The sequence below is a fragment of the Notolepis coatsorum genome (genome assembly GCF_963971535.1).
Source record: "Notolepis coatsorum genome assembly, chromosome: 6".
NCBI classification, from domain to species: Eukaryota; Metazoa; Chordata; class Actinopteri; order Aulopiformes; family Paralepididae; genus Notolepis; species Notolepis coatsorum.
The window spans coordinates 72337915-72407132 of NC_140170.1; the positions used below are offsets into that span (position 1 = coordinate 72337915).

Below are 69218 nucleotides of genomic sequence, written 5' to 3' on the forward strand. Positions count from 1 at the left end.
AAGTTTTCAATCAATCAATCAATCAATCATATCAACTCCATCTATGGTCAGTACTATATTTTCATCTAGTTTTCGATTGCCAAAAATCATAAATCTCGTTTTTTCCAGATTCAGTGATAGCTTATTTACATCAAACCATTTCTTTAGCTTTGTCATTTCATACACAATATATTCAGCTAGTTCCTTTAAATTATTTCCAGAGCAAAAGAAATGTGTATCATCAGCAAACAAGACAAACTGTAATAGTTTTGAAACCGAACCTTGCGGTACGCCACATAAAATTTTCATGAGCTCAGATTTGACATATGCCAACTGCACATATTGTTGCCTATTGTGGAGATAACTACTCAACCATCCAAGAACCATTCCTCTCACACCAAAATTGGTATCATCAGCAAACAAGACAAACTGTAATAGTTTTGAAACATCACAAATATCATTAATATATAAAAGAAAGAGTTTGGGCCCCAAAACCGAACCTTGCGGTATGCCACATTACATTTTCATGAGCTCAGATTTGACATATGCCAACTGCACATATTGTTGCCTATTGTGGAGATAACTACTCAACCATCCAAGAACCATTCCTCTCACACCAAAATTGGTATCATCAGCAAACAAGACAAACCGTAATAGTTTTGAAACATCACAAATATCATTAATATATAAAAGAAAGAGTTTGGGCCCCAAAACCGAACCTTGCGGTACCCCACATTCAATTTTCATGAGCTCAGATTTGACATCTGCCAACTGCACATATTGTTGCCTATTGTGGAGATAACTACTCAACCATCCAAGAACCATTCCTCTCACACCATATGAACATAATTTAGAAATTAAAATATTATGATCTAAGCCTTAAAGGATAACTCCACTATTTTGGGAAATTAGCTTATTTAACATCTTCCCTGGAGTTAGACAAGAAGATGCATACCTTTTTTGTCTCTGTGCGTGCATTTTAGCTTTGGGAATAGATGCTCCGTTAGCATAGCTTAGCTTCATCACTGGAAGTGAGGCAGGACAGTAGCCTTACAGTGCCTTACAGTGTATTGCAAGGTCTGACATTGACCAAACTTGATATGCATGACCTTGGTGGGCTCTAGGTCAACTCCTGAAAAGGGGGTCAATGTCAGACCTTGCAATCAAAAGTTAGGGGCGCACTGAAATTATGGCAAGGGTTATTAGCCCCCTAACTTTTGATTGCAAAGTCTGACATTGACCCCCTTTTCAGGAGTTGACCTAGAGCCCACCAAGGTCATGCATATCAAGTTTGGTCAATGTCAGACCTTGCAATACACTGTAAGGCACTGTAAGGCTACTGTCCTGCCTCACTTCCAGTGATTTCCCAAAATAGTGGAGTTATCCTTTAAGGTATCAAATGCCTTTTTTAAATCAATAAACACCCCTATTGTTAATTTCCTTTTATCTGTTGCTGTTGTTATTTCTTCAATAATATTCATTACGGCAGTCGCTGTTGATCTGTTTTGCCTAAAGCCATGGCTTTCGCTCAGCAGTTTGTTCTTTTCCACAAAACCATCTAACTTATGCAAAAACTGTTTTTCAAGCACTTTCGAGAACTGTGAGAGCAATGACACTGGTCTATAGTTAGTGAAGCTGTGCGTATCTCCTACTTTGTAAAGTGGGATCACTTTTGCTACCTTCATCCTGTCTGGAAAAATACCTGTCTGAAAAGAAAGATTACAAATAACAGAGAGGTTTGATTATACAATCAATTGTCTTCTTCACTATAATCATATCCATCCCATCACTGTCAATGGATGTCTTATTCTTTGACTTTGATACAATGGATATGATTTCTGCTTCACTGACATTTCCCAAAAACATAGACTGCAGTACTTTACTATCTCCTCTCCATCCTTCCTGTAATGGGTTCATCGTGTTTTTGAATGGCATCTGCCAGATTTGGCCCCACATTTACAAAAAAGCATTGAATTCATTAACCACCTCATTCATGTTTTTTATAGTCTTACTATTACTAATGAAATGGCTAGGCATTTTTATGGATGGATTTATTTCCCATTACCTTATTTAGAATGTCCCATGTGCCCTTTATATTATTTTTATTTTCGCCTAACAATCTATTGTAATAATCTTTCTTAGCCCGTCTCATAATTAATACTAACTTATTCTTATACACTTTGTATTTAGTTTCAGCAGCCTATACATTTGATAAAATCTCTATGAAGTTTGTTTTTCTTTTTACATGAATTATCTAACCCCTTTGTTATCCATGGTTTTCTATTGTCATAACTTTTTTGTTTATGTTGAACCATTGGGCAGTGCCTATCGTAAAGTGTCCGATAGGTATTCAAAAAAGTATTGTAAGCAGCATTGACATCTTCTACATAGACCCCCTTCCATTCTTCATTCAAAAGATTATTCCTGAACATGTTTACAGCATCATCCCTTCTTAACCTTTTATATCTGTACCCATATTTGTTCTCTTCAATTGACAATCAAAAGTAACAAAAACAGGTAAGTGGTCACTTATATCATTTATGACTAATCCACTTATGATGTTATCCTTTTTTTTGTATTTTATTTTTTTATTATTTTTTAAACAAACACATAAACAAACATGACAACACATGATAAGATATACAAACACACATATGCTCCAGCTCGTACCCCCCCTCCCGGACCCCCAATTGGATAATCCAACCATGATGTTATCCTTAAAGCTATTAATAAAAATATTATCTATTAATGTAGCAGAGGTTTCTTAGCTTTCCTTAACCTCTAAAGACTTTCAATTGGTGCTGTCAGGCGATTAAAATGTTTTATCAAATTAATTACAGGATTTGTAATTAATTAATCTAATTAATCGCAATTTTATTGCATAACCATTTTAGGCCTGATATTTTATATTCTATAATCATATTTCAAATTGCATGTGTCCGGATGGCAGAATTCAGTACTGTATCTACAAAACCTTCTGTTTAATCATCTTCCCTTTATTCATTTGCTTAGATTTTTCAGGTCTGGTCAATTTTAGCATGGTGATATTCACAGTCAAAAAAATTAATAAAAAAAACTTGAATTGATATTCTCATTTGGTTCATTACAATTTACTCAAGCCTAGTAACAGACACAGTATTTCTGACACTGGGAATACATTCCCTGAGATCCATAGATGTCCCTAGAGGCTAATCTTTCCTGTGACAAAATGGCATCCAATGTAATAAAAAAAGTCAACCAACGAACGCGATTCTTGTACCGGATCTCCTCTCTGGTAAACAAGAATACCCTGAAGACTCTAGCAGGAGCACTCATTCAAGGGTACTACGACTATGCTTGCACCTCATGGTACCAAAGCACCTCAAAGGCACTAAAAAACTAATTACAAACATCTCAAAACAAGCTAGTCAGACTACTACTTGACCTGACTCCTAGAACCCACCTCACCCCTGCCCACTTTGACAACCTAGGATGGCTTAGAGTAGACGACAGAGTACAGCAACTTGCAATGGGCCTGGTCTACAAGATACACTACGCGACCAAGGTACCCATGTACATGTCAAAATACTTCCCAAAGGTCAGTGAATACCACGATCACAACACCAGAGGGAGCTCCACAAATCATGTAAAACCCAGATTCGGCTCAAACAAGGGACTAAACACGTTTCGCAATTATGCCACATCAATGTGGAACGCCCTGCCTAAAGCTGTAAAGGAATGTGAATCACTACCCACCTTCAAAAACACTCTCAAAAAACACCTACGTGAGACTGCAATTCGAAACTGGCCCCTACAAATGTCCTAACCTAGTTGTACAGTAAATGACCAAGTAAGGCTTTGTCAATATTCCAATGTACAGTGTAAAATGTGTGTGTGTCCCCTACCCAACCCCCCCCCCCCCCCCCCCCACCTCCAATGTACAGCCCTCACCCAACCCACCCAACCCCACCCCACCCACCCAACCAACCTCCTCCAATGTACAGTTTCTATGCCAAATGTATATACACTCCTTTTCTGGACACTTTTGTATCACAAACAGTACTGTATTTGCAAATCTGATATGTCATAAATGTATAGATGTAGCAGTACTGTCTATCTGTATGTCATGTATGTCATATATGTTATGATGAATTGAAAATGGGGGACCCTGATGTAAACAAGACGAAAGTCTTTCTCTGGTCTGCATCCCCTTAACAATTGTATGTATTGAGCTGTACTGTACTGTACCCATTCTGCAATCTGTTAATAAACTTTTCAATCAATCAATCAATCCTAGAATCAGATACCAAGAACAAAAAGGTTTGTAAATGTTTATTCTACGTTATTATGGAATGAATGAGATAAAAAAAAGAATAATAATAATTGTAAGTTAATTTAAAAGTAAATTTTCATAACGCGATAATTTGGTGTGTAATTAATTAATCTAATTAACGCGATAAACTGACAGCCCTACTTTGAATTAATTTCTTTCTGTACGAGAACCTTTGTTTATGTAAATACAACTATTCTTTCTGATACAAGCTGTACTTTCAACGTTTTGTCTATGAATGCCACGGGGGAGAAGAGATAGTGTTTTAGCCAGTCAGCCATGGCCCATGGGAGTGAGAATTCCACAGAACGATTGCCGCCATGAAACAAACAACACACAACGCAGAGATGGCCAGGCTGATAACGATCAACGATGAAGGCTAAAACACAGTTTTCAAACAGTACATTTTAGTTTTGTATATTGTATATTTTGTATAGTGTTTGGTCTTTTACTCCTTTACAATTTACTGTATGACGCACAATCTCAAAAGGGTCATACAGAACCAAGTGTAGCAGGGTGGATTATCCCTGCCTCGTGGGAACTGTGGTACACGGCCACTAGGTAGCGAGACACAGTAGAACTCCGGCTAGCTGCACCTCCGGCTTTGGGGTCAGGAGCGTCAACTGGAGGCTGGCAGTGGGGTGTATGGGGCCCAGGATTTACAAACCTAGTCCGGTACTCTGGTCTTCCTCCCTCTCTCTTGGGCAGTCAGCAGTACTCCCCAACACGCCCTCACTTTCCCCGATTGTCCCCTAGCACCCCCCCACACCTAATGACCGAATGGTAAATAAATAACTTGGTTCCCCCCGCAAGCAGTACCCTCCCTCAGTAACACCAGAAACCTTACAATGGGAAAAGGGAAGGTTGAATAGGAAGGGGTTAATAATGGATATATTACCCGCATCAAAGGATTAGAATTAGATTCAATAAAAGACACACACACCGTGCTCCCGTTCAGTCTGAGTGTTATTATACCATGGGCCTAGTTACAACATAGCTACATCTGGTGATTATTGCACCATGGGTATCATCACACAATGCTTACAATCTGGTAATTATATAATTACAACTAGGCACCAAGTGCTCTCACGGTACCCGGACTAAGTGCTGTCCACTGTACACAGACTAAGTGCTGCCCACGTCTGGGCTAGCCACAGTATCCACCTTCCCTAAGGGATTACATATACTGCTCCAGGTCGGTAATATGGGGAAGGAAGGGGGAACATAAGGGAGGAAATAGAAGGGTTCACCGAATGGGAAATATTAGGAAACACACATTTTATCACGCTCAAAGGAAAGGAACGAAAACAAAAGAGTGGGCCCACAAAATACCAGTAAAGTCCTATCTTAATGCCGGCATATATTGTTTGGGGTACCCCTATGGAATGGTAGTAGCAACGTTACTTTCGCCCGCAGGCTGCACCACACTGTGTACTAATAACTCGGGAGCATCAATGCTCATTTGTACTCATCCAAAATGGCCACCTCGCCACTCCACTGTTGTCCGGGAGGCAAGATGGCGTCGAACACTCTCGGCGAGGATGTTAGCAGGCGGAGCTGGGCAGAGAGGCAGCGCCAGCTGAGAGCGTGTGCTGAGCGATGACGACCCCTGCTGGACGGGAAGAACTCCCGTAAGCTGCAGGCAGCCGGGTGCAGGTCTGATTGAAGTCAGCCGGAGCAGACTGATTGCAGGCAGCCGGGTGCAGATCTGGTTGAAGTCAGCCGGAGCAGACCGGTCGTTGGCCCACGCTCGTCCTGGGGCTCACACTCTATACCGCACACAGTAGCTACTATAACTCGATTGTTAAGGACTTGGATACTCGGTTAGCCGCACGTTACTTATACCGCACACAGTAACTATTATAACCCGATTGTTAGTGCCTGGCTCTGCACTAATTGTTCACAAACTATCGCTGGTACTGCTAGGACATCGTGTCCACTAGCCAGTACTTCCTATCACCCGTTGCTATCTCACGGGGCCCTCTGGCATAACTTCAGCAACAGGGCTCTCCAGAGCCCCCGTCCGTTGCGACTGTTCGTGGTCAAGTTCACTGCCGAAGAGGTTCTCTTTCCGTCTTCCGCTCCCATATATCACGTTCCATCTCTCTCCAACACTCTCTGTCAGACACCGCCCCCTGCTGGTCCCGCCTACTAGTCACACAGGGAAGGATGTTGATCATGGTCCAGCTATACTGTGTATAGTCCATACTTCAGTCGATAGAAGGAAGAGAAACTCATATCATTGCTCGTGGGAATACCAATGATGTCTTTGTGTACAAAGGGAATATAAAACACCAGTCAGCAGTCCTGAATAATATACAATATTTTCAGACTGCTACACAAGCATTTCACTATAATGTACATACTGTATGTGACAAACAAAATTTGAAACTTGAACTTGTCCCAGGACAGTTCAGTTTGTAATACTAAACATTCACTACTGTCCCAGTAATGTGAGAGAATAGTTCTTTCTCCACCAAGACAACCTCCTCTTTTTTTTTTTTTTTTTTTACAAATGTTTTTGATTTTCCCCCTTTTTTTTACATAAAACCAGACACACAATAAATAAACAATTGAAATCCACAATAAATCACAGGACTATGATTGACACAATAATAACAATAATGACAGTCCAGTACTTAAATCAAAATAAATGTAGATTAAAAGATTTACCCATAATAAATGCAATACAATACCTATGCTCTTGCTCGCTCTCCCCCCCCCCCCCCCCCCCCCCCCCCCTCAGGACCCCTTTTGGACAATCCATCCATTATTCCGTTTAACACCAGGAACTACAAATTCATATGCTAACCTTTATCCTCTCCACCACCTCTAACCAGATTGCTATGCTGGCTTCACTAACAGCTAAAATTCTTGCGGTAGATATCTCTAGATAAATCACATCGAGATAGGTAAGAAGTTAAGAACCCATACCTTCCGGCACATTTTATCCGGTTGAATCCAGCGTGATGCTATCAGCTTTTTAGTAGCCGTAAGACCGGACAAAATTTGTCTCTTTACCTGTATAGAGGTTGCTAACTGAGAAACATCATTCAACATCAATACAGAAGGCAGTACAGGTATGGTCAGAAATAAAAATTCTGATAATTGCGTGGTTACTTCTTCCCAGAATGTCTTAACCGGAGGGCATTCCCAATACATATGCATAAATGTACCAATATCACCGTTTAAACATAAGGAGCATCGAGAGTCTTGTTTAAGCCCCATTAGGTACAAACGTCTAGGAGTTAAGTAAGTCCTATGAATAAAATTAAGATGAATCTGTTGATGATCCGGGTTGCGTGATGAAAGCCGTACGTTTGCCCAAACTTCATCCCAATTAAAATCTACTTCCAAGTTTGGTATATCCTTCCTCCAGACTAAGTCTAGAGGAAGGACCTCATATGAGGACGTAAGTAAGTGACGATAAACAGGGCCGCCTGGGAGAAATGCGAGGCCCTGTGCGAGATTTAAACGCAAGGCCCCCCCCCCCCCCCTAAAAGGTAAATAATAGCGCTGCCCGAGGCTGGGCATGATACAGTCAACATATAGCAAGAGAGAGAGCGAGAGAGAGCTCCCGTTCTACAGTCAATATACAGTGTTATCGCTGCACAGACCCGGCAATGCCCCTGACCCTCCACCAGAGCAAGGCCAGAGAGAGAGAGAAAGAGAGAGACACATTGGAAAGAAACAACCCAAAACCAGAGCAAATTGAAATGCTATTTGGCCCTAAACAGAGAGTACACAGTGGCAGAATAGCTGAGCACTGTGACTGAAGATCCTTGACTAGGTACAGACTCAGCGAGCACAGCCTAGCCATCGAGAAAGGCCGCCATAGGCAGACCTGGCTCCCAAGCGAAGACAGACCCACTGCACACAAGATGAGGTGGAAACCGAGCTCCACTTCTTAACAACCTGCCCACTATACCAAGACATACTTCCCACAAATTGCAAACACCCAAAGAGACTTTGAAAACATCGACAATAACTCAAAACTCCCATACCTACTGAGAGAAATACAAGAATGTGAAATAAAGCCCATTTGAATTGAAGAGAGAGAGATAGATAGAGCATGTCTGTGTGTGTTAGAAAGAGAGAGATAGAGAGAGAGCATGTCTGTTTGTGTGTGTGTGTTAGAGAGAGAGCATGTATATGTGTGTTAGAAAGAGAGAGAAATATATAGAGAGAGAGCATGTCATTTTGTGTGTTAGAGAGAGATATAGAGCATGTCTGTGTGTGTTAGAAAGAGAGAGAGAGAGAGAGAGAGAGCATGTGTGTTTGTGTGTTAGAGAGAGAGCATGGCTGTGTGTGTGTGTGTGTGTGTTAGAGAGAGAGCATGTATGAGAGAGATAAGCAAAGATGAGCCCCTAAAGGATATTCAACTTTTAATGGAAGAACAAAACAGAAGGAAAAGATAACTTCACAAAGGCAACATGAATATACATAGATCCAAAAGGACAAAGATCAACACTTAAATCCAAAGAGAAGAGGGTCTATACCAGAGAAAACAAAGTAGCAAGGAGCCAATGGCCGACATCAGCTAAATAGGCTAACTGCAAATAGAGTAGCCAGGTACTGACACCAGGCCACACACCGTTAGCTACTACAACAGCTAGCCGGCCCGTTTGGCTCCCGAGAGAGAGAGAGATATATCCACGGCGGGAATAGAATAGAGTGCATTAAAAACTCACCAAACGTCCAAGAGGATGGAGACAACCGCGTGGAGTTGACGAAGTTCATCTGCCGAATGACCGTCCTCTTCATCTTGGCATAACAATGCTGCACACGCTCTCTCTAGGTTAGCTAACGCTAGTTAGCCTTTAGCTAAGCTAGCTACTAGCCGACATCATCATGGCTATCCCGACTGAACCACACGTTAGCACTCGATATTATAACGTAGCTAAAGCTAACTAGCTGTCCCTGCCTTTAGCCGGGATGGCTAGCCTGACTGAACTGTCTAACATGCAACAACTTTCATCTTCAGTCCATCTGCCGAATGACCGTCCTCTTCGTTTTTGGCTGGCATAACTAAGCATAACCACCGGCGTACACATGATGTAACCCCTCCCTTCGTTGAAACCAATAGTATGTCTGCTGCAGAGCCCCAGAGCTCCAATAGTGAGTGTCTGCTGCAGAGCCGCAGAGCCAGGAACATTCTACAAATGTGTCTAATGTGAAATATATAAGCATATAAGCAAAACTAGATTTTAGGTCTGTGATGAAAAAGGGCCTCGCGGGAATTGGGGCCTCGCAAAAAAAAAAAAAAAATAATAATAATAAAAAAAATAATAAATAAAAAATATTTTATTTTTATTTTTTTTTATTTTTTTTTGTGCTAGGTCCCCCTTCCCGCGAGGCCCTGTGCGACCGCACTGCTCGCACACCCCCTGAGGCGGCCCTGACGATAAAACTCAGATACGAAGCCACTCGATGGCTCCTTTCCATAAAAGAATTTGTGATATCTTTGGTGTTCAAGTGGCACCTTTAATGGAACTCCATGAGCATTTAAAGCTGCTCTTAATTGTAGATAGAAATAAAAAGTGGATTTGGTGAGGTTAAATTTGTTAGATATATCTTTAAATCTTTAACCCAGTTCTATGAGTTAAATGGTGCGCTCAGCACCTGTTCTGCACTGTACTTCACTTCGTGCACATGCACTGAATAAAAAATTCCACCATGTACCTTTACATCCCAACATCCGTCTGACCACACCCCCTTCCGCTTACCTTCATAAGCAGGTGTGTGGTCACCTACTCGCCTCCTTCCCAAACTTTCACCACAAGGCGAGATCAAGGGCCGCAGCGGCGTCCAGGTGCTGAGCGCACCATTTAACTCATAGAACTGGGTTATATACATAACCCTTCGTTCTATGTCGTTAATGGCTTGCTCAGCACCTGTTCTGCAACAGGGGCTGAGCGGGAGCCATAGCCCGACCAATGTACCCCGCTGAGGCCCCCCACAACCATCAGACCGGGGAGGACCGAGCCCCCCCGACCCTCCCTAATGGAGGATACCCCCCCTATTGGAGGTTCACGGGAGGGCGACGGATCCGACCGTGCGAAGAGGCACTCAAGCAACTCAACGCACAGGGTGAGCAGACCGTGGCTTGACCCCACGACTACACACACGCACAACCCGCATGCCACCCGGGAACGAACGGAAGGAACAACCTCGTTACTGCCCCCAGAAATCACGGGCTTAAGAGCAAACCCAACCCCGTGGCAAGGCCGTAGCAGCGGAGCGCGAAGGAAGACCCAGACCCACTGAAGGGACTGGATCCCCTGGAAAACGGGGGCCCGGAGAGGTCAATGACACCAGGCATCAAGACCCCACCAGGTGGTCACTTAGTGACACCGCCCCCCACATCGCCAGCGTATTCGGATAAGGCCCTCCAAGAGCGGGCCCTTTCCCCCCAATAGCACACCACCTGGCACACTGACCCTGCAGAACAGGCAGTCAGCATGGCCGTAAGCACACAAAAAGGTTAACCAACGGAAGCAGGTAGCGCACCGGGGAAACCAGGCAAGAGGCTGTAACCTGAGCCTGGAGCACTGTGGACGAGACAGGCGCCAAAGGAGTCAGCTGAAAACAGCCCCCCCGGCGGAAGGGGCGTATGCTGGCGTTGTTGCATGACAAAGCCTCCATTAAAAAAAAAACACCCAGAGGGGTCAAGGCAGAGAAGGCTGACATGATTGGCAGACGTCATGAACGTGCAGGGGCACACTCAACCGGGTAACCCGGGAGTTGACACTGCTCCAACACACCAGGGAATCAACCACCCTCTTGGTACCGACGGTGGTTGTTCCTATAACCCCTCAAGAAAAAACTCCAAAACACACCTGCGGGCATACACTGGCTATACCGCAGTACAAGTGTTTCAGTTTTCAAAAAAGGTTATCCCAGGCTTACGGTATCAACGAAACTTTACTTCGGACCGGGCCCGGCGTCACGGGAAGCACAGGGTTACCAGAGGAGGTCCAAGACCACCCCAACAGCCCCCTCTTCACCACGCGTGAGAGAGGAGCGAAAAGAATGGAGAACCAGCCCTAAGCACACCGCACTTGGTATTCCCAGGCGGTCTCCCAACCAAGTACTAACCAGGACCGAACCTGCATAGCGTCCGAGATCGGACGAGATCGGGTGTGTACAGGTTGGCATGGCCGTAAGCCATTACGATAGTGCAGAGTACAATATGTACCCAACAAAGGGTCTCCATAGCGGCTAACCCTGTGACACCCGGACCGACCCGGCATTTTTCCCCCCGAAAAAAGCACAAGTCCCTCAGGGTACCAGCACAGCAGATCTGCATCCCCGGCGGACAATGGGTTAACTGACCTGGACCAGCGCGACCAGACCAGTGCCGTGTCCTAACCACGGCGACATGCCCACTCCAGAAGAGGGGGTAGGTATGCGTGTCGATCTAAAACATGAAAAGAGGGCGCCACCCAGACGGTCCCCATTTAGACCGTGCTCAGTGGCCCACCCCAAGGGCGTGAGACCCCTCTACCTATGTTCTGATCTATTCCGTTAACATCCCCCAGATATGAATGAGAATTCATCGAGACAACCTAGTAAACTGGCGCTCGGAAGAGACAAAACTCCATCCCAGTTGCCCTATAAAAACGCTGTTTTAACAAGCAACCAAGGCGCACTTAGCCCCTGTGTGATTCTTTAACAGAAACACACCGAGCCAGCACTATGTATGCGTCGAGACCCAAACACATCAATGGATAGTCCAGCAAGACACCAAACATTGTTCCTCCAAGTCGCCTGGGAGAACGACACGGAGCCGTCGTGATTCATGTACCTTCCTCTTTTTATTCAAAAAAGAAAGAACACAGACTGACATGAATCCCTCGTGACGCAGCTGAGGGTAATTTTTTTTACATTTTTACATCCCACCACCCTCCCATAGGGAGGAGACGAAAATCCCCAGAGAGACTTCCCACGCGAGCTGTATAGATTGAAAAGAATATATTGCAACATTGAGCTATGTAAAATTAGGGTTAGGGCTCTCCGAGGAGGAGGCACTGAACCAATACACACTCCATAATCGAATTGAATCGAATACACACACAATAGAGCAGGACTCCTTTTTGAAGTTCTACTCACCTTGACAATCTGAGGAGGAGGCTCTGAACTCTGAGGAGGCTCCCTCACAGGGAAGGAGAGTCCTAACTCACAGAAGGCCCAAGTAGGAGCTTCGTGAGGAGGAGCCCTGACCACTCCCTGAAACAGATCCATCATATGGACCTGAACAACTCACGGAAGTCTTACCAACAGAGACGCGCACAGTGACGTACTCTATGGCGGGGGAATTTCTGCGGTGCACACGCCCAATCTTCCAGGGCGTGGGACCAGGAAACTCCCTCCCTGTAACGTGCCGAACAGCAACGTGACAGGAACCTTGAAGGACAGGAGGTTTTAACCCCTGCCCATCAAAAGGGGAGGAAAGGATTACCAGTTCACCCCTTTACGACCCCACACCCATGATACGATGTAATGACAAAAAAGAGCATGACACAGTCATAGTCAGCTACATGAAGTGTCTAACAGCTTCACACAGCTCATGTGCTAACCTGCTATCTGATTTTTACTACGGAAAAAACACAGAATAGAGAGGGCCCCCTTAAGAGCCCCGGTACCAGACTTACACATGTGCCTCTGTGGCCAACCTAACCCAGTTGTAGATCACAAGACACACACAACCCTTTATCACAACAAAAAATGGCAAGTACACTCTTGCTACAGAGGAACGCCGTTTTTCATAACGAGAGAATACAGAATCCTCGATTAGTATCGGCCACAGGCCTTGCTAAGCACACACGAAAAGCGACCAAACAATCTTTTCTTTAGGAAAATATAGTTTCTCAAGCGGTTAGCACAACCCCAGCAACTAAGCTAAGGGTTACATCGTGTCCCCACAAACACAGTGACACAATATATTGTAAACAACATGTCTAAGAGGAGGGTGGGGAAGCCCCAGGGAACCGGGGGGATCACCCCTCCTACCTTACCCTTGATACGGCCCAGTTGAACAGGTAACCCTGTTAATATGTGAACACACTGTTCATTGTCATTACAGGCTGAGAAAAGAATTCATTCTTCACTCATATGTAACTAAGCATAGCTATATAGGTTAATTAACCCCCTTAGTTGTGAGTTCACGGTACATGAACACACATGATGTTCTCAACACAACTAACCAGATCATTTTTACACATGTAAACAACAACCCGATTTGTATGGAGAAGAAGCTATACCAGTGACAAGACAATTCACACACAACACGCGTCGTATCCTCAATGTATTGCAGCAACACCCGTTTTGGAAAACATCGTTATTACAAAACATTTAGAAGGGAAGGAAGAAGACGTGTTTAAGGTCTGGTCGGGACCTTCCTACCGTGAGCGCAGGCCAAGCGAACTGCAGTCTGGCTAACGGGGCACCGACGTTAACCACAGCATTCCTGTGTTGACGACAAGGGCAGCATTGCTGCGCCACCCAGCCGCTACGGTTCTCCATGTTGACGCAGTCCTCGCCGGCCGGGCTCCCGGTAGGTTTGACTAACATCCTCTGTCAAAGATGACGTTGTAGTCAGAGTGTTTAAGGCATGTTATAGTCACAGAAAACGTTCAACAGTGTAGCATTAAGCTAACAGCCATTCGGCTGATAGCAACAAGCTAACGTATACCAGCCTGGTAAACACAGCGAGCTAACGCCGCAGCTAACAGCTGCGCAGCTAACAGCTGACTGGCTAAAACAGTAGTCCACAACTAGCATGCAAGCTTAAGCAGCTATCACCTGAACTGTATACAATGACATAACAAGCCACACTTCAGACAGGCCGCCGTCTGAAACCCTCCTCATCCTTTAAGAGAGAAGAGAAAAAGAGATGTCAACACAGTTTACAACGGTGATTTTACCAGACATCCGGCGGAGCCAGCACAAGTCCCAACTGGGCTGCAGCCGACTTGAACATGGATCTTCCGATAACGAACATCCATGCCCACATTTCCTCGTTAGGGTATACTCTCATTTGTATATGAAAGATGGGGCCTACACGGTGACAGAGAAGCATCCGCTCGTCCAGAGAATCCTGGGATCACCAGTTCCTGGGCGCGGCCCACTAGTTGACTATAATGGGCTTCAGACCAAGATCCTCCGCCGTCGCCTAAGAGGCTGAACAGAGGACCCTAATCTGGGGCCGGATTTCGTAAAAATGGTCAGCTAGCCCCCATAGCACTAACAGACAAGTGGTGCTCGCAAGCAAACATTACTCACCCAGGCTTGAAAACCAACCAGTCCCTCACAACAGACTTCCACAGTCCAGCTGCATAGCAGGAGGGTCAAACCCATCCAGCTGCAGCAAAGGAGGACTGCAGTTTGGGGAGTATATTAGCGACGCGAGCCCCTTATACAAAAAAAACGGTGGAGGTTTAGAATGATCATCATCTTCCAGACACTCCAGTAACGAAGACAATATCGCCGTATTTTCTCGAAAATAGTGAGAGAGAAAATAAAGATATGATGTCAACGTATCTCTTGTTTTCCAACTTTCTTCTACTAACAACCTCGTCAAGTGGGGATCTACCGAAGGCACTTCCTTGTGGTGAAAGTGAAGAAGGAGGCGAGTAAGTGACCACACACCTGCTTATGAAGGTAAGCGGAAGGGGGTGTGGTCAGACGGATGTTGGGATGTAAAGGTACATGGTGGAATGTTTTATTCAGTGCACGTGCACGAAGTGAAGTACAGTGCAGAACAGGTGCTGAGCAAGCCATTAACGACATAGAACCCCAGTCGTTGAAAACATCCCCCAATGTATGTATGCGCTTCTTTTCCCATTTGGTGAATCTGATAGGTTGTTGTGCAATAAGGAGTGAATTGTTATTAAATAGGGGAGAATGACTGCCATTTATGTTGGTTAGTAATTTTTTTCTGTGTGTCACGCCATATCCAAATCACATGTGTAATAAGAGGGCCACATTTCAAGTTGCATTGCTTAATTGATAAGTTGGTGTATACTATATCCTGCAGTCTATGTGGTGCCACTATGTTCTCCTCTAATGGTCTCCAGGATACAGATGCTTGAGAATCAAACCAGGTGATCAGTGGTCTTAAAGAGAACGCTTTAAAATAGTAGCTGAAGTCTGGGAATGCTAAACCCCCGTCTGCTTTATTTCTCTGTGCAGTGAATCTTTTCATTCTTGGAGGTTTATTGTTCCAAATAAATTTATATGCGGCGGATTGTAATTTTTGCCAGTAACCAACAGGGGGGGGGGGGGGGGGGTAACGGCAACATTGAACTGAAAAAGTTGATTCTAGGCAAAACATCCATCTTAACTATTGATGCTCGGGCCTGTACTGAGTTTTTTAGTTTTGACCACCTGCCGAAGTCGTTTGTGATCCTATCTAGGAATCCGGTATAATTATACTTCACCGTTTGGCAAATTGTGGGAAATATCTCAACTCCAAGACATCTAAAGTGTTCTACCATTGGTATATTTACTGGGAGTGAGGTAGCCTTCGCAGTCACATTAAGTGGAAGGAAGGCCGATTTTGGCCAGTTTATCTTAAATCCCGATAGATTGCCAAAATCATCTATTACCTTGAAAAGATGAGGTAGAGAGGTGGTAGGGTTTTGCATGAACATTATTACATCGTCCGCATATAAACTGATATGATGCTGTGTGCCTTTAATTGAGATCGGCTCTATGGATTGGGATTGTCTTATATACTGTGCCAGAGGTTCTAGAGATAGAGCAAACAGTCCAGGACTAAGAGGACAACCCTGTCTGGACGAGCGCGACACAGGGAAGTTTGGGGAGGTGAATTTCCCTGTTATAATCATGGCCAACGGATCTGTGTATAGTACTTTGATCATATTAATAAATCCATCTCCTAACCCCATCCTTCCAAGTACTGCCCATAAATAAGACCATTCCAACCTATCAAAGGCCTTCATCGCATCCAAGGATAATACCGCTACAGGAGGTACAGCTTCTTTGCTGGCTTCTATCACATGCAGTAACCGTCTAATATTATCCGTGATCAGGCGGCCTCTTATGAAGCCTGTCTGATCGGGATGAACTAAAGATGTCATATGCTTTTGAAGTCTGATGGCTAGTACCTTAGCGTACAGCTTAATATCGGTTCCGAGGAGGCTTAAGGGTCTATAAGCTTAAGCACAGTCGGTGGGGTCTTTGTCTTTTTTTAGGAGGACCGTTATAAGTGCCATATTAACGTCCCTGGAGAAGTTCCCCTCTTTGATTGAGTATAAAATCATGTCAAGTAACAGGGGTCCGATTACATCCCAACATGAGAGGTACAGTTCTGGTGGGATACCATCCCATCCAGGGGCCTTACCACTTTGCAATTCAGATATCGCCTCCCTAAGTTCCTCTAGTGTAATAGGTGCATCTAACTGTTTAGCGTCTTCCTCTGAAATTTTAGGTAGGTTAATTTGATCAAGAAATGAATCCAGTTTATTATGATCGAATACCACTTCTGACTTGTATAGGTTATAGTAAAACGCACTAAACGTCTCGTTGATTTTCTTGGGGTCTGTAACAAGTCCCTGTTCATTGGTCCCTAATAGCGGGTATATCAGCAAATTGTGCATTGGATCATATCTTCATTGCTAGTAGGTGACTCGGTTTAGAGCCATGAAAGTAATAAGTTTCAAGTTCAAGTTTCTTTCAAGTTTCTTTAATAGTTGTCATACAGAAGTACAGAATACTTTTATACAAAATGCTTCTTACTGTTACGCTCCAGAGACTGTGCTAGACAAGATAAGTATGAAATAAAATAGTATAGCATGTAAAATAGAAGTAAAAATAGAGGTCACAGTGTTCAGTATAGACATATGTACAATGTTCGATGCAGAATAGAAGTAACTGAGTTACCATACAATATACAATATACTATGCAATGTACTAATATACAATACTATATAGTGCAGAGCAGAAATGGGATGAGGTACAATTTAGGTACAATTTACAGTAAGGTGTACGAGTTGTAGTGCAAATCCTTTACCAATAAATATAAAGTGTAAAGTGTGTTTAGGTGATCTAAAGTGTGGAGAGTGGGTGCTGCAGTGTGTTGTTTGTTTAAGTGAGTGTGTGCGTGTGGGTGTGTGTGCTGTGTGCATTTGATGGTTGTTGCATAGTGTTTATTGTTCGTTGAGCAGCCTGATGGCCTGGGGATAGAAGCTTCTTCTGAGTCTTTCTGTGCTCGCCTTAAGACTCCGGTATCGCTCTGCGTCTTCTGGCGAGGAGAGCTGGACCTTCATTCCATTTCTATCGATGATGGAAAGCTTTGCAGGGTACCGCAGTGTGGGCGTGAACCTTTTGTCATAGAGTTGAGACATCGCTGATTTGTAACGGGCTCGTAGAGTTACAACTTCACGACAATAATCCTCGTAGAAATAAACTGGTTTCCCGTTGTATTTCAGAATACCCTTCTTCATCCTTGCCTCCCGGATAATCATATCTTTTATTCCAACTTGACGTAGGCTATAGCAATAACCACCCTAGGCTTGTTATTGGTGTTGTTGTTCCGGGTGCCAATTCTGTAGCACTGATCTATTTCAGGTGACATAGGGAGGATATCTGGACCCAGAATCTGAACTAACGCTGCCGCAAACGAGACATTGGGTTGTATACGCTCACTGACTCATCCAGGCCCACTATACGAATGTTCATTTTACGGTTTTGGTACTCGAGCTTGAATATCTTAGCTGTTAGCTTCTCGTTGTTTCCATCAATCTTATCTGTTAGCTTCTCGTTGTTTTCATCAATCTTAGCCGTTAGCTTCTTGTCGTTTCCATCTATGGCAGCGTCAATCACATCGAATCTCTGCGTGTGTTCGACCAAGCAGGCTTCCACTGCTGCAGTACGCTCGATATGTTTACCAGCCGCTGCCCTTAACTCTTCGATGTTGGATTCGATAGCTTCTGTGTCAGCTTCAACTTTATCTGTTAAGGTCTTTATTAGCTTAGCAAGAGATTCTATATCTGCGGTGGTTGCGGTGGCAGTGGAGAAGGTGGCAGTCTCAGCTGTTTTTGTCTCGATTTCTCTTGCTCTGTCACGCACGGAACCCATATCCACTATCGGATCGTCTGCAGTTGATTTAGTTCCCGGTTTCTCTTTCTCTTTCCTTGGTCCCATCTTAATTCTTTCAGTCAATATAGTTAGTTGAAGATCTCAGTTGATATATACGTCGAGGTTTAAACGCATTGGTGGTGTAAAAAGAGGCTTTTAAAAGCAAAATAAAAATAACAGGAGAGGAGCTCTGTCCAATGCGACTTACTCCATTCTCAAGCTAAACCGGAAGTCGACAACCTCCTCTTCAGTGTCAACACACCAGGTGCATGTGTCATAACAGGTGTTATATCATATAGTGTCTTTATGCCTGTATCACTGTACATATTAATACTACAGCCAGTGGCGTCATTTCAGTAAAAGGCAAGGTATGGCGAGGAGGGTGGGGTGGGGGGGGTGAAGGGTGGATTTTTTTGTCAAATCAGTTGTGCAATAGTCACTTTTGGTGAGTTGTTTCTATACAATTCAGTTATATGACATTTAGGTATGACACAGGACTACACAAGCATTTTTAGTATAGAAATGTGTCAACAGACTAAAGCAGGGAACCACAATATTTTGCATACGAATTATGCAGAATGTAATATCATAACTGTCTATTACTTTTCTTGCAATTGAGCCAATTTTCCTTAGGTACAGTTTTGAGGTGTGTGTTCAACAGAATGTAGTATCAAAAACACATTCACAAAAAGTATGGGTTACTGAATGCTGAACTGCACTATTATAATCACTAAGCCAGACCTTACCTGTGTCCCTGTATCACTTGTCTCTGCTGCCCTTTGATTAAAAAACGTCCCTATGTCCATTTTCCTTTTTTTTGGGGCATATTTCAGTTAGTCACAGTAAAAGTCACCTAGTAAAAGTGAGATAATTGACAATATCAAAACATGCTAGGGCTGTACCGAATAGTTCGAAGCTTCGTTCATAATGTTGACATTCGAATTCTAAATCAACATAAAGAAATGTAATAAAAACAATTTTTTATTTTTTTATTTTTTTATTTTTTTTGCCAAGGTATGGCGAGTGTCATACCTTGCCATACCAAAATGACGCCCCTGACTACAGCTATATATAAATGCAGTCCACTTACAACTATGTACATACATCTGATTTGCACTATTATTCACTCATTTGTATATTTTATATCCAGTTTAATCACCTGTATATTACTATTGCATTTTACTGTTACATTTGCACTGTGGTTGGATGCCAAACGCATTTTTGTTGTACTGTACTTGTATGATGACAAAACATTTGAATAATCGAATCGAATCGAATCCAACCTAATTTAATATACCAATGGTGTAACTTCGAACCAGGCCAGATGAATACAGCATAATTATGGATTATTATAACTGAAAAGTATTCACATTTATTTAAGGAAAGGAAGTGAATATTACAGTCAATTTGATTGTTAATCGATTTGTTAAAAGAGTACCTATACGGGAGGCTGCAATTCGAAACTGGCCACCGTAAATGTCCAACCCCCCCCCCCACCGACCCCCTCCTAATGGACAGTCTCCTCCCAACCGTACGTATATATATTTTCTCCCGCCCATCACCACCCCCTCCTAATGTACAGTCTCCTCCCCATCATATGTATATATTTTCTGTTAGGATCTCTGGGTAACAGTACTGTATATTTGCATATCGTATATGTCACAAATGTAACAGTACTATACCTGTATGTCATGTATGTCCCTATGTCGTAAATGTCATGATGTCATGTATGTTGTGTGTATGTCATAAATGTCACTATGAATTGAAAATGGGGGACCCTGATGTAAACAAGACGAAAGTCTTTATCTGGTCTGTATCCCCTTAACAATTGTGTGTATTGAGCCGTACTGTATTGTACCCATTCTGCAATCTGTTAAATAAAGTTTTCATTCATTCATTCATTCATTCATTCATTCATTCATTCATTCATTCATTCATTCATTCGTTCATTCATTCGTTAATTCAAATAATGTGACGCGTGAATGCCACCTACAACGTAACTGTACAGAACTGCGTTTCCGCAGTTGCTCTGATTGGCCACTGACCCCACGTGACCCTACCCTATTACACGCCCCCTTATCGACGCGTGTTACGCGACGCTGCGCAGTGCACAGCTCTTTCGCTCGCACAGCTCCTTCGCTCGCAGAACAACGCCGCGCTGTGAAGCACCTCTGTATTAAATGCCGACAGCACCTCTGTATTAAATGCCGACTCATCAATCAATCAATAACAACATTAACGATAACGCCGCGCTGCAATAGTCTCGCATCTATCTGCTAAGTTCTAACGTATTTATAATATTGGAAACGCCGCGCTGTGAAGAACCTCTACTGTCTTTAACTATGAACAAACACAACACTCTAACTTACCATCTTTAGATAATAAAGTACTCAACCTCTACTGTCTAAAAATTGTAAAGTCAATTAACGACTGATGGCTGTTTGTTGTAGAGGGCGCGGTGGCAGACTTTGTCCGATACAGAATGTAGGAAATTAAGTCTATGTAACAAAAGAAATCCGCGTACTGGGCAGCTCCTAGTAGTCAACAGGGTCAGACAGGTTGTACTGGGCAGCTCCTAGTGGTCAACAGTGTCAGACTGGTTGTACTGGGCAGCTCCTAGTGGTCAACAGTGTCAGACTGTGGTTGTACTGGGCAGCTCCTAGTGGTCAACAGTGTTAGACTGATTGTACTGGGCAGCTCCTAGTGGTCAACAGTGTCAGACTGTGGTTGTACTGGGCAGCTCCTAGTGGTCAACAGTGTTAGACTGGTTGTACTGGGCAGCTCCTAGTGGTCAATAGTGTCAGACTGGTTGTACTGGGCAGCTCCTACTGGTCAATAGTGTCAGACTGTGGTTGTACTGGGCAGTTCCTAGTGGTCAACAGTGTTAGACTGGTTGTACTGGGCAGCTCCTAGTGGTCAACAGTGTCAGACTGGTTGTACAGGGCAGCTCCTAGTGGTCAACAGTGTCAGACTGGTTGTACTGGGCAGCTTCTAGTGGTCAACAGTGTCAGACTGACTGTACTGGGCAGCTCCTAGTGGTCAACAGTGTCAGACTGTGGTTGTACTGGGCAGCTCCTAGTGGTCAACAGTGTCAGACTGTGGTTGTACTGGGCAGCTCCTAGTGGTCAACAGTGTCCGACTGTGGTTGTACTGGGCAGCTCCTAGTGGTCAACAGTGTCAGACTGACTGTACTGGGCAGCTCCTAGTGGTCAACAGTGTCAGACTGTGGTTGTACTGGGCAGCTCCTAGTGGTCAACAGTGTCAGACTGGTTGTACTGGGCAGCTTCTAGTTATCAACAGTGTCAGACTGGTTGTACTGGGCAGCTCCTAGTGGTCAACAATGTCAGACTGGTTGCACTGGGCAGCTCCTAGTGGTCAACAGTGTTAGACTGGTTGTACTGGGCAGCTTCTAGTGGTCAATAGTATCAGACTGGTTGCACTGGGCAGCTCCTAGTGGTCAACAGTGTCAGACTGTGGTTGTACTGGGCAGCTCCTAGTGGTCAATAGTATCAGACTGGTTGTACTGGGCAGCTCCTAGTGGTCAATAGTGTCAGACTGTAGTTGTACTGGGCAGCTCCTAGTGGTCAACATTGAGTGGCTGAATGTTATCTATAGCACATGTAAGTCCAAACCTAAGAAAACTCTCCCTTTCAGTGTCTCTTTTGACATGATTCTTGTACCGGATCTCCTCTCTGGTAAACAAGAATACCCTGAAGACTCTGGCAGGAGCACTCATTCAAGGGTACTATGACTATGCTTGCACCTCATGGTACCAAAGCACCTCAAAGGCGCTAAAAACTAAATACTCCTATACTTCCTGAGTAACTTGCCCAACACTGCTTAATGGTTGTTTAAATATTTTACATGGGGCACGTATAATCAGGATTTCTTTTGTTACATAGACTTAATTTCCTGCATTCTGTATTGGACAAAGTCTGCCACCGCGCCCTCTACAACAAACCATCAGTCGTTAATTGACTTTACAATTTTTAGACAGTAGAGGTTGAGTACTTTATTATCTAAAGATGGTAAGTTAGAGTGTTGTGTTTGTTCATAGTTAAAGACAGTAGAGGTTCTTCACAGCGCGGCGTTTCCAATATTATAAATACGTTAGCAGATAGATGCGAGACTATTGCAGCGCGGCGTTATCGTTAATGTTGTTATTGATTGATTGATGAGTCGGCATTTAATACAGAGGTGCTGTCGGCATTTAATATTATAAATACGGAAACAGCTGTTCTGCGAGCGAAAGAGCTGTGCAGCGTCGCATAACACGTGTCGATAAGGGGGCGTGTAATAGGGTAGGGTCACGTGGGGTCAGTGGCCAATCAGAGCAACTGCGGAAACGCAGTTCTGTACAGTTACGTTGTAGGTGGCATTCACGCGACCCGGTCAGATGAAGCAATAGTATCTAGCTGCAGAACGACAGCCACCCACCCGCTGCGTGAACACTTTAGGCAACCAACTTGCGCGTCCGCGTTGCTCTGAATTGCTCTGATTGGCCGAGCACGCGCATGCGCATGAGCCGCGACGCGCTCCTCAGAATCGCGATTTACCCGGTGGCTACAACAACACGCATGTAGTCACTGTGTGTTGTTGTAGCCACGCGATTTTTTATTAGTTTGTCATGACAAACCAATTACATAATCCAACATATGTGTAAAGGCACAACATATTCCAGTTAACGGTATATTTTTTTAATGATTTGTTACGGCGCAATCAATACTTCTATGCGTTCGGGACCTCCATGTTTTGGGGGTATTCATCAGAAAAATCGGATCCGGGATTCGGCTCCCATCAGTCAGGCAAGAACTGCGGGTTTTCAGCCTCTCTCCTCTCTCCTGGAGCTTAAGGGGGAGCCGCGCTCAACCAATCAGAGAAACGCGGAAGGCGCTAGGCCAATCAGAGAAACGCGGAAGCGCAAGTTGGTTGCCTAAAGTGTTCACGCCACCCGCTGAGGACCCACCCGCTGAGGACCCACCCGTCCAGGACCCTCGCTTCCATTGGCTGATTTGGGTCACGTGACCGTCCCACCCAATGGCTGAATTGGAGTATTGCACTGCGGGCATTGGCTGATTTGGGTCACGTGACCGTCCCACCCAATGGCTGAATTGGAGTATTGCACTGCGGGCATTGGCTGATTTGGGTCACGTGACTGTCCCACCCAATGGCTGAATTGGAGTATTGCACTGCGGGATTGATTGATTGATTGAAAACTTTATTAACAGATTGCAGAATGGGTACAGTGACCGTCACAGGCCCGGATTGATTGATTGATTGATTGATTGATTGATTGAAAACTTTATTAACAGATTGCAGAATGGGTACAGTGACCGTCACAGGCCCGGATTGATTGATTGATTGATTGATTGATTGATTGATTGATTGAAAACTTTATTAACAGATTGTAGAATGGGTACAGTGACCGTCACAGGCCCGGATTGATTGATGTGATAGGTGTGAGAGGTGTGATAGGTGTGATAGGTGTGATAGGTGTGATAGGTGTGTTACCTATCACACCTATCACACCTCTCACACCTATCACACCTATCACACCTATCACACCTATCACACCTATCACACCTCTATACCCATTCTGCAATCTGTTAATAAAGTTTTCAATCAATCAATCAATCAATCAATCAATCAATCAATCAATCCGGGCCTGTGACGGTCACTGTACCCATTCTGCAATCTGTTAAATCTGTTAATAAAGTTTTCAATCAATCAGTCAATCAATCCGGGCCTGTGACGGTCACTGTACCCATTCTGCAATCTGTTAATAAAGTTTTCAATCAATCAATCAATCAATCCGGGCCTGTGACGGTCACTGTACCCATTCTGCAATCTGTTAATAAAGTTTTCAATCAATCAATCGTGACGGTCACTGTACCCATTCTGCAATCTGTTAATAAAGTTATCAATCAATCAATCAATCAATCCCGCAGTGCAATGCTCCAATTCAGCCATTGGGTGGGACGGTCACGTGACCCAAATCAGACAATGCCCGCAGTGCAATACTCCAATTCAGCCATTGGGTGGGACGGTCACGTGACCCAAATCAGACAATGGAAGCGAGGGTCCTGGACGGGTGGGTCCTCAGCGGGTGGGTCCTCAGCGGGTGGGTGGCTGTCGTTCTGCAGCTAGATGCATCCCACCCCACCTACCCAACCTCCCCCAATGCACAGTTTCTATGTCAAATGTATATACACTCTTTTTCTGGATTTTTTTAGTATCACAAACAGTACTGTATTTGAAAATCTGGTATGTCATAAATGTATAGATGTAGCAGTACTGTCTATCTGTATGTCGTGTGTGTCATATGATGAATTGAAAATGGGGGACCCTGATGGAAACAAGACGAAAGTCTTTCTCAGGTCTGCATCCTCTTAACAATTGTATGTATTGAGCTGTACTGTACCCATTCTGCAATCTGTTAATAAACTTTTCAATCAATCAATTCAATCAATCAATCAGATGAAGGGACCAAAGTGCAAAACGCTCTCCTGTCCTCCAGAGGGCGCTGCCGCTGATCTAAAAGCAAGCGTTTCGCGATGTTTGGCTACACTCGGCTTCCATACAAGCGTGGATCTCAATGACATTCCGACTCAAAAGGGGAATATTAATATTAGAAATATTGTAAAAGAGACTCTTGAGATGTCATTAACCTTCGCGTTCAGAGCAATTAGAACAGAGCTGTCTAAGGTGAGCAAGTGAATTACTATGTAGCACCAGAGACTCAGTTACTGTCGTTATGCTAGGTTTGAGTTAGCCTGCTGGCTGATATGTCATCAGAAGCTTGATTTAACTGTCAGCTGATTCTGTCCACTTCACTGAATAATAATAACATCCATGACTTGCTTTGCTGCTCAACCAGACTGGTTCTCAGTACAAGATGTACAACTTGATTTAACTGAACAAACGTACAGCGTCCTGACATGTCGTTGTTGTTTAGAAAACTCAGAAGGTCTAATCTAAGTGTGTTGCTGATTAATAACCTACTTGTTCAAAACACAAAAGGTTATCGATTTAGATACGTTACTGGTTAAATCCATGAATAGAGTTGTTTCATGTAACTCCCATCATGTAGAATCCTAATGTCATTGGGTTCATAAAGACCAGGGTCACACTCTTGACTGCCCCCCACCCATGCACCCACCCACCCAACCCCCTCCAATGCACAATGTTTCTTCCCCTTCAGATGTATATATATTTTTTATGGGCTCTTTTTCTTACACAGTACTGTATATATATATATGTCTTGTATGTCATAAATGTCTTGATGAATTGAAAATGGAGGACCCGGCCTGATGTAAACAAGACTAAAGTATTTTTCTGGTCTGCATCCTCTTAGCAGTTGTGTGTATTGAGCCGTACTGTATTGTACCCATTCTGCAATGAAGTTTTCAATCAATCAATCAATCAATCAATGTCGGCTGTCATTTAGCGGACACTTTTATCCAAAGTGACTTACAAGTTGTGTACAACAAGTCAGCAGGAAGGGTACAACTCTGGCAGCTAAGGGTCAGTAACATTGTTCATCAAACAGTGTTGAACTTGAGTGCTACAGTCTTGAGTAGTACAGGGTTCCCACGGACCTGGAAAACATGGAAAACATGGGATTCATGGGATTCATTTTCCAGGTATGGAAAGGCATGGAAACTGAGCAAAAGTGACCAATTACATGGAAATAGAAACAGTTGTCCTGGAAAATTTTATTGGATGATGTGTAATAAAATTTAACTATTGAGCACAGAATTAACATGAGTTTATAAAAACCCTTTACACATGAACAGCTTTTACTGTAGATAGAAATGGATGATCCCATGTTGTAGAGCCTGCTCTTGGCATCCTATATGGTATATTGGATGTTGGAATTTGATGCAGGCAGCTTGGTGAGCCAATGGAGCCTTGGCATCTACAGTGAAACTTGAGTGAAACTTCTTATGCAAGTTTATCCTCAAATGTAAGTAGCTGTGTTTTAACTGTGTGGTAAACCTGGGTTTATCAACGTTAGTTAGTAAGCAGTGCAATCTTGCTAACTAGCTAGCCAACGTTAGCTCTCATAACGAGCCAGTTAGCCAGCGCCAGGTACAGTAGCTAGCCAACGTTAGCTCTCATAACGAGCCAGTTAGCCAGCGCCAGGTACAGTAGCTAGCCAACGTTAGCTCTCATAACGAGCCAGTTAGCCAGCGCCAGGTACAGTAGCTACCAACGTTAGCTCTCATAACGAGGCAGTTAGCCAGCTCCAGGTACAGTAGCTAGCCAACGTTAGCTCTCATAACGAGCCAGTTAGCCAGCGCCAGGTACAGTAGCTAGCCAACGTTAGCTCTCATAACGAGCCAGTTAGCCAGCACCAGGTACAGTAGCTAGCCAACGTTAGCTCCAGGGGCGGGGCTAGGGGGTGGCTACTTGGGCTCAAGCCCCGAATGTTTTCTGAAAAGCCCCGAATCTATTTAAAAAAAAATAAAAATTTAATTTTTTTTTCTTTTTTTTTCTGACAATTCATCATTGTTACATGAAAATATGTTTGCACCAGATTTAGCAGAAGCTCATTTCCATCTGTGGTCTATCCAGCTGCTAACTGTATTTGAGTGAGTTAAGTCTTGGTGTCATGGTAGACTCAGACCTAAGCTTTAAATCACAATCAACAAGTTGACAAAAACTTAATTCTTCCACCTTAGAAACATAGCATTTATAAATCAAAAGGACGCTGAAAACCAGATCCATGCCTTTATTTCAAGCCAACTCGACTACTGTAATGCACTCCTTACCGGCCTCCCGAAAAAATACGATGATAACTATTTTATTGCAATGCACTATTGCATTATTTTATTCTATTTTACTAACTATTTTATTGCACTGCACTATTTTACTTTGTATCAGTGAATCATAGACGCCTGGCCATAAGAGCATTCGGAGCATCTCTGCTCTCCCACTATTGAACTTGGGGGAGCAAAGGTATGCTCTTGCTCCACCACTTTTTGATCATATGAAAAATATGATATACCCCCCCCCCAATATATAAATCTAACCATAACTACGTTATGGTTAACTGAGTTTTATAGTGAAAAGAGCAGCTTTATTGGTCAAGATTGAAGGCTCTATATTGCAGGAAATTGCACGTACAGGTTAATTAAATTCAAAAAAAATCTGCCGCTTGCCTGCAAAAAAAAAGAAAAAATTAGAAAATAAAAATAAAAAAAAATAAAAAGGCGGGCACCTATCTGGGCTAAGCTCCGGATCTCCTATAATCCTAAATCCGCCCCTGGTTAGCTCTCATAACGATAACCAGTTTGATTTACAAAAGCTTTTACAAACACTTTTACAGAGTAAGAGTAGTAGGGGTGAAACGATGCAACCTCACAACGATTAATTTCGATTATGATTACGAGGAGTTGAGAAGAGTAGGAAAAGAAGACAGGAGCGGACACGAGGGGAGGTGTGGAGAGGAGGACAGGATGAGATAGGAGAGGAGTGGAAGAGAGAACATATATCAATCCCAGTGCTCATGTGTTCCAGTTCAATAAATTGTTGTTCATCTACAGCTTGTTGCATTATTTCATGCATTGATATTATCAATAAGACATAATCTCTAAGCATTTACAATGTAGACTTGACTGGTACATCTTTTAAATCAAGTAAGTAGTCAGGTGTCCTAGGGGGTTGTGTGTGTGAGGGGAGGGGGGGCGCGGATGGGGGCGGAAAACTTCAGGGGCCTATAGATCATCACTTAATATGGTACCTGGAAAATCAGGAGGTAGTATGGAAAAAAAATTCAAGGCAAGCGTGGGAACCCTGTAGTAGTATAAGGACAGTAACATAGTACATAGTGGTAAGGTACATACAGTAATGGTAAAAGACAGTAAGACGCCCCCCGCCTTAGATTATTTTATTTGTATTTGGCACATTATAAAAATAATATCATGACCGATTTGTATTCCTGAGGATATCACCTAAAAGCATTCATTAAAACACTTATTTCCAAGGTGGTCCTCTCCTCGATGGAAGACATAAAAACACATAAAAACACAGCACATAATATAGCCTACTAGGAAGAACTAGAGTTCCAGTACCCCCTGTCTACTCTAGCCCTGGCATCTGATTGCCTGCCCTATGGCTGCTGGGCCAGTTGCTCTTCCCATAGTTGAGCCTTTACCTTTGGTAGATTATTAGATTAGTTGTGGAGCGAGGGCTGAGAATAGACTTTGATAATACCACACTATTGATCTCTCCATGTCACCTCCTGATAATACCACACTGTCATAAATGTATAGATGTAGCACTGCTGTCTATCTGTATGTCATGTATGTCATATATGTTATGATGAATTGAAAATGGGGGACCCTGATGTAAACAAGACGAAAGTCTTTCTCTGGTCTGCATCCCCTTAACAATTGTATGTATTGAGCTGTACTGTACTGTACCCATTCTGCAATCTGTTAATAAACTTTTCAATCAATCAATTGATCTCTCCATGTCACCTCCTGATAATACCACACTATTGATCTCTCCATGTCACCTCCTGATAATACCACACTATTTATCTCTCCATGTCAACTCCTGATAATACCACACTATTGATCTCTCCATGTCACCTCCTGATAATACCACACTATTGATGTCTCCATGTCTCCTCCTCCAGGCGTGTTTCAGTCAGCATGTGCAGTCCTTACACACAGGATGTCAGCTGCTGGCGACAGAGAAAGCCCTCTTGATGAAACTACGGAAGAGCACGGGCTACACCTTCATTAACTGTAAGAAAGCACTGGAGAAGTTTGACAATGACATCACAAAGGTAACTCCCTACATTTTCTTTGCACACAATTACTACGTCTCAAATATCCAATCTCATTACTAGAGAGTTGACATGATGCCAGCCAGAGCGGAGGCCTCCTGCCTCCCCCACCCACCCACCCACCCCTCCCCCACCCACCACCCATATTGGCCAATACAGAGTAAGAGTTTTAGTACAAATTCAGGTACACACTAGGTTAAAGCACCATACCAGTCCAGACATGTGGGTTCCAAGTCATTCTTGCCTTGATACAAAAATCAAGGCACCCTTCTTTTACATTTTCTTTTTTTCGTAATCTTTTACAAAGTTTAAGTTGAACCTTTAAGCATCAGTATGTAGGACTACTTTAAAGCAGATCTGTATTTCAGTATGTGGTGTAAAACTGTGGAATTCTCTATAGAATGATTTAAAAAGTTGTACAAATATCTTTCAGTTCAAGAAAATGTATAAAGAAAGAACAATGGACTTTATGAAGTTGATGGGTAATAGCTTTCCGTATGATTAAATTTTTTCTCATATCATTGTAAGTATATGTGTAACTGACAGACCAAGTTTCAAGTTTCAAGTTTCTTTAATAGTTGTCATACAGAAGTACAGAATACTTTTATACAAAATGCTTCTTACTGTTGCGCTCCAGAGACTGTGCAAGACAAGATAAGTATGAAATAAAATAACATAGTAAAATTAGAAGTAAAAAAAAATGAGGTCACAGTGTTCAGTTTAGACATATGTACAATGTTCGATGCAGAATAGACGTAGTTACCATACAATATACAATACTGTGCAGTGTACTAATATACAATACTATATAGTGCAAGGCAGAAATGGAGAAATGGGACGAGGTGCAATTTAGGTACAATTCACAGTAGGTGTACGAGTTGTAGTGCAAATCCTTTATCAATAAATATAAAGTGTAAGTGTGTTTGTGTGATCTAAAGTGTGGAGAGTGGGTGCTGCAGTGTGTTGTTTGTTTGAGTGAGTGTGTGCGTGTGGGTGTGTGTGCTGTGTGCATTTGATGGTTGTTGCATAGTGATTATTGTTCGTTTAGCAGCCTGATGGCCTGGGGATAGAAGCTTCTTCTGAGTCTTTCTGTGCTCGCCTTAAGACTCCGGTATCGCTTGCCTGACCGCAGCAGTTCAAAGAGGCAGTTGTTCGGGTGGCTCGAGTCCTTAATAATTCTCTTAGCCTTCCCCTTGCACCGCTTGTTGTAAATGTTCTGGAGGGTGGGAAGCCCCCCTCCAATTGTGCGTTCGGCTGAACGTGTCACTCTTTGTAGTCTGCTACGGTCTTGTGCAGTGCTATTCCCAAACCAGGAGGTGATGTTGCCGGTCAGGATGCTCTCTATTGTACATGAGTAGAAGTTCCTAAGGATCTTCTGACTGACTTGGAACTTCCTTAGGCGCCTGAGGAAGTAGAGGCGTTGTCGTGCCTTCTTCACAACACTGTCAATGTGTGTGGTCCATGTCAAGTCCTCGGATATGTGGGCTCCGAGGTACTTGAAACTGTTCACTCTCTCAACCGGTGCCCCGTCGATGCTGAGGGGGCTGTAGTCCTTGACCCCCGACCTCCTGAAGTCCACAATCATCTTTTGTTTTGCTGACGTTCAGGGAGAGGCAGTTCTCCTGACACCACTGTGACAGGTTCTCTACCTCTTCCAGGTAGGCCCTTTCGTCGTTGGCAGAGATCACGCCCACCACTACTGTGTCATCAGCAAATTTGATGATGGTGTTGTTGTTCCGCTGTGCTACGCAGTCATGTGTGTACAGGGAGTAGAGGAGGGGGCTCAGAACACAGCCCTGGGGGGCCCCTATGTTGAGCGTGATGGATGAGGAGGTGCAGTTGCCGGCTCTTACCACCTGGGGTCTGCCCGTCAGGAAGTCCAAGACCCACTGGCAGAGGTCATAGTTCAAGCCCAGGTCCCTGACCATCTATTTCTATTGTTTATTTATTGTTTTGAGTAAGGGGCAGGCTAAGATTTCCTCATGGAATGTGCAAATTGAGAGGTGCTTTGATTATGAAATAATTTTTTTCTTGTATGGAACTGTGCATTACCGTGAACAGAACAAATTAAATGTATTAATGATGTGTCTGTATTTCATTGGATCCTTACTACTGTATCAACCTAATTTGATGTCGCTACTAAAGAGCAAAAGGATTGCACAGACAATTGTCAACAAAGTGATTTGACTCATTTGATGTATAGATTGTGTGCAGCTTACAGTCTTTTTCTGTCTCGTCTAAACCTCAGGCAGAGAGCTGGTTAAACGAAGAGGCGCAGAAGGAGGGCTGGGCCAAAGCAAGCAAGGTGGAGGGTCGGAAGGCCAAAGAAGGCCTGATCGGTGTGTTTGTGGGCGACAAGGCAGCCGTGATGGTGGAGGTGAGGTCATGGCGCAGGAGCCTGTAGATGTAGGATGAAGGAGAGGGGTTTGTAGGACTGAACCCCAACATCCAAGTCAAAATCACTATTCGAATTGATCAGCATTATAAATGCTATAATAATAATCCAAATCCATTTTGAAAATCAGTTCTTCTCAGTCAAGGACGTCATAAGAACTTTCAGAAAACACATGGCTCTCATTAACCCACCACACTGAAGCTTCGGCTCGGGAGGAATGAAGCTTTGATTATTCAGTGATAATTACTACTGAAGCTTCGAAGCCCAATAAATCATGACACGGTCCTAGTTATTTAAATGATGATACAGTCACAGGTTTACTATGTCAGTTAGTCTGTCTCCATGTTTACTATGTCAGTTATTCTGTCTCCATGTTTACTATGTCAGTTAGTCTGTCTCCATGTTTACTATGTCAGTTAGTCTGTCTCCATGTTTACTATGTCAGTTAGTCTGTCTCCATGTTTACTATGCCAGTTAGTTTGTCTCCATGTTTACTATGCCAGTAGTCGGTCTTGCTATGCCAGTAGCAAGACCGACGGATTCTCAGTTACAGTGGGTGACAATATTGTCACAAGGAAAGACGAAATTACCTACCTGGGTTCCATCCTAGAGGCAAATCTTTCCTGTGACAAAATGGCATCCAATGTAATAAAAAAAGTCAACCAACGAACTAGATTCTTGTACCGGATCTCCTCTCTGGTAAACAAGAATACCCTGAAGACTCTGGCAGGAGCACTCATTCAAGGGTACTATGACTATGCGTGCACCTCATGGTACCAAAGCACCTCAAAGGCGCTTAAAACAAAATTACAAACATCACAAAACAAACTGGTCAGACTACTACTTGACCTGAACCCCAGAACCCACCTCACCCCTGCCCACTTTGCCAACCTAGGATGGCTTAGAGTAGACGACAGAGTACAGCAACTTGCAATGGGCCTGGTCTACAAGATACACTATACGACCGGGGTGCCCATGTACATGTCAAAATACTTCCCAAAGGTCAGTGAATACCACAACCACTACACCAGAGGAAGCTCAACAAATCATGTTAAACCCAGATTCGGCTCAAACAAGGGACTAAACACGTTTCGCAATTATGCCACAACAATGTGGAACGCCCTACCCAAAGCTGTAAAGGAATGTGAATCCCTGCCCACATTCAAAACCGCTCTTAAAGAGCACCTACGGGAGGCTGCAATTCGAAACTGGCCACCGTAAATGCCCAAAACCCCCACCACCTCCTAATAGACAGTCTCCTCCCCACCGCATGTATATATTCCCTCCCCGCCGTATGTATATTTCCCTCCCACCCACCCACCCCCTCCTAATGTACAGTCCCCTCCCCATCATATGTATATACTCTGTCAGGATCTAGGGGTAACAGTACTGTATATTTGAATACCGCTTATGTCACAAATGTATCAGTACTAAATACCTATCCCTATGCCATAAATGTCATGTATGTTGTGTATGTCATAAATGTCTATATGAATTGAAAATGGGGGACCCTGATGGAAACAAGACAAACGTCTTTCTCAGGTCTGCATCCCCTTAACAATTGTATGTATTGAGCCGTACTGTATTGTACCCATTCTGCAATCTGTTAAAGTTTTCATTCATTCATTCATTCATTCAGTTAGTCTGTCTCCATTTAATTACGATATCTTTGCATGGTTTGCTTGTACATGATACCTTATGTATACTGCACCTGTGTATACTGTATACCTTACTTACTCATAGTATATATTCAGATTCTAAGTGTTATTTAAGACCATATTTATTGTTACATATAATATAACTATGGCTGACCCCTATTAGTCGATTAGTCGACTAATCGGTTGAAAGGAGCCGTAGTCGACTGCCAACCTCTTAGTCGAATACAAAAAAAAGTATATATATATTTTTATAAAAATTATTATTATTATTATTTATTTTTTTATCATTCTTTCCAAAAGAAAAGAGGCCTAGAAGCGTGGCTAACGCTAATGGCACGCATGCCAGAGGCTAACTGCCTACGAAAACAGGCACAGAGGCACTGAAAGAGGATTTCACCCATCTAATGAACACACAGACTAGATAAATATCAAGATGTATCCATCAGTGGACCAATTACATGCTTTTGCAGAGGACAAGAAGCCTTCAGACATTAAGCACCCCCCACAGCCGACCAAATTTTGGCCTATCATTGTCGACCATCCAAATCCTTAGTCGGGGACAGCCCTAAATATAACTGATGGGGTACACAGGCCCTCATCTGCACCTTTGATTAAACTGTTTATTTGCTCATATGCTTGTATTCAGAGTTAATTAAAAATCCATTAAAAGTATTTCTATTCTATTCTAATTATATTGTTTACACTGCTTAGTTTTATCTTTACTATCATTGTATTGCCTATATGTATGTCTTTCTACTATTACCCTGCCCATACCTGTACCTCCTCCCCCCTCCCCCATTCTGCTATGACGCCTGAATTTCTCCAAGGAAATCAATAAAGGAATATCTTATCTTATCTTATAAAGTCATGGCATTCACAAGTGTTTTGATGTGTTCATCTCCTTCCCTCTGCAGGTAAACTGTGAGACGGACTTCGTTGCCCGCAATGAGAAGTTCCAACAGCTAGTTAAGGACGTAGCGTTTGCCACCATGGCTCACCACCGGAGTAAAGCCCAGGGAGAGGCGCGATACGTCAAGGTACGGACCACACAAACGGATGCACTCTTTTCCTCATCGATCAGCGTCTTTGCAGGCAAAACTCTGCTGCTGAGACCAAACCGTGCGCTTGTCTTTTGGAAAGAGATACCGGGGACATTCTGGATGAAGGCACTCGCTCTGACGACATGGGGTTTTGTGCAGACTGTCCCCCGAGACTTCTGAAACGTACACACGCTTCCCAAAATGCCATAATTGTCCTTTTTACAGACAGTAAAAAAAGGATCTACTGTATATTCTTGCCACATTTCACCTGGACACTGAGAATACATATCATGTTGAGCTTTATGATATCTGATATATGATATGAATTTTTATTAATAACAATACATCCACAGTTTTTTAGAAATGTGCAAAATAAAAGTATTACTTTTTATTTAAAAAATGATTGATCATGAATTTATCATTTAAAAAATGTTGTCGGGTCCACAATGAATGTTGTTGTTTACATGTTGCGTGCAATCCCTTGCATGTATCCCCTCCCAACTGCACAGGATTGGATAAATGACATGCTGGTGCTCTAGTGCGACATCTAGTGGCTGAATTTGATCTATAGCACCTTTTGAATAAATACATAGGCAGCTCCACTGAGAGAAGCCATCGTTCTACATGAGCTGTAATGCCTTTGTACCGTGACCTTGTTTCTCTAATTCTGCTCAACCTTCTCTGTTCCAGAGTATGCTGGCAGGTGATGTACTGACTAAACTGAGTGTGTGTGAAGGAACATCACTAGCTGACCAGCTGGCCCTCACCATAGGTCAGTAGCTATGAGTCACTCTCATGAAGATGTGCTCATGATAGGGCTGGTCCATTATAGCAATATTCTGTTTTGATTTGATTTGATCTTCATTTATCTCGAACACAACAAACATACAAATCACAGTAAAGACTAAATGTAAACATAAACAAATGAGTCTATCTTCATCCATAGAAACACAAACAAGGATGAGTTTGAGAGGAAGAGGCAGAAGGAAGCACAGCTTATCTAGTCCTGCCCCTTTCTTACAATATCATAACACTTCAAATAAAACTTGTACAACTAAGAGATAAAAAAAAAAATGTAATCATGATTATTTTGTTAGTTTGCATGTTCTCCCTGTGTTTGCGTGGGTTTCTCTGGTGCTCCGGTTTCCTCCCACAGCAAAAGACATGCTAGGTTTCCTGCCGTTGTCCTTGACCAAGATACTGGCATTACAGCTGGAGTTGGTCCCCGGGCGCCACACTGTGTGTGGCTGCACACTGCTCCTAAATAGTTAGGATGGATCAAATGCAGAGGATGAATTTCCCCCAAGGGGATTACTAAAGGTTCAACTTAATTTAAGCCTCGTGCATTTGTTGATGTGTAACAAATTGGATGCTTTAGGTGACTTTCACAGTACACTCACGTGTTTGACTGCATAAAACCAACACTGATCTTTTGCGGTGGCTGCCGCTGAGTTGTGGAATAGTCTGCCACTACAAATTCGCTCTGCCCAGACCCTAGAGATTTTACGTTGCGGCTGAAAAATCACTTGTTTTCATTGGCTTTTTGAGGTTGTTAAGCCATACATCCCTGGTCCTATTGTGACTATTTAGTGTATTTATTGTATTGCATTGACTTGTGCATTTTATATTGTATTTTGAATGTGTCTGTCTCTTTGTACTGTGAAGCACTTTGGTGCAACTTCGGTTGGTTTTAAATGTACTATATCAATAAAGGTGACCTTGACTGTTTGGAAATGTTTCAAAAGAGGGTTATCATTGAATATCAGGCTCTTAAGAGCATTCTGCTGAATAATGAAACCTGTGTTGTATTGATTAATTCAATACAACGGCACTGTTTGAATGATCTACCATTGTCCTCTCCTCTCCCCTCCTCTCCTCTTCTCTCCTCGCAGGTCGTCTAGGGGAGAACATGTCACTGAGGAGGGCGGTAGCGGTGGGCGTCCCCGCCGACTGGCACATCGGCTCCTACGTGCACGGCGCCGTGCACGGCGCCGTGCACGGCCAGGCCGACATGGCCATGGGGAGGTACGGCGCCCTGGTCGTGTTCCAGGGCGGGAAGGACGGCGCTCAGGGGGCTCTGGGCCACAAGCTGGGGCTGCACATTGTGGGCGAGGCTCCCGTGTCCCTGGGCAACGCGGAAGACCTGCCCTGCGGCGACAGCGAGACGCGCCTGCTGCCCCAGACCTTCCTCCCAGACCCCAGCAGGACCGTGGCCGAGTTCCTCCGCGAGCAGGAGGCCAGAGTGCTGGACTTTGTCAGGTTTAAGTGTGGCGAGGGCGACCAGTGAGGGGGGGAGGAGGAGAGGAGAGACCGTTTATTTGTCTTCAGTTGATTCTGTCGTCTGTGTTTAGTTCCTAATGAGGTGCACATGCCCACAGTTTGAACAGTGTTGTCACGATGAATTCAGAAGCCTGATGTAAGCACACCACACAAACCATGCTGTTGGTGTGAAATCACCCCAGGTTTTGAAACGTCCAATAATAAAATATCTTGAGCTACGTACGAGTCCCTTCATTTTCTGAATGACCTGGTTTTGTTCAACAGATAAAGTACATGCATATTTGATATTTGTTTAAAAATAATGGATAGATTCGATTAGATTCAAATGTATTGTCGTTATACAGCACAGGTACTGTACAACGAAAATAAGTTTGGCATCCAGCCAGAGTGCAAATGTAACTGTAAAGTGCAACAGAAATATACAATGTACAGGTGATTAAACTGGGTATACAATATATTAAAAAAAAAAAATTACTATTGGGTAATAGTGCTAATCAGATGTATGTACAGAGTTGTAGTGTTAATATGTACAGTGATACAGGTATAAAGGCACTATGATACATATCATACTGGCCAGCAGCGTAACTAGTGTCATGAACCATGCTCACGGTACAGACAAAACAAGGGAGACCACACAAGTAGTTGAGGATTTAAAGAAAGTAATTAAATTAACGAATGAAACTATTTACAAAAAAAGAATTAAAGACTTGAGTGGATCAGTAATATCAGTGATGTAGTGATTGCATGGATGAGTCAGTGTGGTGTATGCAAGTGATAAGGTGAGAATCGAACAAACAAAAACTCATGGCCAGCTTGGAGGAGAGGGGGGAGACTATGGAGAAGCCAGTCCTATAGCCTTTGAGCTCAGGTATGAGTGATTGCCAGGCTGTGAATGACCAACAGGTTAGCACATACACATGTATTATATATCCCTTACCTGTAGGAGAGGGATGGGGTTTCATTCTCTTTCGGTTCAAATAACAAACTCAGCAAGACCGACGGCTTCTCAGTTACAGTGGGTGACAATATTGTCACAAGGAAAGATGAAATTACATACCTAGGTTCCATCCTAGAGGTAAATCTTTCCTGTGACAAAATGGCATCAATGTAATAAAAAAAAGTCAACCAATGAACTCGATTCTTGTGCCGGATCTCCTCTCTGGTAAACAAGAATACCCTGAAGACTCTGGCAGGAGCACTCATTCAAGGGTACTACGACTTTGCTTGCACCTCATGGTACCAAAGGCGCTAAAAACAAGATTACAAACATCACAAAACAAACTGGTCAGACTACTGCTTGGCCTTACTCCTAGAACCCACCTCACCCCTGCCCACTTTGACTACCTAGGATGGCTTAGAGTAGACGACAGAGTACAGCAACTTGCAATGGGCCTGGTCTACAATATACACTACACGACTAAGGTACCCATGTACATGTCAAAATACTTCCCAAAGGTCAGTGAATACCACGACCACAACACCAGAGGTAGCTCCACAAATCATGTTAAACCCAGATTCGGCTCAAACAAGGGACTAAACACGTTTCGCAATTATGCCACATCAATGTGGAACGCCCTACCCACAGCTGGGTAATAGTGCTAATCAGATGTATGTACAGAGTTGTAGTGTTAATATGTACAGTGATACAGGTATAAAGGCACTATGGTAGTCATACTGGCCAGCAGCGTAACTAGTGTCATGAACCATGCTCAGGGTACAGACAAAACAAGGGAGACCACACAAGTACTTGAGGATTTAAAGAAAGTAATTAAATTAACGAATGAAACTATTTACAAAAAAAGAATTAAAGGCTTGAGTGGATCCGTAATATCAGTGATGTAGTGATTGCATGGATGAGTCAGTGTGGTGTATGCAAGTGATAAGGTGAGAATCGAACAAACAAAAACTCATGGCCAGCTTGGAGGAGAGGGGGGAGACTATGGAGAAGCCAGTCCTATAGCCTTTGAGTGAATGAATGAATGAATGAAAACTTTATTTAACAGATTGCAGAATGGGTACAATACAGTACGGCTCAATACACACAATTGTTAAGGGGATGCAGACCAGCGAAAGACGTTTGTCTTGTTTACATCAAGGTCCCCCATTTTCAATTCATATTGACATTTATGACATACACAACATACATGACATTTATGGCATAGGGACATACAGGTATTTAGTACTGATACATTTGTGACATAAACGGTATTCAAATATACAGCACTGTTACCCATAGATCCTGACAGAGTATATACATATGATGGGGAGGGGACTGTACATTAGGAGGGGGTGGGTGGGTGGGAGAGAAATATACATACGGTGGGGAGGAGACTGTACATTAGGAGGGGGTGGGTGGGTGGGAGAGAAATATACATACGGCGGGGAGAGAATATATACATGCAGTGGGGAGGAGACTGTCTATTAGGAGGTGGTGGGGGGTTTGGGCATTTACGGTGGCCAGTTTCGAATTGCAGCCTCCCGTAGGTGCTCTTTAAGAGCGGTTTTGAATATGGGTATGGATTCACATTCCTTTACAGCTTTGGGTAGGGCGTTCCACATTGATGTGGCATAATTGCTAAACGTGTTTAGTCCCTTGTTTGAGCCGAATCTGGGTTTAACATGATTTGTTGAGCTTCCTCTGGTGTAGTGGTTGTGGTATTCACTGACCTTTTGGAAGTATTTCGACATGTACATGGGTACCTTAGTCGTATAGTGTATCTTTTTTTTTTTTTTTTTTTTTGCCATAGTTTGTCTCTCCTGCCCATGTGAAGCGTCTTTGAGCACCTGGAAAAGCGCTATATAAAATAGATGTATTATTATTATTATTATTATTATTATTATTATTATTATTATTATTATTATTATTATTATTATTATTATTATTATTATTATTATTATTATTATTATTATTATTATTATTATTATTATTATTATTATTATCTTGTAGACCAGGCCCATTGCAAGTTGCTGTACTCTGTCGTCTACTCTAAGCCATCCTAGGTTGTCAAAGTGGGCAGGGGTGAGGTGGGTTCTGGGGGTAAGGTCAAGTAGTAGTCTGACCAGTTTGTTTTGTGATGTTTGTAATCTTGTTTTTAGCGCCTTTGAGGTGCTTTGGTACCATGAGGTGCAAGCATAGTCGTAGTAACCTTGAATGAGTGCTCCTGCCAGAGTCTTCAGGGTATTCTTGTTTACCAGAGAGGAGATCCGGTACAAGAATCTAGTTCGTTGGTTGACTTTTTTTATTACATTGGATGCCATTTTGTCACAGGAAAGATTTGCCTCTAGGATGGAACCCAGGTAGGTAATTTCGTCTTTCCTTGTGACAATATTGTCACCCACTGTAACTGAGTGGGTTTTTCAACCTGCAACTTGTTCTTGTCAGAGACCAGCAGGGCTGAGTCGTCCGCAAACAGGAACAAGTTGCACTCACAGGCTGACGACATGTCATTTGCATAAATTAGGAACAGTAGCGGTCCTAGTATGCTTCCTTGTGGAACACCACAGCTCACTGTGAGGGAGGGGGGATAGAGTACCGTTTACCTCTACCATCTCGTCTCTCTCTGAGCTCAGGTATGACTCCTCCTCCTGACACACCTGAATAGGTGTGTGTGATTGCCAGGCTGTGAATTACCAACAGGTTAGCACATACACATGTATTATATATCCCTTACCTGTAGGAGAGGGATGGGGTTGTCATTCTCTTTCGGTTCAAATAACAAACTCAGCAAGACCGACGGCTTCTCAGTTACAGTGGGTGACAATATTGTCACAAGGAAAGATGAAATTACATACCTAGGTTCCATCCTAGAGGCAAATCTTTCCTGTGACAAAATGGCATCCAATGTAATAAAAAAAAAGTCAACCAACAAACTCGATTCTTGTACCGGATCTCCTCTCTGGTAAACAAGAATACCCTGTAAAGGAATGTGAATCACTACCCACTTTCAAAACCACTCCCAAAGAACACCTATGAGAGACTGCAATTAGAAACTGGCCCCTGTAAATATCCTAACACAACCCCCTCCAATGTACAGTAAATGTCCTAACCCAATAATACACGAGACCCTCTTCTTGGACCAAGTAAGGTTTTGTCGATAATTCAATGTACAGTTACCCCCTCCCCCCACCCCACCCCACCTTTCTCTGGTCTGCATCCCCTTAATAATTGTGTGTATTGAGCTGTACTGTATTGTACCCATTCTGCAATCTGTTAATAAAATGTTCAATCAATCAATCAATCAATCAATCAAAGTCACACTAGTAAGAGTAGATACATGATATGTAGATAATAGATAGTATCTGATATGTAAAAGGATTATATGCAGGTATGTACAGACAGATGAGGATATATATATATACACGATGAGAATAAATATATATACAGCGTTATTGTACATGCAATCACAGTTTTATATGGGTCATATGCAGGAGTAGAATGGGTATATATAATATTATAGAAGGATTCCATGAGTCCAAGACTTGCTCGTTGTTCCACAAGGGGGCGGTGTTAAGCAGACCGGCCCATTTTGATGAGATATATGTGCTTCAGTTAGCACTTTAGCTTGCTTAGCATAACTTCTAATCTCTTCCAATACACGACCTGATGGATCAAGACAGGAAAGCGCCATCGGGTTATAGTCAGTCACATGTACACATTCTTAAGTAACACCGGCGGAAGGGTGGAGGTCAAATCGAACTCACCCCCCTCTTATTAGGTAAAGTGGACTCGCCTGGTCGCTGACGTCACGGGTGATGTACTCTAGTAGTGACTGAGGTCGCAGCCCGTCGTCTTGACTTCCAGCAGCTCAACAACACAGACATGGTGAGGCGCGCTAACTAACTAACTACACGATTACACACAATAACAATACTATACTACACTAGAACTCATTCATGTTACACCGTATTTTGTATTGTGTTTGGTTATTTCGTTTGTGTGAAAACGCCTAGCCTGCTCGCTAGCTGTGTTAGTACATTCCACCGCTTCAGCTAACAGTTAGCGTCACTTTGCCTTCAATATAATGAAGATTAAATAAAATCCACTAACGTTAAATATGTTGTGTTTTCCCTTTTTACTCCGTCTCCTTGAACGTCGACAGTCTGACTTCTCTGAGGACCAGATCATCGGTGAGTAACTGACGACACAAGTTATTAATGTCAATTTGATCACATCATCATAGAGATATCAATGTGGATGTCATCATATATCATAGGTGTTACTGTGGATGTGATCATGTCATATATATATATATATCATAATGTGGACTAGATGTTGAATACGTTGTTCTGACTCTGTAGTGGATGAATCAGTGGGACACTGACAGACTGGATCCACGGTGAGAGGATTAATAATAAACATGTTGTTTCCAGCTCGTTTTTAAAACCAAACAGAATAACGACAGACTGATGATACTAATAATGCACCCGGGTATGATTCATGAGTGTTGGTTTATTGTGATGCATGTCGGAGCTTGTTGTAATGTTGTCCCTGGTTAGCAGCTATAGCCATGCTAGCTTCTTCATTTTGGTCATTTTTAATAAAAGGCAGTCTTGCGCGAATCGTGACCGTACAGTAAGTTATGTGATAGCTATTCTAGTTTAATTTGGAGCGATCAAAACCACGTAAACCACATGTTTCTGACTGGAGGCTATTTTGTGAGCTATAACATTTTGAAGGCGTCGCCCAAACCCTCCTTCTTCCTGGTCTCAGTCCAGTACAGTAAACCTCCCTGACTGTACAGAGAAACACAACGACTGTGTTTACAGTTTGTTTGTATACGTCGTTGCTTTGTTTCGCATAACCTGTGACCTTGTTTGGGAGTCTTGTTTCGTAGTGGATATATCTCCTGTGTGTTTGAAGGAGGATCGTTGACAGATTACCAAACCAGGGCGGTCGCTATAGTTTTCACTGCCATATAAGGGAAAATGAGCCTCTTCCCGTCACTAGATGAGCTCAAATAAAGCTGCATACCATGATGGGACACTCAGTGGCTCAGTGGGATAACCAATGGCCCTGTGATGTCAGACAGCCTCCCACTCCCACATGACCTAAATGTTGGGGAAAAAATGGTCATCGTCATTATGGTAATGGATAACTATGTTGTTTTTTCTTTAGCCCCGTGTGATTTATTATAACATCACTAACGGTACTGCTTGTTGATTTTCCTCCATGCCTGGCTTGTATTGTGTGTTCACTTGAGACGCTACACACATAAATAATCTATCTGGTCCAACGTCTGAGGTCCTCTTCTGTGTGTCCCCCCCGATAGAGTTTAAGGAGGCGTTCCTGCTGTTCGACAGGACGGGGGATGGGAAGATCAGCTACAGCCAGTGTGGGGATGTCATGCGTGCCCTGGGCCAGAACCCCGTCAACGCAGAGGTGCTCAAGGTGCTCGGAAACCCCAAATCGGAAGGTACGTTCCCGCTCTGACCCAGTACCAGCGGTGACCCCGTTACTATGGTGCCTCGGATGGAGAAAACGGCCGCCTAGTGTGCTTCCAGCGGATGAGCCTAATCCACGGGGTGTTGTGCTCTCGGGTGTCGTGGGTCGAGTGTCTTGCCGGCCCCATGCTGCGTGAGGCTTGGTCTGGTGTAGCAGCCCGTTGAAGGATGTCAACTTCTCTGCATGCAAAGCATTTAGTCTTATCAGTGGCGGCCTTAGGGGCCTTGTGTTTGTCCACTTCCTTAACCAGCTCTGTCCTGTTCATACTTACACTGGGTGGAGACGCATTCTTAGAATGCGTCGGAACGGATGTCTGTATGCTGTGGTGGGATAAGGTTGTCAATGTTGATGTAAACTGACATTTAATGGTCATCAAAAAGGAATATTTGATAGGGTGCCATTGTGTATGTGGGTTCATTGTGTTTTTAACATACATAGTTAATCTGCTGTCTTTTATTTAGGCGGATGACAATTTACTAATCTCTATTTATGAATGTGGTAAAGGTCATTTTCCTTTTTCCCAGTCCTTTTTGATGACTATATGGTCCTAATCTGAGTAGCAACGGTCCTCATCTGAACAGGTTTAGCCTGTGAACTCTCAAGTTTGAGACATTTAAGGCTACTTGTGGAGCCTATTCAAATGTCTTTAACGCATACACACACATCACATAAACAAACAGTTTCACTCACGTACACACACTCGCTCACGTTCTGGACCTACAGTTTTGTGCAGTAACACGTTTCCTTTTGGAGATTCAAAATTAAGTTCTCTCCTTACTGGACTCTTGTCCTGCCGCAGACTGAGTCTAATTCATTCTATGACCTCATGCCGTGTACTGATTGGTTGTCCTTACCTGGATCTGTAGAAATGAACCACAAGATGCTGGATTTCGAGCAGTTCCTGCCCATGCTCCAGGCCATCGCTAAGAACAAGGACCAGGGGTCTTTCGAGGACTTTGTAGAGGGACTGCGTGTCTTCGACAAGGAGGGAAACGGCACGGTGATGGGAGCTGAGCTACGTCACGTCCTCACTACACTAGGTAAGACCCATAGAGATGAGCTAAGTCACGTCCTCACTACACTAGGTAAGACCCATAGAGATGAGCTAAGTCACGTCCTCACTACACTAGGTAAGACCCATAGAGATGAGCTATGTCATGTTCTCACTACACTAGGTAAGACCCATAGAGATGAGCTACGTCATGTTCTCACTACACTAGGTAAGACTCATAAAGATGAGCTACGTCATGTCCTCACTACACTAGGTAAGACCCATAGAGATGATGAGCTACGTTATGTCCTCACTACACTAGGTAAGACCCATAGAGATGATGAGCTACGTCATGTCCTCACTACACTAGGTAAGACCCATAGAGATGATGAGCTACGTCATGTCCTCACTACACTAGGTAAGACCCATAGAGACGAGCTACGTCATGTCCTCACTACACTAGGTAAGACCCATAGCCTGACTCCATGTGAGTGGGAGGATCTTCTACACGGTGTGTAGGGGAAACTGACTGTTCTCATGTGTCCACTGCCACCATAGTGGTTCAATCACTTCTTTTCACTAAGAGGTTAGTAACGTGTTCCAACTGCTATTGAATCTCCAAATGAGCAAGAAGCAGTTTTGCCTTCTGGGTAGAAGACTGGTAGAGTTTTGTGAAGTGTCCTCTTAACGGCGAGGTGGCTGTGAGGACACACGCTGTGTTGTACTGTGTAGAGAGGAGCTACACGCTCTAGGGCTGCACGATTAATCTATTTTAAATCGAAATCGCGATTTGGAATGGTGCAATTATCAAATCGCAAAAAAAAACGCAATTTTCTTTTTTTTATAATATTTTTTTTATTTATTTAACCAGGAAGCCCCATTGCGATACAAGATCGGTTTGGGAGAGGGAGGTAAGGGGTTTTAGATTGTGTGTTGTGAAGTTTAGACTTCAGAGAGGGAGAGTAAAGTACAGAAAAAAAGGTACCGTTGGGTACCGGTATCTATTCCCAGATTGTGGGGCTGCTTAAAAAAAATTATAATCTCAAATTTTATCGCAATCGCAATATCTGTCAGAAAAATTGCATTTAGATTATTTCCCAAAATCGTGCAGCCCTAACACGCTCTAGCTTTAACATGTTGTGTTGTACTGTGTAGAGGAGCTACACGCTCTAGCTTTAACATGTTGTGTTCTGTGTAGAGAGGAGCTACACGCTCTAGCTTTAACATGTTGTGTAGAGGAGCGACACGCTCTAGCTTTAACATGTTGTGTAGAGGAGCGACACGCTCTAGCTTTAACATGTTGTGTAGAGGAGCGACACGCTCTAGCTTTAACATGTTGTGTAGAGAGGAGCTACACGCTCTAGCTTTAACATGTTGTGTAGAGGAGCGACACGCTCTAGCTTTAACATGTTGTGTAGAGGAGCGACACGCTCTAGCTTTAACATGTTGTGTAGACGAGCGACACGCTCTAGCTTTAACACTAACTCCTAAAGACTCCAAATATGGTTGAAACACACTTATCTAACACATTCCCTCAAACTTCCCCAAGGCGATCAATATAGGAATATCTTATCTTATCGTCCCAATCAGGCCTACTCTGTCTACTGTTTAGTTTCAAAGGTCTTCTATTGTCTTGATTGATGACGTCGTCAGTGTCACTCAGTAATGATCAGGACCTTGGCACCACAACAGAGGCTTCATCACAAGTTACTAGTAGTAGACCATGCCCCCTTCTGACCAGAGTTTGGGGGAGGGAGGGGGGGAGAGTCTGCATCCTCCCCCATGAATTACAAAATGTAAAGGTTTTTGTCAGATTTTTTTAACAGCTCAAATGCCCACGCTTCTAATTACCGGGGAAACTAACCGACAGGTTCTTTGTCTTGCCGGGAAAGCGGGAGCCCTTTGCCCCCCCTACCTCTCACCATCACAGAACCCCCACGTCTTTAACAAGAATGTTTTACATCGTTACTAACGCTTCGTCACGCTGCAGGTGAGAAGATGACAGAAGAGGAGGTGGAGACTCTACTAGCAGGACACGAAGACGCCAACGGCTGCATCAACTATGAAGGTAAAACCAGTGATTGTTCTGGGAACACTGACCAAAGGGCTTTTAAACCAGACTAAGGCCTTAATGGCTACACTAAAGGAAAACGACAACGTTTCATTTTCGAATTATTTCGTTTGCATGTCCAAGTTAAAAGGCAACACCGTTTTAGCTGGCATTTTCGTTTTCCTAGCGGCAACGCTCAAAGGGTTGTGTTGCCAAACTGCCTACAATGTACCACATGAAATAAACAAGTTTTATCAAATGGCCTACACTGTACTACTACATGAAAAACTAGCTTTATCAAACAGAAACAGCCTACACTATACTACATGAAATAAAGGAGTGTAATGAATGTAAAACTCCAGAGTAGCTTTTCAATGTGCTGTTGTCTGAGTGTTGCTGACTCAGTCCTGTGTCACTGTCTGAGTGATGTTTGACTCACTGACTCAGGCCTGTGTCGCTATGCAAGTGATGTTTGACTCACTGACTTAAGTGTTCCTGTCCCTCAGCCCTGATCCGCAACATCATCAACGGCTGAGTCGAGGGTACGAGCAGAACCCCCCCCCCCCCCCCCGCGCTTTGCTTTCTCCTCTCTCCTAGCGCTGCCTCAGCTGTTCGCATGGTCGTCAGGGGCGAACAGTTCAAAACCATCACTGCACACAGTCACCAAGATCGTAGCATAAAGTGAAATGGCTCTTGAACTCTTAAAAGGGAAACATCACCAACATTTTAAATAATTAAAATGTTGTTTCCACGGTCTCTGAAAGCTCAATGAATATTTGTGAATTTGAGCTACTCTCTCCCAAAGCCAGAAACCAGAGAATTAAGACTTGAACCTTGTGGGCCGACAGAATCTTTGGAGTGGAGTTTTTATAGACCTTTTTAAAACTTACATAAAACTTACAACAAGATAAACATTCTGAATGGGCCACGGTTTATTTCCTGTTTGTGTTTTGCTGATACAACAGCTGACGTGAAATGAACTTTGGTCCAAGCTGTTTCCATTAGAATAAAGCTAATTTTGATAACATAGTGATTTGATTAGATAAAAATATATTTGTCATCATACAGCACTAGTAATAGTACAGCGAAAATAAGTTTGCCATCCAACCAGAGTGCAAATGTAACAGTAAAGTGCAATAGTAATATACAGGATATTAAACTGGGTACAAAATATACAAATTGGTACTACGGAGTGTAGTGCTAAGGTGTATGTACAGAGTTGTAGTATAATATGTACAGTGATACAGGTATAAAGACACTATGGTAGTAGTCATACTGTCCAGCAGTGTAACTAGTAAGAGTAGGGATAGATATAGTATCTACAGATATGTAAAAGGACTATGCAGATAAATACAGACTGGTGTGGACGGGTATATAGCTGTGGTGTCATCAGCTCTACCTGTACACACGGAGCAGAACATTCCCCTGGTGCTCTGTGTGACCTCGACCCTCTTTCGCCACTCATCGTCTTCAGACGTTATACCTGACATGACGTCAAGTTTGAGTTTTAGAACTGTAATCTCTGGATTCTGGAGAGCGTTGTTGACGTTCAGTAATGGCTTTTGACTTGGGCATTATTTAATTTTAATTTCAAACCTTTATTTAAACTCGAAAGGCAACTGAGGTTTCTCTCACGTCGAGTGTACATACAGAAATAACAACAAAAAGCATATAAAATAACTAAGACAATGAGGCGAGACGAAAGTAAGGATAGCAAATCAATTAAAACAAGTACAACTTCATTGACGAAGGTTGGAGATCAAGGTCTCAAGTTTTAAGGACTGTTGGAGTTAATTTCATGAGCTAGAGGGGCATCATAGCAAAATGCCGATTTACCCTGCTCCGAGCAAACTCTGGTGACCTTAAACACCAGCCATTAAGAATAAAACTTAATGAATTCTTAATTTGAGTGGCGTTCCTCTTTTTGACGCAAGTCTAATTCGAACGAGAAAACCACTTTGTCTGTAGAAGGTAACCGAGAGGAATGTGATGCAGCCATTCCATTACCAAAAGCAGTAGGTGCAGCCTGGCCTTGGCCTCTGTGCAGTGATGGTGTTGTCTGAGCCCGCTGGCTTCCTAAATAGGAGAGGTTTTGGCTTCGGTGTGACTCTGTCTATGCTAACGTTCTCTCCTGCAGACTCTTCCCCCGCCTCCCCTCGCTGTGTAGCCTGCATGCAGAAGCTCCATTGAAGCTCCATTGGCTCTCACAGGCGCTGGCTTTGATTGGACGAGGGCAGCCCAGGGGGGTGTGGTGTTTTGGGGTGTAGAGTAGTAATGCACTGATACCATAATCTGATTTCGGTTATCGGGGAGAATTCCTAAGTGCTAAACTCTGACACTTCGAGCCACCTGCTAGCTTAGCACAAATAATGGAAGCGGACAGTGCCGGTTAGCCTTCGGGAGAGGTGTTAGTTGGACAATGCCTAGTCTAACCGGCACTGTCCGCTTCCATTCATTGTGCTAAGCTAGGCTAACGTGCAGCCAGATAGCTTTCTACTGAACGCACAGAGAGGAAACTGGTATCTATCTTCTTGTCTCTCTCTGAATGTTGGGGTGTTCCTTAAGTTTCCTGAATGGGTATAGTGAGTGGACAGTGTGGTATGGGTGCATCCATGGTAGAGGACTGCTGTGTCTACTGCTGACACCAGATCAGATGTGGGACGGGGCTTTGCTCGTGGTGAAATATACAATGTACTAATGAATTACTGTATACAAAGGAAACGGAAGGAAGTCAGGATGAGGTATGACATCCTCCTCACACTACTGCAGAGACACTACTTCTCCTCCGCCTCTCGCATGGAACTTACCGCTCGCTTGTATTGTAGATTTACGGTATCTAAAGGTTTTTTTTTTTTTTTTTTTTTTTTTTTTTTTTTTTTTTTTCATTTTTTTTTGACACATAACGATGGTCATTCCATAAATCACCAACGTTTTACCAGCTGATGTTGCAGCATTGTCCGAAAAGGGCTAGGGAGAAGCACTAGGCTTGTCGGGCCCTACCCCTGAAGACTTCCGTTTCGTTTTTTATTTATAAAAAAAAAAATCATTTACATAGTACATGCATATAGTTCACATTACAGTACTCGTATAGTACACATTACAGTATAGTATACCTGCAGTATATAATAGTATATAGTACATAATAGTGTATACAACACATATAATGAGATATATAGTACATGCTATATACAATATATAGTGTAAATATAGTTTAATATAATATACAAATTAATTATAATATGATTATATAATGTAATATGATATAACGTACAATACAGTATCATGTATTTTTTTTTATTAATATGCAATTAAAGCTCTTCTTCCCCTATGTACCTATCGAAAATAGATTTTTTTTTTAGTCTAGATTTGAATTGATTTATGTTTTCACAATATTTTTGTTCATCCTCTAGCCCAGTGGTTCCCAAAGTCGGGGTCGCGACCCAAAGGTGGGCCGCGAACAGCCACGGGTGGGCCGCGAGATGATTTAAAAAAAAACGTTTTTAAATTTTTTTTTTAAATTTTTAATTTAATTTTTTTTTATTTTTTTGTCAGGCCACTGAACTTAGAAGCAGGCCAGGACAGTGTTTCTAGTTGTATTCTAAAATTCTATTCTATTGTATTCTAAAATGTGACTATATGGTTTTATATTAACTTAATAAATAAACAAAAACGAAAAATCTACTTATTTCAACGAACATTTCAAACTAAATAACAGATTATGCACATAAAACGCTGAAAACAACCGAAGCAACAATAGTATTTTAATGAGGCTATTATTATTATCATTATTATTTTGCAACAAGTTATCCCTCTCATAAATAGCACATATAAATGAATAACTAACTTGAACTAACTTAATAGGATTGAAGTGATATTTGGCTTAAAAAATCGGTCACATGGCAATAAAAAATAAAAAACGACGATGTGCATTGGGCCGCGGCTCTCTGACGCCTTATTTTCTGGGCCCTGGCCTGAAAAGTTTGGGAACCCCTGCTCTAGCCCATTACACATTTTCAGGTTGGTTTTCATCACAGGTTTTTTAGTGGATGTCTGACCACTAGAAGCGCTGTTGAAAGGAGATGTTTAGTAGAACGCTTTTCGAATGTAAAAGCCGGATACCGGTGTTTTATTTCTTCTCTTTTACTTAAGTTTATCCAAGTGGTTTTGCTGTGCCACAATCTGCCTGTTTCACATTAATTCCGACAGACCACATCCTACAACAGGGATCATCCATGTTACCAGACCACATCCTACAACAGGGATCATCCATGTTACCAGACCACATCCTACAACACACAGCGATCATCCATGTTACCAGACTACACACGGCGATCATCCACGAGTTAACAATGCTTGCTAATGTTGGCTAACTACAGAAATACAGAACTACAGCGTGCCTCCGTGATGACTGTGATTTACTCATCATTAGTAGCAACACTTGTAAAACTGACTGGAACTAGATGAAATCATTAATTTAGCTCCATGTCTAAACGTAGAGAACGTGCCCGTTTAATGCGTTCACTTTATTTAAAATGTTTACACATTCGCCCTATAAAACGAATACAAAACACACTATAAAAATGCGGATTAACTATTTAACCGTTAAGAATATCGTGTTAATTTTAAAACGACTGGTTAACCAGCTGAACAGGATATCCTGCACATCCCTAATTGCCAGAGATTAACGCTGGCTTGACCTGCACTGGCAGCCGGTTATCAATTGTCACGGTTGCTGTAGGTTGGTAAAGATATGCCTCCTAAAATGTCTAAACGGAAGTACAGGCTTTCCGGTTTCGACAAAACAATTATAGAAACGTGTGAAGTGCACAATATTTCCTCGTTTAAGCCACAGCAACTGCTTTGCCTGAAGAATTTACTACATGACCGGGGCGTTCTAGCATGTTTGCTGACAGGATCCGGGAAAAGTTTGGTCCGTTCGGAGGCAGCTTCCAGGGGAAGTACATACACCAGCAATTCTACCCCATTGACACTTTCGGCAGTAGTTCTTTACCAGGCTTTATCTCACGGAGATAAAAACTGGGAACGAAGTTACGGTTGCTGTGGTTGTTTCTCGACTCTTCCAAGGAACTGGATTGTAGCAAAAACCAGCCCCACTACTTGCTGATATCCATGACGGGATGTTGAGATTCCATGTTGTCGTTGTTTCCTGTCCGGCTCATTGACTCCCACCACTCCTGCTGTGACTCTGGAACTTCTTAACCCTTTCACTGCCGCACTACCAAACGGTTAACCCTTTCACTGCCACACGACAGCCGGTTAACCCTTTCACTACCACACTGCAGAAGGTTAACCCTATACTATCACACTACCGACGGGTTAACCTTCTGCAGTGTGGCAGTGAAAGGGTTAAGTGCAAATAACTGTGGGATACGTGACGTTATAGTCGTGTCCTCTCAGCTCTCGGGCCTGAACCAGCCCGGTCCCCTGTCCTCCTCCACACACCCTGGTTCATCTCCCACTGGGAGCCAGCCTGGTCCCCTGTCCTCCTCCACACACCCTGGTTCATCTCCCACTGGGAGCCAGCCTGGTCCCCTGTCCTCCTCCACACACCCTGGTTCATCTCCCACTGGGAGCCAAATAAGGAGTAGGGTTGTTCATCCTAACCTGTTCTCCAGGTCTTGTGCTCTCTCTCTCTGTCTCTTTCTTTCTGTCTCTCTTTCGTTTTCTCTTCGTCTTTCTTCCTCTCCGTTTCTTTCTCTCCTCTTTCTCACTGTGCCTCTTTCTCTGTCTCTTTCTCTGTCTTTCTTGTTCTCTCCCCATTGTCTCTGTTTTCCTCTCAGTCTCTTTCTTTCTTGTTCTCTCCCCTTTGTCTCTCTTTCTGTCTTTTTCTATCCCTCTCTCTGTCTCTTTCTATGTCTTGTTCTCTCTTATCGTTCTCTCTCAGAACTTGTCCAGGGGCTGTGACGGCTGGCCAGAAGATAGCTCTCATCCTCCCAGACCTCCGTACTGCCCTCCTCCCCTTCCTCCTAGCTGTGACATAGAGCGTTTCTATAAACGTCTTCATTCGCGTGTTCCGGTCCTCTCTCTCTCCTAACTAACTGAGTCATTAGATCAGACGCTGGGTGTCCCGCTGCGTGGCTCTGAGTCACTGGAACTCTCCAGAGTGTGAGACAGATGTGGGAGTAAGTCACCTGTGTGAATGCCATATACGACTCCCAGAAGTGCTGTTCTTCAGTGCTGTGCACGTTGTCGGGAGACTGCAGACGCGAAGCTGTTGACCTTATGAGGTTATTGCACACGTGGAGAGGCTGTAGGCTGAGTTCATCTGACACTGTCCAGACATCATCCTAATGTTGTCTTGTTCTCTCTCTCCCTTTCGCTCTCTCTCTGCCTCTGTCTCTTTCTCTCCGTCTCTCTTACTCTCTATCTCTGTCTCCTTCTCTTTATCTCTCTCTCTATCGTTCTCCCTCTCAGAACTCGTCCGGATGGTGATGAGCGGGTGAAGATTTCAAGAACACACCTACAGCTTAATTTTATTACTTTCTTTTTTTGTATTATGTTCGTCCGTCTCGCTCTCCAAACCATGTTGCCCCCTCCCCTCCCCCCCTGTCCCGTGTACTTTCTGTTTGTTTCTTGTCATCTTTATTTTCTTTCAGAAGTGCCTTTTCTGTGTCTTGAGTTGTAGAGACCATTCCATGATCACACCTCATCAGCCACACAGCAGCGTGCCGCCATGCTGGTGTTGTGGGCAGAATTGGCAATAACATTCCCCCCCCCCCCCCCCGTCTTTCAGCCTGCGCTCCGACCCCGTCGTCACACTTGCTGTTTTTATATGGAGAGAGATGCATGTTTATTGGCCGAGCTGTAAAGAGGACGTGCAGATCTACCAATCATGTAATACCAGTACATTCCTGTACTGTGTCCTGTTGCATCTTGACAGTATTCAATAAAATATGCGTTTCTGAAAAGAATGAGCATTTTCTTTATGATTTTTAAGTCTATGCTGATGTTTGCTTTGTATATATCAATTACTCAGGATGTCTGGGTAGTGTAGAGGTCTAAGCACTGGTGTGGCTGGGTAGTAAATGGTGCTTTTATCCAAAGCGCTTTACAATTTTTGTTCCTCACATTTACCCATTGACACTCACACACCGACGGCGGAGGCGACCATGTAAGGTGCCGACCTGCTCATCAGGAGTGGCTTGGTAGTGTAGAGATCTAAGCACTGGGATGGCTGGGTAGTGTAGAGTTCTAAGCACTGGGATGGCTGGGTAGTGTAGAGATCTAAGCTCGGGTGGATGGGTAGTGTAGAGATCTAAGCTTGGGTGGATGGGTAGTGTAGAGATCTAAGCTCGGGTGGATGGGTAGTGTAGAGATCTAAGCTCGGTGGATGGGTAGTGTACTGTAGAGGTATAAGCACTGGCGTGGATGCCGTAGTGAGGGTGTAGACTCACAGTAGGGTAGTTTACACCCTCCACAGACTGACAGTAGGGCAGCATGTGTGGTAGTCTACACCCTCCCAGACTGACGGGGCATGATGTGGTAGTCTACACCTCCCCAGACTGACCATAGAGCAGCATGTGGTAGTCTACACCCTCCCCAGACTGACGGCAGTATGGTAGTCTACACCTCCCCAGACTGACCGTAGAGCAGCATGTGGTAGTCTACACCCTCCCCAGACTGACCGTAGAGCAGCATGTGGTAGTCTACACCCTCCCCAGACTGACAGTAGGGCAGCATGTGGTAGTCTACACCCTCCCCAGACTGACTGTAGGGCAACATGTGGTAGTCTACACCCTCCCCAGACTGACTGTAGGGCAACATGTGGTAGTCTACACCCTCCCAGACTGACTGTAGGGCAACATGTGGTAGTCTACATCCTCCCAGACACAGTAGGGCAACATGTGGTAGTCTACACCCTCCCAGACGCGTGAATATTTTCCCTAACGGGGTTGCACTTCCCCTTCGGTTTGCGCGATCTGATTGGCCACTGACGTTTCTGGTCATGTGACATGTGCGCCAATCGCGTGACACCTGTTTCTGTGCCTATTTCCGCCTCGAACAGCCTGCAAACTACCTAACGCCTAGTTTATCACTGGTTAAGCTAGGCGACTCTTTCAAAGTTGGTTAAGGTTAGAGTTTGGAATCAGGGCTGGTGTTCTATCGCCCTGCTCTAAGACTAACTCTAACCTTAACCAACTTCGAAAGACTACCTAAGCTTTATCGGTGATAGAAACAGGCGTCACACAATTGGCGCACATGTCTCATGACCAGAAACGTCAGTGGCCAATCAGATCGCGCAAACCGAACGTGCAAGTGCAACCCCGTTAGGCAAAATATTCACGCCTCCCAGACTGACAGTAGGGCAACATGTGGTAGTCTACACCCTCCCCAGACTGACAGTAGGGCAGCATGTTTGATTGATTGATTGATTGAAAACTTTATTAACAGATTGCAGAATGGGTACAATACAGTACAGCTCAATACACACAATTGTTAAGGGGATGCAGACCAGAGAAAGACTTTCGTCTTGTTTACATCAGGGTCCCCCATTTTCAATTCATCAGGACATATATGACATACATGACATACAGATAGTCAGTACTGCTACATCTATACATTTATGACATACCAGATTTGCAAATACAGTACTGTTTGTGATACAGAAGGAGTCAGGAAAAGGGAGTATATACATTTGACGTAGAAACTGTACATTGGAGGAGGTTGGGTGGGGGGGGGTTGGGTACACTGGGATATTGACAACCATACTGGGTAATCTACATTGGAGGGGGGGGGGGGGGGCACACTGTATATACAAGCAAAACTGTACATTGAGGGGGGGGGGGGGGGAGACACTGTACAAACAAACAAAATTGTACATTGGACTATTGACAAAACCATACTAGGTAAATGACTGTACATTGGAGGGGGTTGGGTTCGGATATTTACAGGGGCCAGTGTTGAATTGCAGTCTCCCGTAGGTGTCCCTTGAGAGAGGTTTTGAAAGTGGGTAGTGATCCACATTCCTTTACAGCTTTGGGTAGGGCGTTCCACATTGATGTGGCATAATTGTGAAACGTGTTTAGTCCCTTATTTGAGCCGAATCTGGGTTTAACATGATTTGTGGAGCTCCCTCTGGTGTTGTGATCGTGGTATTCACTGACCTTTGGGAAGTATTTTGACATGTACATGGGTACCTTGGTCGTGTAGTGTATCTTGTAGACCAGTGTATGTGGTAGTCTACACCCTCCCAGACTGACAGTAGAGCAGCATGTGGTAGTCTACACCCTCCCATACTGACAGTAGAGCAACATGTGGTAGTGTAACTCACCAATACGTTCTGTGTCTCGAGTTCAGCCACATCGGCCTAATAATGGTCAATGGTCTCCAACTACACACCCTCAAGACCCCTACGCTCTGCATCTTCTGGCCGCCTCAGACCTACTCCTATCCGAGCTCCGGGAGGGTCATCAAAAAGAAGCCGCCTATTCTCAGTCCTTGCCCCACAATGGTGGAATGAACTACCCACCCCAGTTAGAACAGCCGAAACCCGTCCAATCTTTCGCCGTCGACTAAAGACTCACTTCTTCAACCATTATCTGAAAAAAAAAATAGATATCTAACCTTACTGTTATACACTTGTCCTAATAAACTAACCTACACTGTAGCACCCAACACTTTGATGAACATTGTTACTCAGCTGATAGAGTTGTGCCCTTCCTGATGACTTGTCGTACAGAACTTGTAAGTCGCTTTGGATAAAAGCGTCAGCTAAATGACTAAATGTAAATGTAATAAATTCCTCTAGGTGATGTCACAAAAAGGAGAGCAGACTTCTAGTGCAGACATGATTTCATCAACAATTTTGGATTAGATTTAAATGTATTCATTTGTATCTTTTATACCCAGTTTAATCACCTGCACATTGTACATTACATTTGCACTCTGGTTGGATGCCAAACTTATTTTCATTATACTGTACTTGTGCCTCTGGTTAACCTCCTACCAATACTTACTGCTACATGAACATCATTGATCTCTCTTGAAATGGCTACTGAAGAGCAGAACACCATTAGAGCTTTGCAGTAATTAAAGCCTGGCTAAATCATTAATACATCTGTTGACAGAATCCGGCTATAGGGCGACAATAATTTGGTCAAGAGGCATGGTTTCCATCTTTAGCCTTTAACTGGCGTGGTTTCTTTATTCACATGGTATGAGCAGTAACACATGAGTCCTCTGTAAGAGGTAGGTGGGGGAGAGAGGTCGAGTAGGAGGAGACATATCTATTTATACTCGCCACCTGGTGGTGTCTTAAGTAGCTCCTCCTAGAGCGCCCTCTAGTGGAAACAGTTATATATACAGTTAGACAGTTAATAACAATCATACATAGAACCTCTGACTTCAACACTCCCACTTAGGGTTGTATTAACATACTGGATAACTTCTTCGAAAAACATTTTACAAAGGAAAATAATATAATCCAAAAACATCAAAAGAATATGGCAGTCAATATCTACACACCAAACATGACCTCTGCAAATCTCTTCAATTTGGAAGCAGGTTTCATCATAGTGTCTGCTACCATGTCATCCGTTGGACAATAAATCAGTGTCATCCTTTCTTCTTTGATGACAGATCTGATGAAATGATATTTTATATCGACATGTTTACATCTCTGTCGGCACACAGGGTTTCTAGCAATCGCAATGGTTCCCTGGTTGTCCTCGTAAACAACAGTCTTCTTATATACATAGGTATCCATCCCTTCGAGCAGTTGTTCCAGATAAATACACTCCTGTATGGTCATAGCTAGAGCCATATATTCGGCTTCACAAGTTGATAGTGCCACTGTGGGCTGCTTCTTTGTTTTCCACGAAACCAGTGAGCTGTCTGCGTTCAAACTCACACAATATCCTGTGGTACTCCTTCTATCTGTGGTGTCCGCTGCCCAGTCTGCATCACTGTAGGCTTTAAGTCCTAGACCCTCGCTGCTCTTTCTGAAACACAGTTGTTTCTCTGCTGTACCTTTAAGATAACGAAAGACATGTTTTGCTGTAATCCAATGCTCCTCTGTGGGGTCAGCGACAGTTTACTCACTACAAAACATAGGTCAGGGCGGGTACATGTTGTTAAATAAATGAGGCTACCCACAGCTTCTCTGTACATTTTTACATCTGTCAGTTTCTGAGCATCCTCCTGATAGTCTAGTTTTTGATCACATGGTGTTTCCCTTGATCTACATTCTTGCATGTCAAAACGTTTCAGGATCTTTTCCACATATCTCTTCTGGGATATTTCTACACAATTGGCAGACTGTTCAAAGTCCATACCTAGAAAATGCTTTAACCTCCCAGGGTCTTTCATTTTTAATCTGGTGGAGAGCATCTCTTTCACGTGTGCTAGGCTTCTAGTGTTGTCTGCTGCTATGATCAAATCATCCACCCAAATGACTGACTCCTTTGACTCCCTCGAGTAAACACAGGGGTCTACTGGGTTCTGTAGGAAGTGATCTTCGATAAGACATGTATGAAGCATCTCGTTCCAATTTCGCCCAGACTGTTTCAGGCCGTAAATGAATTTTTCCAGCTTACACACTAGCTTCTCTCCTTTCTTTTCATAACCCTCAGGTTGTTCCATGTATATCTCCCTATCTATGGGTGCGTGCAAATAGGCTGTTTTCATATCCATCTGATGTCAAATTAAATTGTCCTCAGCTGCTTTCTGCACCACTACCCTTATACTGGTCAGATTGGCTGTGGGGGAGAATGTTTCACCGTAGTCTATCCCCTCCCTCTGACTGTAACCCTTAGCTACAAACCTCGCTTTGTACTTGTTGTGGCGTTCAATACCCTCCTTGATTGAATACACCCATTTTCCTCCCACTGTCTGTCTGCCCTCTGGTAACTTGGTTAGAGTGAAGGTGTGGTTGTCCTCTAGGGACCTCATCTCCTCATCCATTGCTCTCTCCCATTTACTTGATTCAGGGGACACTATGGCCTCTTTAAAGGTCTGAGGTACCCCACTAACTACCCTGTAGCAGTAATCAACGGTGGTGGGTGTACTGTCCTCCTCGTCACTCCCTTTCCGGGCATAGTCTGTCAGATACTTTGGGGGTCTGTGTTCCCTTGAGGGATACCTCCCACTGCTTGGGGCACTTGACGTCACCCTCGGGTGCTCCTCGTCATCGCCCTCTGGGGGTGGCTGACTGTCTGCCTGCACGACCGTGCTAAGTACACTGGGCTGATGTGTCTCTGTTTCTACACACCTTACTCTGGAGTCCAGCTCTGGCTCCTCTGTCTGTGTCTCGCCCTCACATGTTGTCTTTGTGACAAACTTGACTAGCCTGTGTTTCTGCACTCCCCCTTTACCGGGATAATAAACCAGGAAAGCGGGGCTTCCCTTGTCATGCCCTACAAAGAGTCCTTTTTCACATCTGGACTCGAGCTTTCCTCTGTCCTGCAGGTATGCATAACACACTGATCCAAATCGGTGCATTCTGGCTAGATTACACTTCTTTCCTGTCAGTGCTGTATACAGGGTGGTGCCCGTGTGCTTATTAAAGCACCTGTTTCTGGTGTAAGCGGCTTCTTGCACCGCATAGTGCCATAGGCTCTTAGGTAAGTTACTATCTACTAGCTTACACCTAGCCATCTCGAAAAGAGTGCGCCATTCCCTCTCTGCCACTCCGTTCTGGTGTGGGGAATATGGACATGACGTCTCGTGTCTTATCCTGTTCCTCCTCAACAGTGATTGGAACTCTCTGTTTGTGAATTCGGTTCCGTTGTCGGACCTCAAACATCTTACGTTACCATAAGGGGCTATGTCTGCCAGGAATTTTTCCGCGGCCTGGAGTGTGTCACTCTTTGCTTTAAGAAAGTAAACAAACACTGCCCCTGTGCACACGTCTGTAAAAGACTGTACATATCTAAAGCCTCCTATGGACTTGTTTCTTACTGGACCGGCAAGATCTGTGTTAACCAACGCAAGTGGTACCTTTACTTTTTCTGTGGGATTTCTGTTTCTCGATTGAGCAAACTTCCCCTTTATGGGGGGCGTGGCTAGGCGAGCAATGGAGTAATACGCTTTTTGTTCTTGCTCCCGTCGAATCTCTACTTTTTGTTATTTTATCTTAATTTAATAAGCTTACGGATTTACAAAACTTAGTGAATCTTACTCAGGGTACATTTGTTCAAACCGTTGGTCATTTTTTACACGGACAGATGGCATCAAGCTTACGCAAACACGGATTCGTCCCGATTACAACTAGGCCTGAAAAAGCCTCGAATTCCACTCCAAATCCGATATCGCAGAGATAATACAATCGGAATTGAAAGGTACACTTTCCAAAGAGTTCGACCTTATCAGAAATGATTTGAAAGCGATGAAGGAGGAAATGCGAAGCTGTGTAGCGACACTGCGTGTGGACATGAACAAAATGGAGGTTGCGGTTAAGGACGTGGAGGGTGGTCTCTCGAGGTGGTCGGACGAGGTGGTAACGCTACAAGCCACAGTCGAAGACCTAAAGACGGAGGTGACCGGTCTCAGGGGAAAGTGTGATGACATGGAAGGAAGAATGAGGAGGTGTAACGTGAGGATAATCGGAGTGGCTGAGACGGATGGCTCAAGTTCCACTGCATCGGTCTCAAGGCTATTGAAAGGCGTGCTGCAAATGGATGATGAAGTGCTGGTAGACCGCTCGCACAGAGCACTGGGGCCAAAGAGGCCAGACGGGAAGCCCCGTGCTATTGTGGCTAAACTCCACTATTACCAAGACTGTGTCGAGACGGGCGCGCGCTCAGGCTCCATTACAGGTCAATGGAATGTCTATTGCAATCTTCCCCGACTATGCCACGGGCGTTGCGAAGGCCAGGGCTGCGTTTACGGAGGTGAGGAAGATATTACGAGGCTGTGAAGGCGTCCGATACGGCATTTTTTTTCCAGCCCGACTTCGCATCACGCACAGGGAAAAAGAGAAAGAGTTCATCGATGCAGGTGAAGCAATGAGCTACGTCAGAAAGAACATTGTGCACGCAGCAGTGGGTGAGACCACATAGAAAGAGAGATGTATCGGTGTGCACGTGCTGCTTATGATATGCAGGTGATGTGAACAATGTATCATATTAACTCCAACAGGACAATATATATAAAACAGAGGATATGGAGAGGGCTTCAGCGTTCTTATTTTGTTTCAGGTAGGTGCTCTTTGGATTAAATCCGGGGTAGGATTCGCTTATAAAAGAAAGGTTGAGATCCAAGGCAGCTCTACAATTTTTTAAAAAGCCTTTATTTATTAGCTTACATTATTTAGAAAAATCTTTTTAAAAAACCGACATGTTTCGGCCTACATGGCCTTCTTCAGGGTGTTGTAGCTGTGACAAAAACAGTACTGTGACTAAATAGAGGAAAAAAGGAAAAAACATAACTCAGGGAGTGACTAATTACAATGGGGGACAGCTGGTCCCAATTAAATGAATGCAAAGCAACATTCTCAACTTGAGTTGAAGAAATATACAGTGTGAACAGTGTATAATTTTGGCCCCAATAGGACGTGTGTATACACATACAGACATAAATATGTACACACATGCTCACACCTAGGATGACGCACGCGCTCGCATACCTAATAGATGCACTATCTAGAGATTCTAGGCGTACTACACACACGTGAGCGCGTACTACACGCATGCACAGACACACATACACATTTACACATTATACAGACACGAGGGCACGGACCCACACACTCACGCCTACACACCCATACGTTTACACCTTGGCTGTGTCCGATACATCCATACACACACACACATAGGTTCACGTGCACGCAAATGCACGAACACTGAAGGGCATATGCCCAGGTACACACCCATTTGTAGACGCATGGACACACGCACACTCCCACACCTCTTCCAATTTATTTTATTCTATATCACCCAATCAGGCACCCTTTTTTGTGTTTAACAGGGCATGTTGGTTGCCCTTGCTCGGGAGTAAGATGTTCTGCCTTATTTCAGGGCCTGCTTGATGTGAGGTTGTTAATGTTGATGTATTATTGTTATGCTTACCGTTCACCGCTGCCACCTATATTACCCTACCTGGTTGGGTGTATCCCAATGGACAGCTGAAGACCTTATATAATACCAAGATCTGAGTAAGTTTTTCTTTTTCTTTTTCTCTTTATTATTTTCTTTTACCTAAGGGGCTCGACGGGGGCCTGAGCGGCTGGCTCCATAGGTAGAACACCTCCAACATAAGCACATTATGTGTGGATTAGTTTCTGAAGGGTATTTTTGGCACCTTGTTTTTTATAGGTGTCAGGGGGGGGGGGGGGGGGGGGTTACCGGACTTGTACATTCAACATGCTTAACTGATCAGACATCTGTTTTGCTTTTCACCTGCAGTTGTGCTGAGCTCTCTCTAGGTTCCAGATGTATGGCCTCTCTCATCTACTATGATCAACACGGGTGATACCATGGGGCTGGAATGGTGCTCTGTCAATTTCGTGAGTTGGAATGTTAAATCACTCAACCACCCAGTAAAGCGTAAGAAGGTACTTACACATGTAAAACAACTCAATGCAGACGTAGCGTTTTTACAGGAGACGCATTTAAAAACTGCGGACCATGCTCGACTGGGGGGAGGGTGGGTTGGACAGATGTATCACTCCAACTTCCACACAAAGGCCAGAGGAGCAGCCATTGTGATAGATAAAAACACGCCATTTACTATGTCAAGTCTAGAGGCCGACCCTGCAGGGCGCTATATTATAGTGGTGGGGAAACTGCATTCATTTCCGGTCATTTTGGCTAATATCTACCCACCAAACTGGGACAACCCTACGTTCTTCACCAGCCTTTTTTCTCGCCTACCGGATATGACCTCGCACCATCTCATCCTTGGCGGCGACATGAATTGTGCACTCTCCCCGGTGCTGGACCGTAGCTCGCCCAGGAAGGCCCCCCAGTCTAGCTCGTCCCGTGCAATCCGGCGCTTTCTTAAATCATATGGGGTAGCTGACGTGTGGCGGTTTCGTAATCCTACATCCAGAGGATACTCCTTTTTTTCCCCGGTCCATAATACCTTCTCGCGCATAGACAGCTTTCTCCTGGATAAGAGACTCCTTCCCCTCGTAACCAAATGCGAATACGGAGCGATAGTTATCTCAGACAATGGTCCCTTAGTTATGAAAATGAGTATCCCGAATACACGGCTCGGCCACCGCCAGTGGAGACTCAACCCGTTGCTTCTGTCGGAGGAAGCCTTCACAAGCTTCATCACCTCGGAAATTACATTATTTCTTGACATTAACCCTTTCTCTGCCACGCTTATATCCATCAATGTTTGATCACTGCCAGCTCTATTTGTCTATGGAGATGTTCACCTACTTTGCAGGGCTATAACTTTTTAAATTGTATTGCTAAATTGACATTACTATGGCCCATTCAACATCAATTAGCTATTGTTCAGGGTGTAGGAACGTTTTACTTTTTCATTCACACATTCATACTAAAATACCGTCCAGAGTATAAATATGTTTTTATCGTTTTCTGCAGTAATTCATAGAACGTGAGTTATAGCCATTTATGCATATATTAGATCATCAAATGCAGTTTGATAGCGATTGACGCCAGATAAAATGTCAATTGTACAAGGTCCTAAACGTCATGACTCATCATCTGCTGGTGACCGGAGGGGTGGGGGGTCGTTTATAATTCAATGACCGACGTTAAATGATTTATGTAGTATGGGTGATATATTGATCAGAGCAGTTTGTATCGAAAATGGTAAATAAAAATGCTGAAACTCACCCCAGTCTCCTCGTAGCATTGGGCGATGAGAGTGGAGCAAAAAGTTCACTATTATGGGATGTTGATCTAGATCAGGGGTGGGCAATTATTTTTCCCGGGGGGCCGAATGAGCAACTGAAAATATGTTGGAGGGCCGGGCCAAAATTCCAAACTCAATTATGCATAATATACATTTTATTTCTATATAAAAAGTAGTAAATGGCATTGTTTTGACCCCTGGTAAGAGTGTATGTTATTATTTGGCAATTAAAAGGTGAGGTTAGCTTTCAAAAATATCATTTATTCAAATAGAATTTATTTCCAAAATGATAAACAAAATGTGAAACATTAATAACAAAGGGCATGTATGAAAAAGTGCTATACAAATAAAGTTATTATTTTGAGTTTCATATACTATTGAAACAAGGATTTTCTTAGCTTTCTAAAGACATCACATCATCTTATAGCCAAAATAAACAAGACATGTCACTGAACTGTGTAAAGAAAAGTGTCCCAGTTTTGTAGCCTTTTTTACTTTACATGCCTATATTAAACATTTAATGTTTTCAGAACTGTGCAAAAAAAAGAAAAAGAAATATCAAGTGTCCCATTTCACTTGTTTTATTTCCACATTTTAGTGTTCTTCAGTTCTTTTTTTTTCATTCAGTGTGATAAATCCAGTCTCTGTTGAGCTTTAACAAGTCCATCAAAGTCAGGTTGCATGTCTGAGGTGGAGATGCGAAGCACAGCTGCCAGATGTTCATCAGTGAGAGAGGATCTGTACCTGGACTTGGTAAACGTCATGACTGAGAATGTCTGTTCACATATGTAGGTGGATCCAAAGAGAACCAACATCTTCTGAGCATGTCTCCTCATGTTTGGAAAGTTCTCCTCCTTGAGAGCAGAGTAGAACTCTAGCAGTGATGCTGACTTAAAGTGCTCTTTCAGTAGTGAATCAGACTGCAGGTCAATGAGTTCAAGCTGAACATCAGTGGGTGCACTATCAACACTGTAGGTAAAGGGAGAGGAAACCAGGTGCATTTCATCCTCAACCTTTTTGAAATCTTGAAAACGCCTTGAAAATTCATCATGCAGTGCTCCTAACATGGATGAGTACCTGTGACGGTGATCCGCTGATGGTTTGACTTCTTTCAGGGTTTTCATGTGTTCGAGATTGTTGCTGCCTAGTTGCCTTGAAATTAATTGCAAATAAAAAAAAATTTAATCTACCTACCTCAGTTGTGAAAAAAAACCACACTCGACAGTTTTCGGCTTGCCATTGCACTGACTGCTTTGTTGTTGAATCAAGTCAAATCCTAGGTAAGCGTATATTGTGCGTGTGAACGTTGACATAAAAAAAAATGTAAATTATTATATATTTTTTTTATTTAATTTTAATTTTTTTATTATCATGTAATCTTTCGCGGGCCGGTCAGAATCATCCCGCGGGCCGTACAATGCCCAGGTCAACCATTTCCGGGTTGTATAATAATATATACGTCGAAATAACGTTGTTTATTGAGTTATGGCAACCGATCGATTATCCAGTGTGTCAAGATGGAGTCCGGGGAGCGATCGCGAGTGGCGGACGGAATAGGGGGGACACCAAGCACTTCCGGCCCCACTTACCCACTTCCGGTTTGGCGATCGGCCACCAGGTGGCGATATTGAACCGTTGGAGAGTTGAGTGGAGATCCCCAGCACCCGTCAAGGATCCGTCGGTGAAATATGATTACCATGACAGATTTTTTAAATATTGATCTCAAAGACGCTGTAAAACGTCATTGGCAGATTACGCATGGCGAGGAATGACGTCTTAACACGTCATTGGCGATTAAAGGGTTAATAAGACTCCGGGAATGTCTTCTTTAACCATTTGGGAATCACTGAAGGCGTACTTAAGGGGACAGGTGATTTCATATTGCGCCAACCAAAAGAAGATAAACACGGCACGCCTTAAGCAACTGACGGATGAGATTTTGGAGCTAGATAGACTACATAGCCACTCGCCATCAACCGACACGTTGAAAAAAACATATATCGCTGCGAACTGAGTTTGACCTCCTGTCAACGCGACAGGCTGAGTACCTCATTACTAAAACGCGACAGGGGTACTATGAACATGGGGAGAAGGCCGGACGGATACTTGCCCATCAGCTGCGACAAAGAACTGCCAACCAGTCCATCCCCACTATCAACGACGAGCGGGGCTCAAAAGCCACTGACAACCTTAAAATTAATAAAAGCTTTAAAACTTTCTACCAATCGTTATACACCTCGGACTCGCAAGTGGGGCCCTCCATGCTAGACGATTTCTATAGGACCCTCCGCATCCCGACAGTCGACCCGGAGAGGGCCGCAGATCTGGAGGAGGAACTTACGGTTGCGGAGATTACGTCAGCGATTAGATCTATGCAGAGTGGCAAGTCCCCGGGGCCAGCCGGTTACCCTGCAGACTTCTACAAAAAATTCTCAACCCAACTGTCCCCACTGCTGCTAGCCGTATTCGACGAATCATTCTCAACAAATTATCTTCCTCCGACCATGCGCCAGGCGGTTATCTCCTTAATCCTTAAGAAAGACAAGAACCCCCTGGAATGCGGCTCGTTCCGTCCAATTTCCCTCCTTAACGCCGATGTCAAGGTTCTCGCTAAGGTTCTAGCCTGTCGTCTGGAGGGGGTTCTCCCCTCAATTATCTCGCCGGACCAAACAGGCTTCATCAAGAATCGGTACTCTTTCTTTAATATCAGACGCCTCCTAAATATCCTATATAGCCCCTCTCCACCCGGAACACCTGAGGTGGTCCTCTCCCTTGATGCGGAAAAAGCGTTTGATCGGGTGGAGTGGGACTATCTTTTCCACGCTCTGGAGAGGTTTGGGTTTGGCCCTAAGCTCATAGCTTGGATTAAAATTCTATATACGTCTCCGATGGCTGCCGTTTGCACCAACAACAATCTATCCACCTACTTTGAACTCCATAGGGGTACGAGACAGGGATGTCCTTTATCTCCACTCCTTTTCGCGATCGCAATGGAGCCCCTTGCGATGGCTCTGAGGCAGAACACCGATATCAAAGGGATCATGCGCGCGGGCTCGGACCATAAAGTCTTGCTCTACGCGGACGACATGTTGCTGTACATATCACAACCCCAAACGAGTCTTCCTCGGTTGATGACCCTACTTGCGGACTTCGGCAAAATATCCGGATACAAAATCAACATTCAAAAAAGCGAACTGATGCCCGTCGGCACCTCGGCGGATCGGATACCTCTGAGCACATTCCCGTTTAAAATTAGCCCTAAAAAGTTCAAGTACCTCGGGATATGGATCACGCATGAACATAAGGACCTATATATGGCTAACTATCAACCCTTACTGTCCAACCTGGCGAGAGATATTGAACGTTGGGACCCCCTGTCGCTATCCCTGGGTGGGAGAATCAACACAATAAAGATGAATGTATTGCCGAAATTTCTATATGTATTTCAGAGTCTTCCAGTCTTTCTGACCAAAACATTCTTCTCCAAGATAAACAACCAGATATATTCCTTTATCTGGAACAAAAAACCGCCCCGGATCAAAAGATCTATGCTGCAGAGACCCCGCGTAATGGGTGGGATGGCGCTTCCAAACTTTATTTACTACTACTGGGGAGCAAACATAAGATCGTTATTATACTGGGTAAAGGGGGAGGACACAGCCCCCTGGTGGACAGTACTGGAGAGTGCGTCGGTTAAATCCACCTCCCTATCTGCCTTGTTATGTGCTAAGCTTCCGTTCACACAGCCCATATCTAGCTTTACCTCGAACCCAGTTGTCATCCACTCGATAAAAGTGTGGAACCAATTTAGAAGAACCTTCTCCCTCAGGGAACTATCACTGGCTGCTCCGATCACAAGAAATCACATGTTTGTCCCATCAACGATGGATAAGGCCTACGGGAGGCTGCAATTCAAAACTGGAGTCCAAACCCCCCGCCCCCCACTCAACCCCCTCCAATGTAGTTTCTTCCCCCTCTAATGTATATATTTTCTTGTAGGATCTCTGTCTCTTAAACAGTACTGTACATTTGTATGTCATAAATGTCTGGATGTAACAGTTCTGTATGTATGTCGTGTATGTCATAAATGTCATGATGAATTGAAAATGGGGGACCCTGATGTAAACAAGACGAAAGTCTTTCTCTGGTCTGCATCCCCTTAACAATTGTGTGTATTGAGCCTTACTGTATTGTACCCATTCTGCAATCTGTTAATAAAGTTTTCAATCAATCAATCAATCAATCAATCAATCAATCAATCAAACTCACATGTCAGCATCCTGGGCCCGGTTGTTCAAAAGGTTTAATCAGTTTATTTTTGTGCCGTTTTTTCAAAGCAACATCGGATTGGATTACTCTGATCCGGATACAAACTTTTCAGGATTACCAAATCCGGATAACCAGTGCTGGAAATGGGATAGGCTATCACAATGTAGGCTACTAGCTATGTAGACAGGTAGAATAGCCAGCATGGGGTCACTTCAAGTGTTTTTTTTTATTTAACACTTTGGTTGCCTAAGGTTAAATTCATGATATACCATAGATTGCCAGCGCTATTTGTCTATGGAGAAAGTCCCCTTCTTTGCAGGGCTATAACTTTTTAAATTCTATTGCTACATTGCCATTATTAGGGCCCATTCAAAGTCCTATATGTATTGTTCATTGTGTAGCAACGTTAAACTTTTTCATTCACATATTCATAGTAAAGTATGGTCTAATGTATAAGTATGTTTTCATCTCTTTCTGCAGCTTTCTCCAGAATGTGATATATAGCCCCAAATGCATTATATTGATGATGAAATACAGTTTGATGGCAATCAGCGCGATATAAAAAATTCCAACTAGACGTACTTCTAGAAGTTACTACACGTCATCTGATGTTGACCGGATGGGCGAGGGGGCGTTTATAATTCCGTGGGCAGCGTTATACCAATCATCTAATGTGGGTCAAATGTTGATAATAGCAGTTAGTATCGAAGACGGTAACGTTACACGCTGAAACTCACCCCAGTCTCCGCGCGCCGTTGGGCGATCATCGTCGAGTAGAAATCTTATCATTATGGGATATATTTTTACCCGGTCCATCTCCAGCTTGTATAATGGTATATACGTCCAAATCATGTTGTTTATCGAGTTATTGCCAATCGATCACCGTGTAGCGTGACGAGCCAGAGTCCCATGAACTATAGCGAGCGCCCGGAAGTACTACGGTCGTCATGACAACCTCTATTCAACATCCTGTTTGGCGATTGCGCCGATCGGCCACCAGATGGCGCTCCTGAACCGCCAGAGAGCTCAGTGGGTCCTGCTGGTGGATCTCAGGCCAGCGGAGGGGACATTATGAATCCGATCGCAGATTTTTGAAATATTGATATAAGGACGCTGTACAGCGTCCCCCGGCAACTTGAGCATGGCCAGCAATGACGTGAAAAGACGTTTCATGGCAGTCAAAGTGTTAACAGAAAAAAACACAATAAAACAATATAAACATCCCCCTTCCATTTTCTATTTTTGGAAACCGGCAGTCCGCTCATCTGAGACCTACAACAAACAAATAAAAAGATACATTACTCAAAAATACAGTACATTATGGATATTTAGAACAAGTTTCAAATAAAGATGTATTGAATTGAATAAAAATGCTAAATGTCCAATACTTACCAAAAATAAATAACTTCAGAGTTCTTCATCATCTGCTGTGGAGAGCCCAGCTTGTACAAGCTTGGCTTTTAGGAGGCGGATCTCAAGTCTAGCCTTGCTTTGCTGTAGTCAGGTAAGAGTCAGTTGTTCCTCTGCCAGACGAGTCTGTACTTCCGCTCTTTCAGTCTCTCTTTGCAGAAGTGCCTTATAATCACCATCTCCGTTTTCCAAAGGACACTTCAAGCCTCTTTTCTGAGCTCCTGTGACAACTACTGGCTCTACCAGTGAGGATCCAGCTTCTTCCTCAATGATGGGGCTGAGATCCAAAATAAATGTGTCCTCTGGATCAGGAGGAACTGGCTCACTTTCCTCTCCAATCGCAGGCTCACCATCCCCTACCTACAACACCTTGAATCCCATGCAGAGCTTGTGACTTCTCACCTCCAATAATGTCAAGGACCACATCTGTCTCATAAAGGGCTTGTTGCCCGTTTGGGTGTTTTTGGCTTCAGCGTGGTCCTTGGTTGCCCTGGCCCTAAGATTCTTCTATCTAAATTTCACTTGCTCTGTGGTCCTCTTCTGGCCAGACCCCATGGCATTCACATTCTGGGTGATTTCAACCCAAATATCATTTTTGTTTTTGTTGGTAAGTTCTCCACCCTTAGCCGAATTAAATCTCCCTGCTATTGAGTCAAAATGGCACCTAACACCCAGTAGAGCGCAGGTTTAGGCAACAGTGAAA

At 43.6% G+C, this 69218-nt stretch overlaps 2 protein-coding genes across 3 annotated transcripts; both read left to right on the top strand.

The window, feature by feature from the left end:
- The first annotated feature begins 24964 nt into the window (after positions 1-24964).
- Positions 24965-36780, top strand: tsfm (Ts translation elongation factor, mitochondrial). Its single transcript, XM_084317337.1, has 6 exons — positions 24965-25096; positions 29037-29189; positions 31438-31566; positions 34157-34279; positions 34973-35054; positions 36175-36780. Exons 1-6 carry the CDS (start codon positions 25049-25051, stop codon positions 36567-36569), a joined length of 930 nt encoding a protein of 309 aa, XP_084173463.1. The 5' UTR covers positions 24965-25048; the 3' UTR covers positions 36570-36780.
- A 4484-nt stretch (positions 36781-41264) lies between these two features.
- On the top strand, positions 41265-52971 carry myl6 (myosin, light chain 6, alkali, smooth muscle and non-muscle). Of its 2 annotated transcripts, XM_084317339.1 has the most exons (7): positions 41265-41384; positions 41662-41689; positions 42832-42975; positions 43871-44044; positions 45986-46063; positions 46552-46587; positions 52481-52971. In XM_084317339.1, exons 1-6 carry the CDS (start codon positions 41382-41384, stop codon positions 46578-46580), a joined length of 456 nt encoding a protein of 151 aa, XP_084173465.1. In that variant the 5' UTR covers positions 41265-41381; the 3' UTR covers positions 46581-46587; positions 52481-52971. The 2 variants fall into 2 exon arrangements, with proteins under 2 accessions (XP_084173465.1, XP_084173464.1); XM_084317338.1 differs by lacking the exon at positions 46552-46587.
- The last annotated feature ends 16247 nt before the right edge of the window (positions 52972-69218 follow it).

Coding starts and splice junctions, on each gene's coding strand:
- tsfm (XM_084317337.1), top strand. CDS start 25,049: ATGTCATTAACCTTCGCGTTCAGAGCAATTAGAACAGAGCTGTCTAAG. Junction 31,567..34,156: donor AGGCAGCCGTGATGGTGGAG/GTGAGGTCATGG, acceptor TTCCCTCTGCAG/GTAAACTGTGAGACGGACTT. Junction 34,280..34,972: donor GAGAGGCGCGATACGTCAAG/GTACGGACCACA, acceptor TCTCTGTTCCAG/AGTATGCTGGCAGGTGATGT.
- myl6 (XM_084317339.1), top strand. Junction 42,976..43,870: donor CGGAAACCCCAAATCGGAAG/GTACGTTCCCGC, acceptor CTGGATCTGTAG/AAATGAACCACAAGATGCTG. Junction 44,045..45,985: donor TCACGTCCTCACTACACTAG/GTAAGACCCATA, acceptor GTCACGCTGCAG/GTGAGAAGATGACAGAAGAG.